This window comes from Anguilla rostrata, chromosome 8 (genome assembly GCF_018555375.3).
Source record: "Anguilla rostrata isolate EN2019 chromosome 8, ASM1855537v3, whole genome shotgun sequence".
NCBI classification, from domain to species: domain Eukaryota; kingdom Metazoa; phylum Chordata; class Actinopteri; order Anguilliformes; family Anguillidae; genus Anguilla; species Anguilla rostrata.
Window position 1 is genome coordinate 48,080,046 of NC_057940.1, and position 51,039 is coordinate 48,131,084.

General features: G+C 47.0%; 2 protein-coding genes across 3 annotated transcripts; one reads left to right on the plus strand and one right to left on the minus strand.

Moving 5' to 3' along the window:
* Nucleotides 1-9,344: 9,344 nt before the first annotated feature.
* On the plus strand, nt 9,345-21,590 carry LOC135260214 (tumor necrosis factor alpha-induced protein 8-like protein 2). Its single transcript, XM_064345436.1, has 3 exons — nt 9,345-9,981; nt 18,630-18,959; nt 19,643-21,590. The coding sequence occupies exons 2-3, from the start codon at nt 18,642-18,644 to the stop codon at nt 19,883-19,885; spliced, it is 561 nt and encodes a 186-aa protein (XP_064201506.1). The 5' UTR covers nt 9,345-9,981; nt 18,630-18,641; the 3' UTR covers nt 19,886-21,590.
* Nucleotides 21,591-27,892: 6,302 nt separating this feature from the next.
* On the minus strand, nt 27,893-48,621 carry LOC135260201 (tropomodulin-4-like). Of its 2 annotated transcripts, none has more exons than XM_064345406.1 (10): nt 48,524-48,621; nt 42,010-42,184; nt 39,533-39,689; nt 35,972-36,094; nt 33,117-33,209; nt 31,412-31,542; nt 30,922-31,029; nt 30,210-30,353; nt 28,523-28,667; nt 27,893-28,421 (listed from the first exon to the last, which is right to left on the minus strand). In XM_064345406.1, the coding sequence occupies exons 2-10, from the start codon at nt 42,118-42,120 to the stop codon at nt 28,399-28,401; spliced, it is 1,035 nt and encodes a 344-aa protein (XP_064201476.1). In that variant the 5' UTR covers nt 42,121-42,184; nt 48,524-48,621; the 3' UTR covers nt 27,893-28,398. The 2 variants fall into 2 exon arrangements, with proteins under 2 accessions (XP_064201476.1, XP_064201477.1); XM_064345407.1 differs by lacking the exon at nt 48,524-48,621 and adding an exon at nt 43,686-43,731.
* Between the last annotated feature and the right edge of the window lie 2,418 nt (nt 48,622-51,039).

Consider the following 51,039-nt stretch of genomic DNA (forward strand, 5'->3'; position numbering starts at 1 on the left):
GTTGTGCCAATGAAAGAAGCCATTATGAGGCTGAGAAATAAGAAAAAAGAACAGTCAGGGAGACAGGACAAACCTTAGGCTTACCAAAACATCATGTTACGTCCCAGTGTATTATTTGGAACACAATTATTATTAAGGGATGTTACTGTTTTGGGTTTTTGGCTGGGTATTGCTGGTTGTTTGAGTTCCCCTATACAGGTGGAGGTAAACATGCATCCTGTTGCGCGACTGACTGAGGACTTGTTGGGAAGGCCCGCGACTGTCAGGACGCTTTGGAGAGCGGGTGACGAGGACGCCGATGTCATCGCTCGGAGATCGGACCAGACGCGGCCGTAGCCGGGGACGCCGGGGACCGCTGCGGAGCAACGCTTAGGGAAAGATGCGGGCCTGTATAACAGCTGGACGCCGTCATCGCATCAGAACTGTCTTTTCATCTGCTGCTGAAAGCCACGCCTGACTTCGCTCTGCTCCGAGGATTCTATCCAACCTTTAAGTTAACAAACAGGTTTAGATTAGTCGCCGAATCCGGCAGTTCAGTACCTGACCAGCAGAGGACGCTAAACATCACGGGATCCCTGCAGTTGGACTTGGTTGAGAGGACCGGCCTCACGGAGGACTTGGACCGCTGTACTGGCTGCCCGGTGAGGCTCTGATAAATAGCCTTTGTGTCACGGACATTTTAGTTAGACTGGCACTGTTAGTTCAGGAATTACTTTAGGCTGTACATAATAAATAATCATTTTCTTTTGTAAAGCCTCTGCGTGTTGGTTGCGTCTTTGTGTAGGTTAGTGGTTGTGGTGGTTAAATGTTAGGATCAGTTCCACCCTCTTTGTTATTGCAACATTGTAGGGCTTTCAATTCGTAACAACCATGTTTGGAACATTATTGAGAAGAAAGAAAGCACTGGTGACCTAAGTGTCTGGTAGGCCCTATAAGAACAACAAAACAAATAAAAAGCCCCAAGCACCTGTTTGACAGATCAGAAACACAATTTAGGAGGCAGGCATGGGTGTGACAGTGCTTACAGTGACTACTGTTACCAAGTTACACTGCAAGATGGACACCACGAGTCAGCTGCAAAAACAGGATGGCCAGGTTACAGTTTGCTAAAAAAGTACCTAAAAGAGAAAGGAAAAGGGTCTATTGGAGAGATGAGACAGGATTCCCTTGTATCAGAGTGATGGCAAGGGCAAATTGTGGAGGCCAAAAGGAACTGCCCAAGATCCAAAGCATCCCCCCCCCCCCTCATCTGTGAAACATGGCAGTGGGGGCTGTTACTGTTTGGGCATGCATGGCTGCCTCAGGGACTGGCTTGCTTGTCTTCACTGGGGATGTAACTGATTTAAAAAGTTCTGTCATTTGTACATGGTGAAAACAAAGTGTATAAAAAACACCCTTAAATAAAAGGTGAGAATGTGAACTTCAACCACATGTGAATCGTTTGATTGCAAACAAAAAATGCGAGTACAGAGCCAAATCGAGAAAATTCAAATATATTAACGCCCATAATTTTGGATAAAATGTTGGATGTCAGGTGTCCACATAATTTTGGCCATGCAATGTAGGCTGAATTGACATGTAATTCTGTTCTGCAATTTTCCTATCGGTCAGTAGGGGGAGGCACTGACACATCAAGGCCACACCTCAGTGAGGGTGTTGCTGTAACAGGCGTCCGGTTCACTGTAAATGGGTTCATTCTGGACAGGTGGCACCTGAGCCAAGGTGGTTAAGTGGTTGGTTGGCCAGGATTGGTCCCCTTCATCAGATCAGTGTACTGTGGTTTTAGCAGGATCAGAGAGTATGTAGTCTCACCCCCCCCCCCCCCCCCAGCCACTCAGGAACTGCGTGTCACAGTCTCAGTGCACAAGGTTTGTTTCCTGCAACGTGATTTGCTCTTGAAAGTCTTTAGAATTGAACTGATTCACTGCAAGCAGCTTGGAGCCCTCATCTACACAAGATCACGGTTGATCAGAAGAGAGAGACCACTGGCATTTTAGTGTCATTTCCACCATCTTTACTTCACTCTAGTGTGTTTCTTTTGCACCTATGCACCTTGAACTAATGCACTTGTTGTACGTCGCTCTGGATAAGAGCGTCTGCTAAATGCCTGTATTGTAATGATAAATAAATAATTAAATAAATAAGTCTACATTCCTTGTCTCTCTCTGCCACACAAGATTTTAAATGAAAGCACTATATAAATAAAATTAATTATTACTATTATTATTATTATTATTATTATTATTATAGTTTCATTATACCGCAGAACATTCACTATTTCAAACACAAATTTCAATATGTGCATCCTACATTCACGTTTAAAAGACATTTGGTTTCTGTCCTGCCTTTTGTTCCCTGTCGTGTAAGTAAAGTCTGTTAATTTTCCCTTTCTGAGTTTGTGTTTTTTGTACTCTGCGTTTGGGTCCTCCCTACCCGTTCCGTGACAACATTACCGCCGCAGAGCGCTCAGTCCCCAGCGGCGCCGCGTGGCCGAATCACGGCGTCCCGTGCTCCGCCGCCGCTCCGCTTCCCATGATGCCCTGCGCCTCCCGTCCGGCCGCTTCTCTCTCTCTGGGCGGCTGGCGGGCGAGAGACGGGCAGGACGGCGGCGTCAGCGGCCCCTCTCGCTCCGGCGGGAGGAGACGGCGTGGCGGAAACCGCGAGGGCCGGGGGCTGAGCGTAATCGGAAGCTCCGAGCGCCGCCTGGAATCAATGGCCTTGTTGTGGGGGGAGGGGGGAGGGGGGTGGGGCGGGGGGGCTATGCGAACGCTCTGTCTGCGCCAGCGTCGATGGGAAAGCCGACCTCTCTGCAACCGGTCTTGAGTTCTTTCGAATCGGTGCCAGAGCAGACGAATCGGGGGTTTGTACCCCCTTAGGAGGCGTCAGCAAGTTCTTCAGTCCTTTGAAGAGTAGGTTTTTTTTATGTTAACCCCCACCCCCACAAAAAAAAAAAAAACTCCACTGCTTTCAGTCACCAGCAGTGATTGTTACATCAGCATTAGAATGTTCAGTTAAGAACATTCTGATTGCTTATTTGTGACCTCACACCCTAAAGGGTGAAGAAGCCTTCAGGCCCGTCTGAATTTAAAGAGAAAAGTGGCAAGAAAGAAAAAAGAAAAAAGAGCACGTGATTAACAAGTAAATGCACCCCCCCGCCCCCATCCAAAATGAAAAAACAGGAAACCCAAAAACCCACACTACAGGGTTGCCAGGTTATTTTGCACCCTGCGTAACTCAAACTGCTCAGAAACTGAAGAACGATTGTGAAAATACAGTACATTGCACGACATTAATTTGGCAGACACTCGTTCAATACGATCAATTAATATAAGTAATAGAACCCGATCTGGCGAACAACGTCCTCCCAGGAAGCCATTATTTGAAGACACAACATTACTAAAGCAGTACTGCAAAGTAACTACGCAAATAGCACGGCGGCGTGGATCGCTTTAAGAGACAGAATGCATAAATGCATGAAGGGCAGAATCCATTTTGGCTTTTCATCAAGATGCACTCCAGAGGAGAAAATGCAACCATCATCACCACTTTCATATCTGATCTTCTGATGAACAGATGCGCGTGACTTTCAGATAAAAAAAATGAGTGCACTCAAGTACATCTGTGAGCTGAATAATCGTTTTACACGTTTTGCTTTTGGACATTTAGCAGACTCTTCCCCAGCAAGATCACAGATTAAATTTTCACATAATACCCTTTTACGCATCTGTATATCTTACTAAAACACTTCAAGCTAAGCAAGTTGCTTGAGGGTACCACGGCAGTATCCCACCCGGGGATCAAACTGGCAACCTTTGAGTTACAAGCCCAGTTCCCTAACTAACAGACAACGTTGATGTCCTGTAAACCTGGAATACCGTTAATTTAATGTTCATAATTTAAAAAAAAAAAGAAAAAAGGAATTATCTTTCATCATGTACAAAAGAGAAGCATATATAAGTTTGACAGCGAAGTGGTTAGATGCAGTGATGGTAGAAATGACCACAACTGGACAGTAGGCCTACAACACTGAAAAAGGAGAAAAAAAGCAGAAGCATCAACTGAAAGTATTCATCCATCCATTCATCCATTATCTATACCCGCTTATCCTGGGCAGGGTTAAAGGGGGCCTATCCCAGCATGAATTGGGCGAGAGGCAGAAAAACACCCTGGACAGGCCACCAGTCACAGGGCAGTACTCAGCCAGATTACATTCATTCAATGCAATCATTTCTAATCTTTACAAAGACTGAGAGGAACGGCTGTCAACAATTAAGCCGGGTAAATTCAGCGTATAACTGGACTCATGAGGGATTCATTAGTATAACTGGACACTATTCAGAGAGACAGAAAACGGGCCTATTTGGGGTGACTGTTCTGCCCGGTCTATTTTCGGGTTGAAGAAACCGAAACATTTATAGGCACAAAAGCAACAGTTTCACATCTCGTGAAATCCGACCGTTGAAACTGTGGGCAGGGGGAACTTCGACGTTGGAACTTGCGACATCTATCACAAAGACCACTTCTGGGAAGTCTGACTGAATGGCCGTGTGGGCGTCCAAGTCTCTTCCCTTCCTCTGGACGCTTCCACAGAAACGGTCCCCTGATGCCCGAGTGAAGAAATAAGACCTTAGTTTCTCATCATTTCTGATGCGATAATTCAGTCACTTTCAACAGTTGCCCTCTACTCAGCCATTTCGTTCAATGAAACAAGCTACCGTAATAACTGTAATAGAAAACCTAACGTCATTGACGGGGAGATGTCTCTGTTCCCTTTACTGTTTACGTGTGAGAACTAAACATCAAGTAAATTCAGACTCATTCTTATACATATATGTACAGTTTCTCACATTCTTTCTCATTCAGTATCAATGTGTGGTAAAAAAAAAAAAGTGAGACATTTTAACAGCTATGAAACTGCAAAGTTTTATCATTGGAAAGATGTGCAGCACATGATCATAAGAAAAACACGACAGATTTCACACAGTGAATTCTGAGTGTGTGTGTTTAAGAGGGTGTGTGTGCAGGAGGAAAAAGACATGTGAGTCTGCGTGTGTGGGAAAATCAGAAAAAGTTTCCGTGTGTATGTGTATATGTTCATGCGTGTGTGTGCTTGTGTGTGTGTGTGCGCACGTGTGTCTGTGTAAGCGAGAGTGTGTGCATGAGTAAGAAAGAGGACATGTGAGTCTGAGTGAGTGGGAAAATCAGAAAGTGTGTGTGTGTGTGTGTGTGTTTGCATGTGTATGTGTGTGTGTGTGTGTGTGTTTGCATGTGTGTGTGTATGTGTGTGTGTGTGTTTGCACATGCGTGTGCGTTTATGTCTGCCAAAGAAGCACACGCACACACTCCACTCGCCCCATTTCCCCCACCCTGCAGTCGTTAGGCAAGATGTCATTAGACGATAAAGAGGAAACGATCAGGAAACCTCTTGTGCAGCGCTTCCTGTCTGTTGCTATGGTGACCAGCATTACCGCACTCTCCAAGTAACTGTTTTTTTTTCATACAAATAATTTTTTTCCCCCAAATAAACACTTAAGACATTTTAACATCAAGTCACATCTCCAAATCGCTGATGCTGAGATACATTCTAGATTTTGTGTGCATGTTTCTGAAAATACTCCCATTCTCTGACCTTCTCTGACATGATTTTGCAACGTTACCTGGAAGATCTGCAAGTTAGAGGTAGAAAAAAAAAACACTTTTTTTCTGGTATTTGCAAAAAAAAATTTCTGCTAGTCTCAGCAGTCACCAAATGAATACATGACACTTCCCATTTTTAAGGCAAAGGATAGACTAGTGAATAAAAGACTGACCTAAAAAAGAATCAGCAAATCGTGAGGGCAGAATGGATTTTTCCATTTTTCAAAATTATGGCCACAGCAAGTAAAAAAAAGGAAAACCAAATTAGCTTAACCCTTTAAGGTGTGAGATCACAAATATGTGATTAGTATGTTCGTCACTCAACATTCTGCTGCTGGCGTGACAATCATCACTGGAGATTGAAAGCAAATGGTGTTCTAGAACACTGATGTAGAATGTTGAAAAAACGCTCCAAAAAACCCGCTCTTCAAAGGACTGAGAAGAAGAAGAAAGTGTTGAGGAAACTTTACAGGGCCCTGCTTGAAGATGCCAGACCAGCCCAGCCAATCGTCACGACTAACCCATCAAACCCGGAACTCCTGAAGCATGTTCCAGGAAGATTCCCACGATCACGCGATAACGCTACAACGAAAACGTTCCCCAAGTGGTTGCAGTAAATCTGGGGCTCCAATGAAGTTCAGCGAAGTCAAGAACCACACCAAGGATCCAAGCCAATGACATTTGAAGAGATGAGCAGGGAAATGGCAGACTCATTGAGCACTATTATTCAAACATTCCCAAATATACAAAATTGAAGCACCACATTGTGGCTAGATGAAATCGGCCACCCTTCGCCCCTCCCCTCTCCCAAATCTCCATTCACAGCCATTGGGAAGTGAGCAGCAGAAATATTCCTCTCCTTGTTTTATCGCCGTTCCCTGTTCTTCCCCTCTCTGGCACTCCCAACATTCCTCTCTCCCCCCCCCAGCAAACTTCCCTCCACAAACAGGAAGCCGGTTATGCGTTTTCCACCTCTGTTCCCGATCAGGACGATGGCACGAGATGGGACACCCCAGTTCTCTCTTCCTCCCCCATGGGGGGGTCACCGCAAAATGACAGATGACAGCGGAAAGACAGACAGCATGTACACGCTTTTCAATTTTTTGAGTGGGACAATTGCAAGTAGGGGTGTGTCTGTTCAGAGACGATGATACAATCCAATTTACACAATGCACAAAAGTCAGTCCATGTCATTATGAATCATAGCAAAGTAAGTTATTTAATGGCCACACTCTTATGGTGGTTTGCTCTCCGGCAACTCTGCCAACATCGTCGTTTACGTTTCCGACACCACATCATCACTCGAGCTGGTGTCGTTTCTCCTGCCGTTAAACGTGACGTCAGTACGTCTAAGCACTCTCAGCCTCACTCTGGCTGCGTGTGTGAGTTGTAACAAGGTCGCGTGGTGGACGGATCATTCGTATTGTTCGCTATCAAGAGTTTCGCCACGCTGTGATTCACGAGTCCGGCTCGCACAGACGTGTGTCGGAGGAAGACTCTTCCTGTGTAGCTTCATAGGGGGGCGTGTCTAGACCCTCCCATCCAAATAAAATCCCTCCTACCCTGGGTGACTCCCTGTGGGGGGCAGAACGGTCCGGATTCGATAGCAAACCATGAGGGAAGAAAATCGTGTGAAGATTTGCAGGCGCTCATCTTAAAACGGCAAAGACGGGACAAAGAGATCACCCCGAAGCAGGAAGTAATACAGACCGCGTCAAAGTCTCGCTTCGCGCGGCGTTTCTGTCGAAACGCAGACCAGCGTCACCCCGCTTCCGCAAGCCGAGGCCTGCCGGGACCCGCCGGGCTCGTCGCCGTGGTTACAGGGCGTGGCCGCAGCACCCCCCCCCCTTTACGCATTCCGCCGCGGTTCAGCAACCAGGTGCTCTTCCGCGACAGACCTGGGTCAAATACACGTCTGAAATTTTTTAACCCTTCAAGTGGCCGGCAAAGGTTTTGAAGGCACTTCAGTGGAACTCCCTTGAGAAACTTCAAGGAAACGCTTCAAAGCTGACCAAAACCAAAAACATGCAGTGACACAAAAAAAAAAAAAAAACGTTTTGTGCGAGATATGCGTTAAAAAAAATGTTTGCTCGCTTCTGAATTAGGGAAACTTATTTAGTATATCATCAATTATTTGACCCAGGCCTGTACCACAAGTACAAAGCCCAGCACCTGTGGCTGAGCTATTTCTGACAGAGGGTGGCTCCACCTGCTCTTTTTCGACTTGGTCCCCCAGAGGGGGGCCGGCAGCTGTGGCTTCCTCTGGGGGCCTTGGGTTCCCAGGGGGGCAGGGTGCTGTACCCTGAGGGGCGGACAAAGCTGCTTTTGTACACTGGATTAAATACATTTCCCATTAGTGTGAATTAGTGTAATCAGTGAATTCTGAGTTGTCCTTTAACTGGACTTGTAAGGTTATGAGCGAGAGTGAAAATCCAAATATCACATCTAATGTATTCACATCCATCCCCTTACTGACTCCAATCCACACTCCACTGCACAACACTGTAAAAGCTGAAATGATCTTACATCATACTGTTACCCTGAGTGTAACACTCGTTGAAGTGTAAAGAATAAACCCCCCCCCCCTTTTTTTTTTACAATTTAAGCGAGTGAGAAAATGGAGTACAGACTGGAATACCTGGACGTGCAGGGAGAGGTTAAACCTCCGCAGTGAAACTGCCCTGGTCACCGCTGTAAGCCTGTTTTTAAAAAAGCGATCCCCAAGCCAAGGTGAGTCACGCAGGAGGCTGTAATCAGACTCCGGATCGGGTCGTTAGAGTAATTACCCCTGATGATGTACAAACGCAGAGTGGACCGCGCTCAGATAGCAAAGGAAGAGGCATGCCCTCTGACCCAGCTACTGATGAGAGACATTCCCCATCACAACTACACACATACTGTACAAGCACCCATGCACACACGTACACAGTCACACGCGCACATGGACACGTGCACAATCACACACACACACACACACATGCACGCACGCGCACATGCACAAACACACGTGCACACGTACACAATCATATGCGCACATGCACAAACACACGCACACACACACCAACCAAGACATGCACATAAACACACACGCACACATGCATGCAAGCACACACACACACTCACATACACACACAAACACATGCTGATTCACATACACACATGAACATGCACACACACACACACACACCAAGGCACACACACACACACACACACACACCAAGGCATACACATACACACACATCCACGCACGCACACAAACACGCACACATAAACACACAAACATGCACAGACATGCATGCACGCTCAGGCACACACACACACACACACGTGCATGCACATACACGGATGCACAGAGGCACACACACACACACGTGGATGCATGCCTGCTTGCACACACACATACGTGGATGCATGCCTGCTTGAACACACACATACACACACACACACATGTGGATGCATGCCTGCTTGCACATACACACACGTACACAAACACGCATGTATGCCTAGTTGCACACACACACACACACACACACACACACGTGGACACATGCCCGCTTGCACACACAAGCACGGTCAGACGCATACACAGGCACACACACGTACATACACGTCAGGACAGGCAGGAGAGAGCAAGCGAGAGAGAGAGAGAGAGGGAGGGACACAGTCAGAGAGAGAGAGGGAGAGAGAGAGAGGGAGGGACACAGTCAGAGAGAGAGGGAGAAAGAGGGCGAGAGAGAGAGACACAGTCAGAGAGAGAGAGATAGAGAGAGAGAGAGAGGGACACAGTCAGAGAGAGAGAGAGAAACACAGAGGGGAAGAGCTGAGCTGGGGTGATATATGAGGATAGAAGCAGAACAACAAACCACAGGTCAGTGACAGAAAGAGACCGAGAAAGAGAGAGAGAAAGGGCAAATACTGTGAGAGAGGTACCAAAACAGACAGAGACAGAGGGTTAGAGTTTGTGTGTGAGAGAGTGAGAGAGAGAGAGAGAAAGGACAAAGACTGAGTGAAAGAGCAAAACAGACAGTGAGAGAGAAAGAAGGTAAGAGTGTGTGAGAGTGAGAGAGAAGGAGGACAATACCCTCTCAGGGGCGTGTCAACAACAATTAGTTCCTCAAGGAAGTAGAAGCCTGAGTTTATCGCGAAGTCGAGTCGGCGGAAAGCTAACGGCAACCCCGCCGCTCCGCGGACTCTCCTCTGGATTCCCGCCTTCCCGCTGCCGAAAGCGCCGAGACCGAACACCTGACCCCCCCCCCGAACGCCGTCACCCCCCCCGACCCCGCCTCGATCGAACGACGCGCGCACCTCAGCCGGAGAGGGCAGCAGCCCGCGGAACAAACTCGGGTGAGTTTACCACAGTGTCCCCACCCGCTCGTGAGTTTGTGCTTTGCTTCAGCGTGGGGGTGAAGGTGGGGGGGGGGGGGCGTGTGGGGAGGCGGGGTGGTGAATTGGGGGAGGGGGGTTCTAATAGCTGACAGCTAAAACTGCTGCCGTTACTTCCCCCTTCCCGCTGGCTGTGAGTTGTGAAAGTGCGGTTTTGAAATACGTCTGCTGCTAGGTACGCCGTTACCCCCCCCCCCCCCCACGCCCTGGAGCTCTTTCACCCGCCTGGCTTCCGTCCCCGTACGCTGAGGGGGGGGAGAAAAGGGAGAGGTGGAGAGAGAGGGGGGGAGAGGTGTAGAGGGTGTAACTGCTGCGGGATCCTTATCCGAGCGGTATGTAGGTGATGGTGGTCGGGGGGCGGGGGGGGGGGAGGCGAGGGGGTAGCGGAATGCACATGGGAGGCAAAAGTTGTGTTTCTGTCACGCCGGTCTCAGACGCCGGGTTTCGCGTTAACTGTTCCCAGGGCTACGAGCCGAAATGGCGGGTGCGAGCTGGGGCAGGCCGCAGCTGGTCGTCAGGGCGCCGCGATCAGACATCCTGACCCGACCCGACCCTGACCCGCGGTCGTACAAACGTTTCGGAAACAGGCCCTGCTGGGCCCGCGAGCTCAGACCTGCCGTCTCAATGGTAAACGGACTGCATTCATCTTTTATCCAAAGCGCTTTACAATTGATGCCTCCCATTCACCAGAGCAGTCAGGGGTTAGGTTTCTTGCTCAGGGAAACACTTCAACATGCCCAGGGCGGGGATCGAACCGGCAACCCTTTGACCGCCAGCCGACCGCTCTTTACCTTCTGAGCTATGCCGCTCCTGCAGTTATTTTACGGCACAAAGAACGATCGGGCGACAGAAAGGATGCTTTCGTTGCGCAGAGCGGAGGCGCAGGAGAACCCGCGGTGCGGAGCGACGCGGCGCGTCTGCCACGGCCGGCACGTCGGCCCAAACGAACGCGGCGCACACTTCCTCCCGCGGGGCGAATCCTTCCGAACGACGCTCTCCCCCGCCGCGCCGCCGGCGCTGCGCGGCCTCGGCCGGTTCAGAGGCCTCGCGCCGCCGCCGGAGCCCGAGATTACCGGCAGGAAGTCGTTTACTCCTGCCGCAAATCACCGGTCCGAAAACAGGGCCAAAGGTCAGCGAGTGTTTACACGAACCCCAGAGAGGACGGACTGATTTTTGGAAATGAAAGCCGATACATAGACCAGCAGCAGGTTCGGTTAAACGTCATGATGCCAGGGGGGGTCACTGGGGTTGGGGTTGGGGTGGGGGGGGGGAGGGGGAGCGCTTAGCGTTGACACGGGTTTCGCCATGTCTTGGGGGGGCCTTGTGTGAACCTTCTCGGGTCACATCAGTGTAGTCACTGCCTGAACCGCAGTCACCACGGTCACCGCGCTCAGACGTCACGGGCAGGACCGCTGCCAGCACGCAGCTCTGCGCCTGGCACAGCTGGTGCGCTCGCTGCCAGGATCTACGGCAAAACAGAAGGGACATTAGACCGGGCCAGTCCACTGTTTAGTCGGGGGGTTTAATGACAGCAGTGGGTCATGCACGGGGGCAGTACAGGCCAGGTAACACTGACAGGTGTGTGGGGGGGGGAGGGTGGAGTTGGGGTCGTCATCTGTCACCCCGCATGTTGGATGTGTGGACACCATCTGTGCCCCTCGCTGCCCCCAAAGAGTCACAGACATGTGCTGTACCCCGAATATGTACCACACCTGTGTGAGCTACTGGTACGTCGAAGCAACTGCAATATGAAATCAGCAAATAAAAGGTTGAAGGTAAAATAAACCCATCTTCTGTCTGTGCCTTCATACATTAATAATACACCGATATTAGTACAAATATATAAATACTGTATGACGAAAAACATCATTTTAAAACGGGGCCTAAGAGAAGGGGCCAGAGTGGCAGAACGTGTAGTCACAGGGGTAGGCTCAACATTTACCGTAGACCACGCAGAGGATTTAAAAAAAAAATTAAAAGCAAACTTCATAAACACTGAAAGAGGTGACTTGACGAGCAGACGCCGTGCGCAGAAATCACTTCCTCCTGAAGCTGGCTTCCGCCCGGTCTCCGTGGCAACGCGCTCGATTGGCAGCGCCAGAGAGGAAGTAGCCACGGCGGCGGCTCTTTCGGCTGCGATCGGGCCGAGCGAGGACCGTTGCTTTTTAAAAAATACATATCGGGTCACAGGGATACTCGACAGGCACAGCGCAGTTCCCCAAAGTCACGAATCGAGCGGTGCTCCTCGGGGTAGAAAAACTAACTGCTTGAATTGCGCAAATTATCAGCACGCACACACACACAAAAAAAGACAGACTCAGACATCTCAGAAGAGCCCGTGGAGTAAATTGGAGGCTGAAGTATCTGGAGTGCCGCTGACACACTCGTCGGTTTGACGGAACTGAGAGAACAGGAAGCGGTTTCCAGGCCCCGCCGGCGGCGGCGGCGTTCGAGCTGAAGTGCAGCCGTCAGCAGAGGCGGACAAATCAAGGTTCAGAAAGTAAAAGTTCATCCCAGGATTTTGTTCCTGTCACCCGGATTTGCTAATGAGCGCCATTCTTCAGCCAGGAAGGTAGAGCTAAATCAGCTGGCTGGAGCTCAGGGGGTGGATGAAATACACGGCGGGACTTTTACTTTCTGACCCCCTGGATTGTCCGCCTCGTTAGCCCGTTAGCCCGTTAGCCGCGCCGCGTCAGCGAGCAGAGCGGCTCCTTCTCCCCCCGCCGCTCGATCGCGGTCCGGTGGTTTGAGCGGGCCGACTGCGCGCCGATCGGACGCGAAAGCAGGCCCGGCGTTTACGCAGAGCCGCTCAGACCTCGCCGACGCAGTGGAGCGCGTTCCGCTGCAGCGGTGCGGCCCGGACGTGAACGGAAGGGCGCGGTTCAATTGAGCGCCTTTCTCCGCGTCACCGCGGCGCTCGCGCTCTCGGCCCCGGGACAGGCGGAAGCGCGATTCCTCCGGGCCCGTTTCGTCGCAGCTGCGTCTCACATTAATTGGGCAAGAGCGCCCACCAGCACGCGCTCTCCTCCGAATCGCTCCATTTACCCGCTCCGCCTTCGGCTAGTTTTCCTTATTGATTTTTCCGGTGCTCACATTTATTCGGCTACCATACCTCTTCTTCACTTTAAAAACGAGCCCTCTACCAGGCCCTGGTCTTTTTTCTTCATTCTATTCCAGATCTATTATTCAACAACACCAATTTTATGGCTAATGCAAAGTGTGCCCCGTTGTTTGTAGGGTTAGGTGTTAAGTTGCCAGGATTTTGTGTCTACGTTGGGGGGTCGGCTCTGGGTCCAACTAGGAACACGGGTCTGGTTATCCGCGAGTCTGTTTAGGTTAGTGTGGTAATCCATGAGTCTGTTTCGGATAAGGTTTGACAATTTGCGAGTCTGTTTTTGGTTAAGGTGTGGTAATCAGAGAGTCTGTTTGGGTTAAGGTGTGGTAATCTGAGAGTCTGCTTGGGTTAAGGTGTGGTAATTTGCGAGTCTGCTTGGGTTAAGGTGTGGTAATTCGCGAGTCTGCTTGGGTTAAGGTCTGGTTATCTAGAAGTCTGTTCGGGTCTGGTAATTCACAAATCGGTTCTGGTTCAGGCAGAGGTGGAAATCCAGGTTCTAAAAGTAAAAGTCCTCCATAGTGCTTTGTTCTGATCACCCAGATTTGCTGATCAGCACAGTTCTTCAGCCAGGAGGTAGAACTACTCAGTGACTAAGTTCATGGGTAGAAGAATCACAATGCAGGACTTTTATTTTCTGACCCCTGGACTAGGCTTTGGGTTCAGGTCTGGTTACCCAGAACTTTGTTCAGGTTTGGGTCTCTGTCAAACGTAATTTATCCACGTCAGATTCAGATAGGAAATCCACGGGTCCGATTCGAACCCATGAAGTCCACTGCCCTGGGAAACAACCTGGCCATTCATGTGCCATGAAGAGGAGAAAAAAAAAACATACAGCCAATCACAGAAGGCCAGCCACCAACAGCCAGACAGTGATTGGCTGATTCTTAGCTGTGCATAAGATAGCATGAGGCCTGAGAGTGAGCCATCGTAATTCACATCTGAACCCAGAGAAACCCACATCGGTGGTAGGGGTGATGGTTAACTGCTGAGGTAAAGATTCCCTTCTTTAACCAGCCTGTTTTCAAAGAGGACTACAAGCATGTTTTCATCAGCGTAAACCACAAACTCATTTTCTCCTACTTGTCTGTACTGGTAAATACATTTTGTCAGTCTCTCTCTCTCTCAGTCTGTCTGCACACTGCGCACAGGAAGTCAGCAACTTCCTTAAAAATACACAGAGCAAAAAAAACCTGAGGGCGTTTTTTTAGGTCACCGTGCTGATCTTAAACATGTTCTCGAACGTGCTAACTTGAGATTTAAGGTAGAAGTGAGAAGGAAAAAAATGCTGAAATAGCAGATGATGTGTCAGATGTTCACAGCTTCTGGATCTGGAGGTTTGCTGATAAAGTCACATCAAACTCGATCACCAGACGGACTCAAGTGGCCCTCATTTTATTCCTCCGCATGTTGATGACTTCATCCATGCTCTAATAATGTCGCTTTTACAACCAGGTCCACCCAGGTGGAAATTCCAGCTACAAGTCCAGCTGAAACCCGCTTCTGCTCCAGCCGGATACCACCTCCATATTTGGTGATAGTCTGTCGTCTGTCGAGTACGGGCTTGCCAGCACGGTTGCTATCTCAACCGCCCTGTTGCCAGCTTGACCGTCTCAAAACCAGCTACAAATCAGCAGACCAGCATACAATCCAGGCCGGAACCAAGATGTAATTTCCACCAGGGTACCCAAATATTACCAAAGAGTTAACCAAACTCAGAACAGGTGTCCGAGGCTCTACAGTGCTCCCATTTTAGGAGCATTTACTCCTGAAAACGGACGGTTGCTAACTGCAAAAATTATCTAGTGGCACATCTGCTAATTTTCCAACTTAGGAGCACATGTGGCTCTATCTAAAAGAATGTTAGCAAAAACACCCTGGGGTTGAAGTCATATTGTATGCCAGACCAAGACAGCCAGCATGATCAAATAAGAGTATTCCTAAGCAGAGAACCATGGGTGCTGGGCATGTTTGATCTAGTTTTAGTCGGGGGTGGGGTGGGGGGGGATGGTGGTGGTGATGCATGCAGAAAATCTCCCGCACAAACCACAAAACAGAATCATCATACATTAGTCGGTGAGTCGCTCTCGGCTATTACAAACCCATTACAGTACCCACTGTGACGGCATGCAGCTCCTCTGCCCAACTGCAAATAGCAAACCTCAGGTATGCAGACCAGAAGAGGCCAGGAGGTCAATGTCTGTTATTGGATATTATTCCCCCACCCCACCCCCCACAAGTGCAATTACTTAACAAACCCAGTCACGTCCAGAACAGGTGAAAATCACAGGTAAATGGATACCCACAGGTAGATTATTAGTACACTTCTTTAAGCAAGATATTAATGAGTTTATACAGTTTAAGTCCTTTATATTGTGATTTTACTTGAAGTTCTAAACCATCAGTAAGTTCATCTCAGTTACACACCTTTGACACCAAAGACAGACTAGACTGCTTCAGTCTCTGAATTCATTCTGCTCGATTAATTACCAAGCCTAATCATTTATGAGTTCTGACATTTTCGTGAAGTTCATTGATAAGCTCTTTAGTCGCGGCTGGTAGCTTTTCTTGAATGCCCAAATGATGCATTTGCAAATGGGCTAATTTGCAAATGAAGAGCCAGAAGTAACTGGTGTAAACAAACATTCAAATACACTACAGCACTAAGGAATGGGGTTCCCCAACACTGTTCTAAAGGGCTCGTATTTGTGAAAAATGGGTATGGCTGACCTTTGACCCTTCTGCTTCAGACAGAGCAAACGCCTCTCTGGAAATCAGGTTGCAGGTACTTGCTTCAAAGAGAAACGGTACTCACTGATTCAGTCTGGCTCCGCCTACTACACAATTTTGAAAAATGCTTCCTGGGATGGGTGGTGTAGGTGTGTCCATCTCATTTGCGTAAAATATTCTATATGCAAATGAATTAATTCAGCACAGCTGTGCCTGGCTCATGAAACTCGATTAAAAATGCCAAACTAGGTGCTGCGGATCAAATGTGAATCAAAGTTTCAGCAATTACTATTTCTCACCCGAAATTTTGTCAGAAATATATTTTACTGGACTGTTTAGATGGATTAAGAGAAAGTTAACGAACAGGCCACCATGTTGTTCTGGTTTGAAAAGGTGGAGCCAAAACCAAGCACTACAGTGTGTCTAACCAATCAGGTGCCAGCTGTATTCTGATGATGTAGTAGTGCTTCCAAAGGGTACTCTGACATCACAATAGGAGCATCCAGAAAGAAAATTTCAAGCATTAGAGAACAGCACCAAGATACTCTTCTACCATTTTATTTTGCCAAATTATATTATTTCAGAAATGCTGAAATAATGGCATGAATTAATGTTTCATTACAAAGGCATACAGACATGTTTACAGCAAGTGTGAGATTTAGAGTGTAATTATTCTTTAAAATGTGTGTCAGCCTCATAAAAATGATTGCAATGCATAAATGGATTAACGCACTTGAATTGCAAGTTATGCAAGAGTTTAAATAATTTGCATTTAAATCACTTAAATTGTGACATAATTCTGATTGTGAAACTAAGTCCTTAAATCAATCGAATCGCGAGTTTTGGAAGTTTTTTGGAACATTTTTTCAACATTCAATAGTCTTCACTGTCACTTCAGACACAGTTCTAGAACACCTTTCAATTACAGCAGTGATTGTTACATCAGCATTACAATGTTCAGTTAAAAATGCTCTGATCACATATGTGACATCACACCTTAAGGGGTTAAAGACAGAATTGCATTTAGTTGTCTAGCCTGTGCACCAACCTTCATCCGGGTAACGTGAACAGAACCACACCTTCATTCGCTGTAGGTTCCAACACACACACACACACACACACACACACACACACACACACAGCTGTACAGCTAGTTTGCTTTGTCTATCCCAGAGACTTAAAAGCCATGGCAACATGCCGCAGAATGTCTGCCAGGAGGATTCACCAAGGCTGTCAGATTGCTCCAATGCAGATTTGGGACCAGCCCGGATTTCCCCCCTCTGGCAAATGGACGGGACGGGGCTGTTGGGATGGACAACATCCCACGATGATAATTATCGAATGCAATAACAGTCGTAGCCCCCATATGGTGCCTTATCTTTCCTTTCATTTTTTTCTTTTCAACTATACCTGAAGCGGATAGTAAACAAACAAAAAAAGCCAAAAAACCATAACCACTTATCTACTGGATGTTGATAAGACAGCCAATCAGCACCAAGGTCGTACAGGGTCCGTGTGATCACGTGATGCGTTTTTGTCGATCACATGGAGCTGCGAGCCCTTACTGCTGATTGGCTGCCTTACGGTCACCCAATAGATAACAGTGGTGCTGTTTTTTTTGTGGAAGCATTTCAAGCGGCCTCTGAAGTTCACTTGTTTATTATCGCATCGGGTATATTCAAAGCGTTCAATAATTATCATCGTGACACTGCATATAGCCTATCCCGACCAGACTATAGCAGGCTCTATGAACGGGAGGATGAGGTGACATCACACCGTTTTGGTAGCTGTGATCTTTTCCATCGTGAACATCATAAAAAGGGATGTGATGTCTGAGTCACACACACACATACACACACACACTCACACACCCACAAGCGCGCGCACACACACACACACACACACACACTGGGAGGGCCAAAGGAGCGTGCAGGGGAAACGTGAGTACGGCAGTCCTGCCAAAAAATACCCCCCCCACTCCTTCCCACCCTCCCTTCACACTTCCACAGGAAACCCCGGACACCCCCATATCCGGCCAGCCCCTCCCCTGCAACGACACAATCACCCTCACCCCCCCCCCCCCCCCCAACACAAACACAGATGCGGGAGCCGAAGGAGATTTACGCTCATGTTTGTTTGGAGGTCTCTCCCGGTATCCACCACCCGCCCAGCTGGCCGATAAGAAATACCCTAACCGAGCAATCCATCACCTGGAACAACTGCTCCTTCAGCAGTTAGGAACAGTGGCAGTGTACTATAATAGGGTAGGACACTGGTCCTGCAACATACATGTCACAGGTTCAATTCTCGGGTAGGACACTGCCGTTGTACCCTTGAGCAAGGTACTTAACCTGCATTGCTTCAGTCCAGCTGTATAAATGGATGCAGTGTAAATGCTACATAAAAGTTGTGTAAGTCGCTCTGCGTAAGAGCATGTGCTAAATGCCTGTAATGTAATGTAACAGTGTCGCCGAATGGGATGACGCTACTCCAGCGAGCATCCATTTGCTTTTCAAACCATGTTTAAAAATGGATACACAAATGGCCACTCATCTTTAAAGTACAGCATGGCTGCGGAGTATTATTCTTGATTTTTATTGGGTGGGGAGGGTAGGGCATTCTGAATAGCTGGTTTGGGGGGGATGAGATCCGACTACTGAAGGGGGCCTAACTAATATCAGGCACAGCCCTTGCAGAACTTGAAAGTTTTTGCTGTTTTGGGGAATCCAGTCCTTCCCTAATAATACTTGACGTCCTTCCCCTTCAGCCCACTGCTTCAATGGAGTCCTTCAGCTCTAAGGACATGGCCATGAAGGCCCAGAAAAAGATCCTGAGCTCCATGGCCAGCAAGTCCATGGTGCAGATGTTCATCGACGACACCAGCAGCGAGATCCTGGACGAGCTCTACCGCGTCTCCAAGGAGCACTCGGGCAACAAGGCCGAGGCCCAGAAGGTGGTGAAGAACCTGATCAAGGTGGCGGTGAAGATCGGCGTGCTCTACCGCCACAACCGCTTCAGCGCCGAGGAGCTGGGCCTGGCCCAGGACTTCAAGAAGAAGCTGCACCAGGGCGCCATGACGACCATCAGCTTCCATGAGGTAAGCTCCTCCGCCACCCAAGGCTTGTTAACACTTTGAAGAGTAGGTTCTTTGGAATTTTTTGTTTGTTTTTCTTTTAAAAATTCTAAGTCAGTGTTCTAGAGCTTCATTCCTTTCTAGTGCCAATAGTGATTATTACATCAGCGCTAGAATTTTCACTTAAGAATGTTCTAATCACCTTATAAAGCTTCCCTCCTCCACTCCAGCATTCTCTCTCTCTGTCTAGTCCCCAACCTCAGGTTCAATTTACACTTACAGTTATCAAAGTAACTTCAGGTAACTGTATGTTATATGGCTTGAAAGCTAGTCCAATTCTGAAGGTAGTGAGCTATCTCATTTGTGGCATATGTTCTCCTGCAACATTTTGTTTAATATATTTTATACTACACATATTACAATCTACAGAGCTGAATATTGCCTAATCAGTGTAGACAAGGGAATGCTCTAAGCTTCATCCTGCAATAAAACGTGGTTGCGCTGTGTGAATGTGCCCCATAGTCTGGACCATGTAAAATATACCAATGCTATGATGTTGTTGTCTGTGTTGGAGAGGGGTGGGAGTAGAGTTTAGATGAAATACTACTGCATGGCAGTACTGCCAACAATTCATCCTGGAATGTTATGGGCATGAACCGGCCAAGGAGCTTTTCGGTCGCAAACACCCTGCTCTCCCCTCGTCCCAGGTGGACTTCACCTTCGACAAGGCGGTGATGGTGGACATCCTGACGGACTGCCGGGACACTCTGCTCAAGCTGGTGGAGAAGCACCTGACGCCCAAGTCCCTGGGGCGCATCAAGCACGTCTTCAACCATTACGCCGACCCGGACCTCCTGACCCACCTGTACGCCCACGAGGGGCCGCTGCGCCCCCACCTCACCAAGATCTGCACCGGCCTCAACAAGCTGGTGGAGGAGGGCAAGCTATGAGCCGGGACGTCCCGGGTCAGAGACTGCAGGGAGGGGGGCGTGGCCAAAAAGGGGGCTACGTTCGAGGACCCTGAGGTGAGAAGGAGTTCCTCCCTTGCCTTAAAATGTGGGGGAAATTCGCACAACAAAAGACAAACAAAAAAAAACGTGGCAAGCTGGATCCGTCCCGTCTGTCGAATGCAAGCCCCGCCCACCATCATTATGACCCTCCCACAGAAACGCCCTTAGCAGGAAGTGAAGAGGGGCCACTCTCGTTGCTTGCGGAAAAAGACGGTACCAAGTGAGGTCGCAGTTTTTTGGGAAAACGGACAACTGTCAGCATTACTGTTTTCAGGAACCACTGTGAGAGTTTTTTTTTGTATGTCAGATTGTCTGTTTTTCTTTCTTTATCTGAGAGGCGAAGTCCGTGTTCTACCATTAGAGCTCCGAGCATAAGAACAGTTTTACTGAGGTTTACAACCTAACCTTAAAAGGACTCATTTCCTACAGCCATCATGCGTCACACAGGATCCCCCATTTGTTTCGCATGTGGACCGGCAGAAGGAACTTGGCAAAGGAGATGGAGCAACTTTGGCTTTGTTAAGGAAGAAATGCTAAATTTTTACAGTTTTGAACGGTATTTCATTGGATATTGTTGCAGCCAAGGTGGATTTCAATGTACTGTTAGTGTGCCTGAGTTATAAAGCCCAGTTTTACCATTTAACATCAATGGGTCATATTTGCCAAATTAAATGTTTACGTATGACAGGGGTGTTGGACTGGAGCCCGCTACAGTGCCTGCACGTTTTCGCGGTTTCCTCTGCACAGGCAGGAAATCCAGGCCTCGGAAACCGGATATGTTGACACTCGCGCCAATCATTGCCATAAATGAATCACTCAAACAAACCAAAACAAACAAAAAACCAGCTGGCCATGCAGACCTCCAGGCCTGGAGTTTGACACCCCTGAGCTATGAGAAGCTCTAAGAAGTAACTGAACCGCACCGCCCTCTAGTGTTACAATTAAGTGTTGCAACAAACATGTTCACATCTGCAGGGTTGCTAAAAAATGCCAGGCTGCTTATCATTCCAACCAATTACTTCACCTGCTGATTTTACCAATTCGCGCACCTTCAACCAGAGAGGCGGGAACTAATTAGCGAAATCAGCAGGTGCATTGGTTAGAATGGAAACCCTCCATGGCACATGATTGGACACCACTGTTTTAGAGAATCCAAAAGACAGAAAGTGACTGTTACCCAGAGATCAGTTTCAAGTACATTACTGCACACACATAAAGACAAATAAATAAATGGTTAAGTGGTTAATTAAAACCCAGAAACCAGTGCCAGCTGGTTTCCTGTCAGTTTATTTTATCTTGGCCATTACTTCCTTTCTGCTGTGCCATGGGAATAGAACAAATCCAGAGCTACTCTGGAGACTGTAAGAATGAAACTCCAGTCTTATGAATGAACCATTAAGATTTATTCCCTCAGAACTGATGAAATGCGATTTGTCATCGCAGCCCGAATATTTTGCATCAAACGCAACAGCGTGTCCTGATAACCTACGATTGTTACAATTTGGCCTAAATTACAAGCTCAAAAAGGTCAGAGCAGTTGCTAATTCTATTAGCTGAATTTACTGTTAAGACTGAGAGGACACAGTATTTAAAGATTTGTGCTACAAGGCTTACCTCCCCTGTAATAAAGTGATATTCTCATTGAGGCAATGTCTGGCAGTTATTTTTTCACCAGATGATATGAAGGTTTGTAAAAGAGTTTATTCAGATAAATAACGGCATAGTTGGTAAGACATAGATGACCTGATTTATTAAGACCTTTAACACATGCGAAAACCTTTTAGCGCATGCAAAACCACTATCATGGCCGGTGACTGGCTGTGGTAATTGTTTTGCACCAATCATTGATTGTGTTATTAGTCTTACATGTGTGAAATGGTTTATGCTGAAGGTCTCAGTAAATCAGGCCCATTAGAGTTAAAGAAAAACACTTCAAATGATTGTTTGAACCAGTTGTAGTGCCAATACACTGACAGTGTGTGGCCCCCTAATAACAAACACTCCACTCTCTCGCTTCCTTAATTCGAGTTGGTAATTGTAGGATTCAATGCTGGATTAAGACCCCTAGGTCTTCATGCATTAAAAGTAAATACCCCTCAAACCCCTTCTCCAACCACAGAACAGATCTCACTTTACCGAACATAGCCAAGTTGGTATGCTGTGGCTAGTGTGCCATAATCACGCACATTTCGACAAAGATCGAACGATCAGACCAGCAGAGATTGGGGTATACCTCCATTACAAGCAAGCAGCACCACCCACCACCTCACTCACATAAAATCACACGGGAACGTACAGCTCAAACCATAACCCCCCGGCCAGCAGCTGCGTACACAGGAAACCACTCAACCCAAAACAAGTAGCAGCATGCGAGAGGCCATTGACACCTGAGAATTAGTCCGCGACACTGAAAATGCCATCTTGAGGTAACCGCGTAGCAGAGGCGAATGAAGCTTTCAGGACAGACCTCACAGACTGGTAGTTTATGTACTAAAGCTGGTTTAAAGCCACCATACAAAGACACTGATAAATTTATCCAACAAAACGTTATCATAGCAGCGCGTGCTGCACTAAATATTCCCCCAATGACTGAGAAACTGCGAACACTAAATGTGTCTTACCTGTATAAGATCTTCTTTCCTGATTTTGTCTTCGCAAACTGGCCGCGCCGTCAAGCTCTCAAAATCAAACTCCCTCCGCAGCTGGGACTCGCTGGTCAGCAATGTTGCTGACCCATGATTGTTCTCAGTTCATCTCCACAGAATGTAATTTCTTGGCCAATAATTTAATCACGGCAACTACACACTGTAGGCCTAATACCTCCTGCCAATGCTGACCCTCTCTTTCCAACCGAGGTAAAGTTGGTTTCATACTGGACATTCAACAGACATTCACATTCGGCATTGTGTGCCTTAGTTAGGGACCTGGCTTTCTTCCACAACCTTTGGTTTCCACAAGTAATTGATTGCAAATTTATAAGCCAAAAAGTTGTGGAAGAAGGCCAGGCATTATTAGAATAATCTGTGATTGGTTTGAGGTGTTTTTGTCAAATATTGGCAAAGTTATTGATCTAAGCAGAATTAACACACAGGTTCCTGATTATGATTGTACTTTTACCTAGGTCCCTACCTAAGGCACAAAATGCCTAATGTGAGCCGAATGTGAATGTTCAATATGAAGCGAACTTTACCTCGGTCTCTTTCCATCTGTCGACCCAGCGGAGCATCCTCAGTGCATACTGACATCGGAGCAAGAGCGCAAACATGCACCTTCTATGTTCGCCACTGATCTCGTGTTGTTATTGATCTTTCCGGTCCGTAAATCCGACAGCAAATGCTAATGCGTGTGTCAATAAAACATTGCAGATCAATAGATCGCTCGTGGGCGGTGAATTTACAATTGTGAAAGCGCACGCGCGTTTTCCCACTTTCCCCACGTAGTCCCAGTCAGTCCCCAAGATGGTGGATATCAATACCAGCACTGGGTAACCACGGCCGGATGGCTGATATCCCAGACCTCCTTGGCGTCTTCATGATTTTAGTTTGTTTTTTTAAACAAAAGAATAATGATTGGGAGCCACTTGAAGTTTAACTTGAAGTTTAGCGTACCCGCTGAGCGCTCGTATGGTGAAGTTTATTTTGTCTGATAGGGCTGCGCCTGCCTATTTGTAAATGTTTTGATTTTGTTTTTGTTTTTTCGACACTAGCACCACACCAAAATGTACATTAGCTATAGAAAATGACAAGTAATGCTATAAATTTGATTTGGAGTAGTGAAAACTGCAGACCTGTACAAAGTGATGGCCACCTGCTCCGCCCACCTCAACCGATAGACCAATCATGACAGTTTATTTTGTTAGTTTTAATTGTGTTCTGATTGGATTCTAATCACGGGGAAATCGAGTGGGAAGAAGAGCACTCTTGTACCGTTATACTATCTCCGAACTCGCGCATGCTTGGGGCCCAAGACACCCATGCAATTGAGCTGGCCCATGTAGAGGTAGTTGAATTATGTTTCACATTTTTGTTACATTTAAAATTGAAACTGCTTAAAACCTAAACCAGTAAGTATAAGATGTCATCCCAAATTAGTCACAGCCTTTAAATCTTGCCAATATCTATTGGGTCAAAGGTGTAAACTGATGAACAGGTGTGATATAAATTGATAATACCATGTTTCTGCACAGTACTGTAATCTGAACGCGTAGGGGGGGAAAAGCCTTTCACAATCTGCTTACAGAAATTAACGGTGTCATGTACTCCGGTCATGAATTCCAGCAAAAACATTTGCATGGATATCGGAACAGATACAGAAAGCCAGACATTCCAAGTCGGACTTCCTGAATTTTGCAGCTAAGCAGTCGCAAGAAAAACGGACATACCCGATGCTGCCGTTTCCAGATATTTGAGACGGCCCATATTGTGTTAATTTACCGCCAACTGTCGAGAGCAGATGGCTCCTGTGAACAAACAACTTTCCAGGCAGATATTAGCATCTATTTATGTGGTTCCAAACCCTGTTCCTGGAGATCAATCGTTCTGTAGTTTTGCATGCCAACTACAACAAAACGCAGCTCATTCAACAGCTGGAGACCTTGTTGAGCTGCTAATTAGTAGAATCAGGTGTGCCCAATCAGGGTTGAAATGAAAATCGACAGAATGTTCGAAGTCCAGAAATAAGGTTGGGAACTACTGATTTATTTGCATACATCATCTTCTGGGATGGCAGCAAAGCATCATGGGTATGGAACTGAAATTGTTCTTTTGAGGTCACAGGTTTGGTTCCCAGATGGCCCTGCCATTGTGCTTTTAGTAAAATACTTAAGCTGAATTACTTTATTAGGAATCCTGCAATATAAATGATTGTAAAGTGTAAATGGTGTTGCTCCGGATGACAGCTTTTGCTACATGTCAGTTTCTTATCTGGGGAGATTCACGGTGTGCTTTCTGAAAGTACGCTGTGCATTCGTAAAGCCAGAGTCAATGAAGGTTAAACACCATTATAAATGGTACATGGCTGTGTTTAGGAATAGAACCCATGTTAACACTGTTCCTTTACCTGGCCACAACATTCAACCCCTCACCTATCAGTCAGGGTTGCCAGATTGGGCAGTTTCTCCCAAAATGTAACCGTTTCTTGAACAACTAATTCCAGGATCCAAAGCAATGCCACATGACAACTGCCTTTATTAATTGAAGGCCCCATCTTTCACCACTAGGTGTCACTGTGACACTTGAACGCAGTGACACTCAGCTGCTCATCCATCCACCTGCCTGCCTAGCGCTTCCCTTTCCTTACCTCCATCAGTGGCCGCCAGTCATTCCACTGTAAGCTACGCAGCCTGCCCCTTGACCTCTGAACCATTCCAACTCTACCTCAGATCATACAGACCTACCAGATGCTCAGCAGTCTTCATGCTGGAAGCTTTTCCTTCCTTTCGTTGAAGCATAAACATTCCAATTCAATGCATCTTCTAATAATTAATTAACAGGTATGACCAAGTACAACACTGTGGCACTGAATGTTTTCGTTATAAAATAGGACCAATAAACACTTGAATCAACAGGAATGTTGTATCCTGTATGTTAAGGAAAAGAGATGACAGAAAGAAAGCAGGAGTTGCGTATCTAGTGGGATTTCTCTACGTCTGTTATTGGCCACCAGGCAATAACCCTGACCCTTGACTTCTGACCTTTGACCCGTCCCTGTATGTTTGACTTGCTCTTGGTGCTTTCTTCCCTTGAAACCTATATATATATATAACTATATATCAGACATGGGGCAAATACATATTCATTTTGGATTAAAATAGTTTTCTGTGCTCTATTGATCTTACCTGGCATATGTCATATTGGCAAGTGAGCCTGCCAATATGACCAGAAGGCAGAGTTTGCACTTTTTGAGAGTATTTAATTGGTTACAATACACCACACAAGATCAGTAAAGACTAGAAAAGTATTTGCCATTCCCTAACACGAAGTCCAACCATTTTAGTTATTGATGTAGGATTTTAGGGCAAATTTGTTAAAGGCTAAAATAGGGGACCTGTTATTGTACACCTCTCCCCATCCTGACAGCCTAATAAAGAACGAGCACAGGTGGAGGATCCTCCCAGGCTCAACAGCACCACCTGCTGGACAGAGCGGGACAGCATTTCCTATTTTCTGCGCTCTTTGTGTTGGCTCTGTCACTGGAGACTAAGCCCCGGACAGCTCACTTCCAATCAACAGCAGATGGGTCAGTATCAGTGTTAATCTGGGGTGTGTGCGGCAGGTTAGCGTTTTTGTTTTATTCGCAGGGTCGCCTCGTTTGCCCTCCTCCCGAACCCGCTACTACCGAAAGTGGGAGGGGCTGGTCTGAGTTACGATCGGACCTCCTGGCAAATGGTCAATCGCCCTTTTTTAATGAAGAATTAAAATGTTCTGAATTGTTGGGAGGAACATAGGGTTGAGTTTTTTTTCTTCTTCTTTTACACAAACCAGAAGTGGTGTTTTTAAATTTGTGCATTACCAATATGTTCCTGAAAATTAACAAAAAAACCAAAAACATATTTTTTTTTTCCTGTATCGTCATCTCCAAATAATCCCATGGAACAGAATAGAACATACCGAAAAAAGTTTTTACTCTTCACTCTTTATTTTTAAACTTAGTGTGACCTTTGGGTTCAAAGTGTTGGTCTGAGTCAACCAGACTAAAGGTTGCTGGGTGAGCATTGTTGTCATAGCAACCCAGTCAGCACATTGCTGCAGATTGATCAGGTTCTTCCGTCATTTGCACCCCTGAACTAATTTCGGGTCCTGGAAAATCACGTCCTCGGTGCCCTGGAAAAACTGCAGGTACTACAGCGGCTGACGGTATCCGCGACAACATGGCGCCGTCGTGGGGGAATCGATTTCCGTCCCGGTTTGCTGAAAACGCAGGCTTGCGGCAAAAGCGCAAAACCGCGCTGAAATCCCAGGAGCTCCCAGAATCCCGCGGGGCAGAAGCCGTCGAGCTGGGCCAGAGAAATTCCTAAGAGGTTAGCAGCTGTTCCCCTCGGGGGGGGGGGCGGATAAATCTCCCCGCGTCTTGGCGGGTGTCGCCTGCGTCTTTTCGGCCGCGTCGCTATAAACGCGGGGGGTATTTTGAGCGCTTCGTAACACAATCCCCACGGACCGTATACGGTGTCCCCGTTGGCCCAACTCACCTGATTCGAGGTCCCTGGTTAAAAATAAGTGAGGGGGCAGCGGGGGAGGGGAATACTGTAACCCTATGTGGAGTTTTGTCAGTACCTCACCGACAGTATTTGCCACCATTTTCACCGACAGGGTCACATTTAAAAAACCTCTCAGACTCCATGGCTCAACGGGTTCATTCAACTTCCTTATTCACGCATCATTTCCTCTGAAATGATTCATTGGTTTCTTTATGTATCCTTACACTCAGTGACCACATGATCCAGTGCAATTTATTCTGACCACATGATCCAGTGCAATTTATTCTGTAGAATATGTGACCTCACAGTTCCATGATGCATTGCTACAGCTCCTGAGGACCTATAGGACGTATGCTTCCAACAGCTTGCGCAGAGTAGCGCACCACAGACATACGGGCTGTCTTTTCTGGTTTGACAGTAATGTTAGGCAGTAACTGCAACCCGGTGGATTTGTGAGCATTGTTTTTCCGTGGACAGGGCCTGTAGAAAGTATGGTCGACGCCCCACAACTTTAGGCCACGTAATGCCAAGCACAGCCGAGATAAAGTGCTATGAACAACCACACCGCACAAATAAATTTCATGTGTGGAGAGGAGACCATTATGATTCGTGTCACAGAAACACAGTAGTGGAGTAGAAAATAACAGATAAGCGAATCACAGACCATTAAGACTTTGTTTACACAAATAATATTTTTTTTTACACATATTCAGAGCATGAACATGCAGGAAAGCTCACGTATGCAGCGCAAAGAACGTAAACATTTTTTATTCAAATTATTTACAGAACACAACACTTCTGTCAGTACCTGGCGCACTGCGAACGTGATATTTGCGGAGGTATCTCAACAAATCGTTAGTTTCCTGGATGTCCTTTTTTCTTCAGAGTGAAATCACAATGGAGAGCACGAATAGACCTAAACAGAGAGGATGGCCGATTTGCGAAATATGGATTTCCCGCAGGAGGAAGTGCAGGAAGGGCAGTGGCTAGCTAGAGCAGGTTAATGAAATGAGATTTCTCTGACAGGCGGGGGTGGGGGGTAGGGGTTGGGGTTGGAGGGTTGGGGAGGGGGGACAGAGAAAGCTAGCGATCGAACAAAGGCACAGAGGGTGACGCACATGGCAGTTTTGGGGGCACCGTAGACGCCAGCCAAGGAGGATGCTCTCTCTCGGGGGGCTGTCGTCGGGCACCAGTAGCAAGGAACAGGGCATTGTGGGTAGGGCTGGCAGGCCAATCAGTCCTCCATAGGAGGACTCCCTCATCTTACTCTGTTCTGACGAACTGAAAGAACAAAAAATAAATATATAGTTGTTATTATTTATTAGTATTTTTATTATTATTATTATTGTTGTTGTTGTTGTTGTTGACGGCGCAGTGCTCACGGAGGTCGTTGTTGCGGGTGATGGCTATGGCGGCTCTGGCTCGTGGACCTTGCTGGTTGAAGTGGTAGCCGATTTTGATGATGCTCGGGTTGTTCTCCAGCATGGTGGCGATCTCCATCTCCACTGAGTCTCCCAGCCTCTGTCTCTGTGGGCGGAGATTAGGGTCACATGTCACGGGGAAGGGGAGGAGTCAGAGACTGGAATCCCAGTGGGAAGGGTACTGTGGGCTCATTCCAATCACTTAATTTGCCTCCTTGTATCCTTTCCTCGCTTCCTTAGCTCCACCTCACCAAGGACGCAAGGAAAGGATGCGAGGAAAAGATACAAGGACAGACGTGTATCAGGCTAATGGAACGTCCTTGCACTTTGAAGCATTGGTCTGAAGCCACGTCAGTGACAGATATAGCCGCCAAGGAGCATTTAATATAATCGAATGTCCTTAAAGATGGCGGACCTTGATCAATTTCCCAGTCAGGCGAGGCCTGAGGAGACGAGGACAGATGAAATAAGCAACTGGAATGAGCTCCCAGAGACTTCTAAGAACCTTACTGCGGGTGCGGCTACAATGTGCTGTTTATCACAGACTTGAATGAACCAATCAAAAGACTTTGACCCTCAAAACCAAGACATTGTCCTTTGTTCAAAAGGTGGCCCGGTGACTAAGACGCTGGGAAGCCTTATAAGAAGGGCACGCGTTCAGACCCTTACCTGTCACTACTGTAAAGCCCTCCAAATCAGGACATGCTAACAAAGACAAAACTGAACACACCAGAGGTAAAAAAAATAAAAAAATAAAAACTGTAGCATCGAGGGCAGCAGTGTAGTATAATGGGTAAAGGTCACAGGTTCGATTCCCGGATGGGGCACTGCCATTGTACCCTTGAGCAAGGTGCTAAACCTGCATTGCTTCAGTATATATCCAGCTGTATAAATGGATGCAATGTAAATGCGTAAGTCGCTCTGGATAAGAGCGTCTGCAAAATGCCTGTAATGTAATGCATCAACATCAAGGTCGTCCATTTTTAGCGAACGTCTGCTGCCTGTGTGTACTTTCACAGATTTATGGGTACAGACAGTTTCCAGTTTGCCCAGGTCAGTGTGTATTAGCCTCGACCGCAGGAGCTCATGAAGACGGAATAGCCGTCTGAGTGACGTGCACTTATCAGGCTCACATGACAGGGGAAGTTTATTAAACACCTGTGACAGGTATGGCAGGACTGCTGTTGGGCAGAGAAAGTGCCGCTAGTGGAACACTAGCGAATCCAGTTCCATTATTAACCCCTTAAGTTGTGAGGTCACAAATATGCAATTGGAATGCTCTTAACTGAACATTCTAATGCTGATGTAACAATCACTACAGGTAATTGAAAGCAGCCAAGTTCTAGAACACTGACTTTGAACTTTGAAGAAGCATTCCAAAAAATATACTCATCAAAGAGGTAATGAATTTTGGTGACAGCAGATTTAATTTCTTGAAAGTATAATTAGAAAACTAAGCAATGAAATAAATGATGTAATTCCTATTATCAGGAATAAATCTTACTACTGATTTTTATTGTTGACAATATCATGACTGAAATGTGTTGGAGACAGGAGATTTAAATATTAGAAGATCAAATTGTAACTGGATGGAAACTAATTTCTGTCTATTATAAGTATGCATTGTTTTGAGGATATGGGTTCTGACCTGGTTGTCGATCTTAATCTCGTTAAGGGTTGTATTCTCAGCCATTGCCTTGACGATGGCCAGCATGCCCTCCCCGGTGATGAAGTTTGACTCGATGTTGAGGCTCTTCAGAGTCGTGTTTGTCTGAAGCATCTCAGCCACAGCCTGGGGGTGGGCAGGAAGTAGACAACAGGAAGTGACATAATAAGACACAACAGCAAACAAATAAAGAGAGTGGCTTCATATGAAACAGATTCCACATGCCAAATAATTACATTTGTAATCACTATAATGTAGCAAAACATATTACTATTTGGAAAGTATGTCTCATACGTAACTATCTTATATGGGGGGAAAATGTATAAAAAGGGCTGTGAACCTCATTGTCGCAATAAGGTCCTGGGTTCGATTCCTGGCCTGGGCCTTTCTGTGTTCTAAGTTTACATGTTCTCCACATGTCCGCATGGGTTTCCTCCCACAGTCCAAAGACATGCAGGCTAGGCTAACTGGAGACTCTAAAATTGCCCATAGGTATGAGTGTGTGAGTGAATGGTGTGTGTGCCTGCGATAGATTGGCGACCTGAGCAGGGTATATTCCTGCCTCTCACCCAATGCATGCTGGGATAGGCTCCAGCCCCCCCACGACTCTGACCACGAATATGTGGGTTAGATAATGGACAGAGGGATGAACAACGTTCTCCCCCAGATGGTAGTCTCTGGAGAGGTCACTCACCATGGCAACGGGGTCGTTGCTGCGGGTGGCGGCGATGCTGAGGGAGGTCACGTGGGTGTTGGTCGCCATGGCGTGGAAGATCTCCTTCAGAGTCCGGATGGGAATGTCCTGAAGAGAGGACCGGAAAGATCACATTATTAAAATAATATTAATATTTGAGTGTACAGGACAATATGATTTCCATCTGATGCTGAACATTTCTACATGACGTTTCAGTGTTGTGATGTGGTCCGTGTACATTTAATCTTAAGCTCCCATCAGATATTGGCATCACATTGGGCCAAATTGTGATGTCATTGAATTGCGATGTCACCTCAATTGTAGTTGCCATGGCAACCTGAATTCTGCACCCGCACCCGCACCCCGCACCCCGCACCCCCACCACCACCACTGGTGCAATGGCATTGTCCCACCTGGGATCTGAATCTGGATCCTCGGAGTGCGAGGGCGCGACGGCGTACCCACAATTCCCCGGTCCTCCCGCCGTTACCTTGATGTTGTTGAGGTTGACCTCTGTCAGGCTGCTGTCATCCCCCTGGATCCTCTCCAGGGTCTCCTCCACGTTTGTGGGGTTGGGGGGCTCGTCCGGGTAGGTCTTGTAGGTGTCGGGCTTCACCACGCCTGCACAGGACGCACACATACACACACGCACACTGCCGTCAATCCTCAGGTTGCCACGGCGACCGGCCTGGGTTTGGCAGAACATCCCGCATTTTGGGGTCAAAATGGCTTGTCCTGTGTGGAACAATCTTTGATGCTCATCTGTGCCCGGAAAATATGACCCTGATGAATTACTGGCACTCACAGGCAAAAAAGCAGGCATATGAAAAACTAAACTGCAAGACTCTCCACCAAACCTACCAAATACAGATTGCTATATGGTCATCGTATTCTGAAAGTTGAAGTTATACAATAAAACAAAACAAAACCACTAGACCCTCTGTCAAACCTGGAATTATAATAATAACACCACCCTCTCCATGTTCCCCCCTTTTTTGGGGGGAAGGGGGATGCATTTGGAACAAACACTATGTTTTGACCAATGAGAAAGTCAATGACTGCGGTTCTGTTAAGTCAATGAGATCAGCAAAGATTTGAATGCACACCTGTGTCTGCCAACCTTAGTTTTTTTCATCAGTGGATCGATAGCTGATCGATACCTGGAGTAAATGTTCTGCTGAGTCGCTGTCTAATGGGTGACCTCACATGAATAATTAAGGGCTGTTGGCGAATGAACTGCCAGCCCAGACTGAGGAGTAACTGTCGTACGGTTTCAACCGCAGTTAATGAGGGCTGTTTTGAAGTATCATATTGATTGTAACCTACTGAAATTGGGTTGTTGCCCTACAGGGTCAAGAACTACTTCCCTTACTTCATCATGTCTTTTAAAACATTTTTAATAAGTGCTGCACTGGAGGGACAGGCAGATACTTGCCCTCAGTGTTGGAAGGGGGGGGTAAATATTCACTGTTTTTGCCCTCAGTGTTGGAATGGGTGGGTAAATACTCACTGCTAATGCCCTCAGTGTTGGAATGGGGAGGCAAATATTCACTGTCTTTGCACTCAGTGTTGGAATGGGGAGGTAAATACTCACTGTCTTTGCCCTCAGTGTTGGAATGGATAGGTAAATACTCACTGTCTTTGCCCTCAGTGTTGGAATGGGTGGGTAAATACTCACTGTCTTTGCCCTCAGTGTTGGAATGGATAGGTAAATACTCACTGTCTTTGCCCTCAGTGTTGGAATGGATAGGTAAATACTCACTGTCTTTGCCCTCAGTGTTGGAATGGGGAGGTAAATACTCACTGTCTTTGCCCTCAGTGTTGGAATGGGGAGGTAAATACTCACTGTCTTTGCCCTCAGTGTTGGAATGGATAGGTAAATACTCACTGTCTTTGCCCTCAGTGTTGGAATGGGGAGGTAAATACTCACTGTCTTTGCCCTCAGTGTTGGAATGGATAGGTAAATACTCACTGTCTTTGCCCTCAGTGTTGGAATGGGGAGGTAAATACTCACTGTCTTTGCCCTCAGTGTTGGAATGGATAGGTAAATACTCACTGTCTTTGCCCTCAGTGTTGGAATGGGGCGGGGGGGGGGGGTAAATACTCAATGTCATTGCCCTCAGTGTTGGAATGGAGGGGGGGGGAAATACTCACTGTTAATGCCCCCGGTGTGGTACTGGGGGGTAAATACTCACTATTAATGCCCTCGGTGTTGGCGATCCTGCCCTCGAGGCCCAGAGCGTCGTAGTACTGCTTGTTGCTCATCAGCGTGTACATTCCCAAGATGGCTGCCGACACATGAGACAAATCCTCAGCGACCGAAAACCGAAAACACACAGTGTTTTCCCAAAACTTCTACATCTAAAGGACCCCTTAATTATACCCCCCGACCTCAGCTGAGGACCCCCACCTGAAAACAACATAAAAAATTTCACAGCTTCATCAATTACCAACTACAGGCTGCAGTATAGTTCTATTTAACATGCAAGTACATGTAAACATCTAGCTAAATTACACCGTTATTATAATGGACTGATATAAAACGTATTAAATAATTAAATAATAATAATGATGATCATCATCATAATCACAATCATCATTATCATCATCATATTTGCTGAGAATACCCCCATACTCCCAAATTTGGGAACTCCTGAACCATCATATGAAATAGACAATGTCTGCATTTGTGGGGGAGTGCTGTTGTGCAGGGGAGGTAGTCCAGTACAACATTATGATGAACTTAACCTCCTCATTACACGATTACATCATTGCCACTGTACCGCCTGGAGGATTTTGGGGAGGGTGGTTCCATTAGAACGACCCTCGGAATACGCGACCGCAGTGACCGCAGTGGCAAATAAACACCCTTAACCTCCTACCTGCCGCCCACGCTGGCTCATTACTCAGCCCAAGCGGACATTTTGAAAGGGACCGTTTACACAGCTGATAAAGTTTTACTGCCGTGATTCGGGTTAAGCACTGTGCGCCCGCTGCCCCTGGGGACGGAGGAAGTGACCCGTCCTGGACAGGCCACCTTTCTGTGAGACCGAGCAGGTCGTAGCATCGTTGTCTTGTCAATAAATCACTGCAACATAAATACTTCAGGGGAACGTACATCCCGTTTCCTCCATCTTTAATTGAATTATTAATGCTGTCCCACATCTAGAAATTGTTTTCAGAGACTGAGAGGAATGGGAGGCGGTGGTGTCCAAAAGTTAATAAAAAAAAACATCTACAACAGCATTCATCATCAGGCTGCCTCAGGTTGTTTTGTAATAATGGAATGTTACATTTTTAATGGCCTTTCCCACAATGCTTTGCAGCAATGTCACCAGAAGCAAATGCACAATCCACTCCAAAAAAAAAGAAAAGAAAAAAACAAATTCTACTCCTACCTAAATCAAGGAAGCCCTTTTTAGGGAAGGAGGGACAGAAAGAAGGAATGAAAGACTGACAGGAAGAAAGAGGAGAGGACAGGGACCTGAGATCTGTTCCGCTAATGGCTCGCCTTCGAGAAACGTTTACAGTGCCGTTGGGCGCTAGCAAAATGGCGAAGGTTCTCAGTTCTGTTTACAGTTCGGTTTGTTCTTTTCCTTTCATTTTAAAAGAAAAGGGGGAAAGAAAGATGTGTCTGCGTCTATGCCAGATCCTCCCGGTCGCTGGCCAGTTCTGACAACAGAACTCCTGCCAAAATACCGACCGAACAAAAGAATTACACGGCCTAGTGAAGCCCCAAAATCTCCTCTGGGCCCTTTCCAGAACCAGCCCCGTTAACTTCAACGAGACGTCCGGACCGGCTAATCCGCCGGGCCCCACAAGAGAAGCAAAACGCCTGTTTGTTGTGGCCCGTTCCAGTTCTGGACTTTTCCGTGATTCCCAAGCCAGAGAATCCCTTGTGTTACTGACGCCATCACCATAGCGATGATCCTGGTCACCAGGACAGTTCTAGTCAGGTGAGAGGGGTGAGGGTCGGGGTGGAGGGTGCAGAATTCCAGTTGCCAAGGCAACTACAGTGGAGGTGAGGTCACAATTCGACCTAATGCAACGGCAATGTATCTGATGAGATCTTAAGGTGAAATGCCAAAGCATTTATTTCAGGATGGAAGGACAGCCATAAAAGGTGAGAAATAATAACCCTTACAAATCAGTGCAGGACTCAAGACCACAGAGGCCTTTCATGGAAAGGCTTTGCAAAGCCTACTCTGGCTCCACAAATCTGCTCAGGGTCTGGAAACACAGACTGAGTGACATCATCCACTACGCTGGGCCCAGACCAGCGGGAACCAGGGCTACACTGGCCGACGCCCACTTCCATTTACAGTAACAAGAGCCGTCAATGAGAAAACAGGGTGGGGTGTGGATAGAGGGAGGGAGGGTGGAGCCGTGTGGGGTGGAGGGGAGGGAAAGTCTGAATAAAAAAGGGGAGGAGGAAAGAGGGAAGCTATGTTTAGTGGGAGGGGCTCAGAGAAGGGGAGGGGCTAAGTTGAGTGGGAGGGACGAGGGAAGGGGCAGGGGAGGGGCTATGATGCGTGGGAGGGTGGAGGGGCAGAGGAAAGGGGAGGGGCTCAGAGAAGGGGAGGGGCTATGTTGAGTTAGAGGGGCTCAGAGAAGGGGAGGGGCTATGTTGAGTTAGAGGGGCTCAGAGAAGGGGAGGGGCTATGTTGAGTGGGAGGGGCAGAGAGAAGGGGGAGGGGCTATGTTGAGTGGGAGGGGCAGAGGGAAGGGGAGGGGCTATGTTGAGTGGGAGGGGCAGAGGGAAGGGGAGGGGCTATGTTGAGTGGGAGGGGCAGAGGGAAGGGGAGGGGCTATGTTGAGTGGGAGGGGCAGAGGGAAGGGAGGGGCTATGGTGAGTGAAGGGGCAGAGGAAGGGAGGGGCTCAGAGAAGGGGAGGGGTCAGTTGAGTGGGAGGGCAGAGAGAAGGGGGAGGGGCTATGTTGAGTGGGAGGGGCAGAGGGAAGGGGAGGGGCTATGTTGAGTGGGAGGGGCAGAGGGAAGGGGAGGGGCTATGTTGAGTGACGGGGCAGAGGACGAAGGAGGGCTGAGGTACCTGCGATGTCGCACATCTCGGCGTCGGTGGCGTTCTTCAGGGCCTCCTCCAGCTCGGGCTCCAGGGTGATCTGCTCATGAATAGGTATCTGTCCTGAACCAGCCTTCGGAACAAAGGCCTTCCCTGTGGAGGAGATACACACACACACACATTTACACACACCACACGTACACACGCCACACATACACAAGCACACACACACAACACACACACACACACATTCACACACACCACACATACACACACCACACATACACACATTCACACACACCACACGTACACATGCCACACGTACACAAGCACACACACGCAAACACACACGCAAACACACACACACACATGATTATCCCATATCTATGATAGGTTCGTCTTGGAGAGGTGAACAGTGAGGGTGAATGTGGTCAGTTACTGCAAAGCATGCTTAGGTTCTGTGCACTTCCGTGTCCAACTCATTTTTCCGTGTGCGGTTTTTATGATCGTGGTGTTTTACCTCACTGTCTGACCCGCACTTCCTCTTCCTGTAATTCCCTAGGCAATAATTTAAAAATAATTTTTTTAACGCTTCTAAAAATAAAAAAAAAATCAGGTTTGAGATCCCAGTGATGAAAACAGCTGCTTTCCAGTACCACTGCACAAACCTAACCGCAGAACATCTGCCAGTCAAACACAGAATCTGCCTATTCACCAAGGCGTACGCATATTATTGCTGCATGGCGTGGAGCGTTAATGTCCGCTGGACCTTGCGTGTGGCCAGGTCTCCAAACGATAAACGCAGGTTGACATGTTGCAGATGATTTGCAGCAGCCGTGCTTGTACCGCATGTCAAGATCTCGTAAAGTGAAATTACAGAATGATATACGCTTCCTCGGGTTCCAAACCCCGGGCGTGCTTTCAGTAAGAGGAGTCCGCAAACACGATACGTCAGAATTTGCTACGCAGATTTGGGTCAATTAGGGAACCCGCTGCAAAAATCTGAGCATGCTCTTTGCCAAGAGAACGCACTTTGGCTGCCGCTGCGTTCAAACAGGCCTGTTACGTGTGAAAATACGAAGGCTGCTGTGTCTTTAGCATCAAACTAGCGCCATCGCTGGTCTGAACGACTGAGAGACTCTGGAGCTCGGTAGAACTGAAGGGTTTTTCCGGTGATTAAAGATTACGTCACGCAGTATTTCAGGGAAAGACTTTTGATTAATCAATTATTTAAAGACGGAATTTTGCCAAAAACTATTTACCCTTCTATTTCTTGTGCACAAGGGTACAAATCCAGCTTGTGAAACACCCTCTGCTGAGCGTACACCCACACATTCTCCTCATATTTGAGAACTGAATACTGATTTGAATACTGAGCTCCCTTCACCCGCCAGTCTGAGTGACGCACAGCCGTTTTTTTTCCCAAGAACGCTCACCGCGTGCGAGCTGAAGAGGAGAAGGAGGGAATTACTGAGCCAATGGAACGGGGAGATTAATATGTGGTCAGACCACCAGGATGAGGATTTAGCCGAGATCTCGGAGAACGCCCCACAACCTCGAGACAAGCGGCAACAAATCTTCATTGGCCCCGTTGATATGAAGGTGTCGTTCAAATGACAGAACCTCGTACGGTTCAGTGTCCCCGTCACTCTGATGGCTTTAAGCTTGGCCCTGAGGGAAGACCACCTTACAGTGGCCCACAAACGCCACTTTCCCCAGCAGGCCTCCCATCCAAGCACTTCCCAGCCATGTCCAAGCCTTGCTTATAAGCCATCAGTCAGGGGAAGGACACAGAGAATTATGGCCAATCAAAATAAGTCAATCAAAATCTGGCCCATTCATTCATATCCCCGAGTGAAACAGGGAGTAGGTCTATCGCACAGCCTCCACTGGCTGCTCTGCGTCGCAGACAGGCTTATCCCCCCAAGCTGAGTACCAAGGTCCCCAGACGAGGAGAACCAAGTGCCCTCTAACTGCTACGGCATGTAGCGGATATTCACCCGCCAGCTTGCGTCTCCCAACTCCGCTGCACTGGCACCCGCTAACGCATTAGCACGCTCGGCGTCATAAGACAATCGTGATGACATCACATAAACTCCGCAACGGGAGGTTGTGGGAGCTTTAACCGGGCGAGGAGTGGGGCGTTTGGGGGCGAGCAAAACACCCCCAGCGAGGGTTTCTTTTGCCTGTCTGCTACTCAGGCACTGGCAGAACCCATACATGCCCTCTGTGGTAGAAGCAGTGCTATACAGAGCCTTACTATTCACAGGAAGGAAGACAGGGTGGAGGGGGACGGAGGCCAGGCGAGGTCTCGACCCTGTCGCTCTGCCAAAAAACCCGCCCGGCTGCGCTGAACTTCAGGGCGCCGCACGGACCGGAGAAACTAAAGTAGCACGCGGGCGCGCTCCATCGCCGTGGCGACTGCCGCCAGCCACTGTACCCTGACGAGAGGGGATGCCTAAATATAGCCTCCCTTTTTAGCCACAGCGGCACTTTCTGGGGTTACGGTGCACCCCGAAAAGGCCCGGGTGCTGAGTGGTGACCGGGTTTGGGGTGGAGAACTTTAGGGATCTGCAGGTATGTTTTCATGCTTCCGTGCTTGTGAAGAACGTACATCCAGGGGTTACCGTGGGGATTGAGTTTGTGACATCATCACCAGCACGAACTGACAGTTTGGGGCGGGGGGAGGAGAATAAAGACTGTGACCCAATAAAATCTCATTGCTTGTTTTCCTCACAGCTCCTGTGTCATTAAATAACAGTCCGATGTCAGAGTACACCTCCAACTAGCAGTGAGGGGTGACGCAATCTTTGTGTTTGTTGTGGTGGGAGGGGGCAGGGTGTATCAATCAAGCCACCATTTTCTGGTCCTTCAAAAATGTGATTGAACCAATGGATCACAGATTATTTGTGCTGAAATTTTTGTTTTTTCAATGTAGCCATACGGCTCTATGTCACTCAATGAGGGTTTGCATTCACGTAGCACGTACACCACATCACGCTTTATACTTTACAGGAAGGGGGGGGGGACATCACTGGGGAGGGGGTGGGACAAACTGACCACAATCACCACCAATGAGTAGCACCCACCTGGGTGATGCACAGCAGCCATTTTGAACTAGAACGCTAACCACACTTCAGCTGTGGTGGAGAGGGGGGAATTATCAAGCCAATAGAAATAAAGATGAAATTTGTTAATTGATGCAGTCAGGTTGGTAATTTTGCCAGGACACCAAAGAGTAACTCCTGGTTTTTTTGTTTTTGTTTTTAAACAAGTGACAGGGGACCTTTAATGAGCACAGTGAGTCCAGATCTCGGTTTAACGTCTCTTCCGGAGTGGGTTTTGAACCAACTTTATTACTCGATCACTTGTGAAACACGGACAGTAGACAGAGCCGGATTGCAACTCTCAAAATGTGTAAAAAAATTTTTTTAAAGCCTAAACATAACAAAAAATGGACAGTCAAGCTGCATGACACAGATGATATATACACACGGTTGCACAGAGAACACGCTCCGTTAAGGAGGAGAAAGCCGCCATTTTGGCTCGAGTGTCGGACGGTCTAGGACGCAGCCGGATTCTGGGGGTCACCTTTCTTCTCCCCGGTGAAGGGCACCAGGTCGGCCCGGTCCTCGTGCTCCAGGGCCTCCTTCTCCAGGTGCCCCATCAGCGCGTCCCGGTCATACGGGCCTGTCGGAGATTTCTTCGTCTGATCGCGCTGCCTCATTCCCGCCGGCAGCGTGGCATTCTGGGAAGGCGCAGAGGAGACAGGGAGATGGGGGAGGGGGGGCGTCAGGCTCGCGGGCCAATCGGATCCCTCGAGGAGCCGTGGTGTCGAAAGCTAGCCTGGTACACCAGACGGGCAGCGCAGTTCAAAGGTACAAACGCTGCCCACTTTTTTCCGACCAATCGTGTTGGCTCGGGGGGGGGGTCATCGAGAGGTCGAGGCAGTAAAAGCCCGTCAGGAAGTGAAACTGTCCTCTCTTGCTACGAGTCAGAGGTGTGCAGACAGGGTGGGAAAGACAGATCTGGGAATGTTACTGAACCAGGTCTGCCATTATGGCTCGCATTAATCAGCTGGGATCTTACTGGACGTTCTCTTGCGTTGTAAATAGAGGAGGAGGAGGATGCCTGTTAAATGGCTGGAATGCTATGCACAGTAGCATCACTGCCTTCAGTGCGAAGACAACATTAACCCACCGTTCCCAGTGGAGGCGAATGTGGTGAGTGTGTTAGTGAACAATGTGTGGGCCCTGCGATGGATTGGCAAACTGTCCAGGGTGTATTACTGCCTCTCGCCCACTGCATTGTGGGATAGCCCCCCCCCCCCCAACCCTGACCAGGTGAAAATGGATGGATGGATGGATAGATGGAGGGATAGATGGATGGAAATGTGTGAGAGAGGCTAGTGGTGCGGCACAGAGCTTTTCTTGCCTTTGGGCGGGGGGGGGGGGCTTACCTGGTGCAATCCAAAATGCACACCTCACCACATGTTATTGGTATTTATAATATGACCAAAAACGTCAACAACATCCAGAAAACGTGTGGTGGAAAATAAAGGTTAATGAACAGTCATGGACAATTTAATAAGTTATATTATTGCTGGATTCTTCAGACGGTAGCTCATCGACTGCATGTCTCTAATAGCCAGAAAATCAAACTGATTGCTGTTCATTCTGATTCTGGGAACCCGTCAGCAATCATTTTTATTGTGGTCGGAAAATTTCACCATCATTTCCTTCATTTGAGAGTGAAGCATCTCTGTCTCTCTCTCTGTCTCTCAACAAAAAACACAAGATAATGCAAGGCAATCGATGCTTCCTACTTCCATTATGTGTTTGTCTCTTCTAAAAGCCTGGTCAGATGATTACATTATCTCAGGAAAGTGCCTCTCAGTAAAACTAGCTGGAATCTCATGCCAGGAAAATCAATGCATTCCTACCATATTACAGTCCCATATTCCCATAATCCCGTTTTAATCCCGCTGATATCGTCCTCCTGTTGCAATCATATTCCGTTTGCATGCCACAGCCGTCCTGAGTATTCTACATAAAGGGTGGAGGGGATCGCTCGTCTCCGTGGTTACAGAGCCAAGGCCTCAGGCTTGACGAGGGCGAAGGCATCGGCAAGGCTAATTATAAACGCAACGCGATACGGCGAAGGAGACCAAACAGCTGTAATTTCAGGGGCGCCCCTATCAAAAACCATGAGGAGAATGTGTCCCAGTTTTTATTCAGGGAGAGAGATTAACAGAAGGAGAGAAGGCCTTTGATTTCATTACTGTTATTTAATTACTAACAAATTCATGTTACTGTTTGTGTTGTCCAGTATTAGTGTGTGTGGACAGAGTAAGCACTGTTTAACCCTGTTATGGTGTGAAGTCACAAATAAATTTAAGTGAACATTCAAATGTAATTTTAAACCTTTTTTCATCTGCTTTGAAAAGTACTTTGTGCTCGGTGCTTGAAAGGTGCCATATAAATAAAAAGTATAATTGTGTTATTATTATTATTATTATTATTATTATTATTATTATTATTAATAATATAAGACAAGGCCAGACAAGATAGTGGGAATGTATATCCCTGCTGTGCTGGTGTGGGAGTGTTGATAGGCAAGTTTGGTTCAGTTGCTTTTATAACCCTGGTTAATGCACTCAGATTCCTGTACATTAAGACACTCTGGATAAGAGTGTCTGCTAACTGAAAATAATGTAATGACCATAGCATAACTCATCAGAGTGTTGACAGTGACAACAGCAGGGCTGTCCAACCCTGTTCCTGGGGATCTACTGTTCTGTCGGTTTTCACTCCAACTCTAACAAAGCGCACCTCATTCTCATTGACCTGCTAATTAGTAGAATCAGGTGCGCCAAATTAGGGTTGAAATTAAACTCTACAGGATGGTAGACCTCCAGTAACAGGGTTTGTCAGCCCTGCTCTACAGCATGTAGACAGGTGGTGTGTAGGGAACAGGGAAGGTTCGTGGTGTGCGGTGTGTACACACGCTGCAGTGAGACTGAGGCCTACAATGAGGCCTGCTAGTGACGCATCCCCCCACTTTCCTACCTCTGGGTCCATCTCGGCGAGCTCGATCTCCAGCTGCTCCAGCTCCTCGGGCGAGAGGGTCTTGAGGATGGCATCCTCATCGATGTCCCGCGGGTCGCTCTTCTTAGACATGTCTGCGGGCGGGCCGGGCTCCTGTCCTTATGCGCACGGGGGGAACCCTGGGGGAGAGGACTGTCTGCGGAGGGAAGATTGGGGCACGGGGGTACGGGGCAGGAGACAGAGGGGAAAAGAAAACACTGCATCGTATTAAATGGATCATATGCAGCACATAAGCTCTGCACATGGAGAAGGACAGAAGCCTCCTACTACAAAGGCAAGAGAAAGCAAGGCAGAAAGAGACAGAAAGATAAGAGGAGGGAGAAAGAGAGACCATGTGAGAGAAAGAAAGAAAGAGAGAGAGAGAGAGTGACCGAGACTTTGATGCCCCTTTATTAGGGCATCATTTGTCAATTCATTGCACTAAACAAAAGTAATAATGATATGATAAAAAGGACCAAAGAAACGCCAATACACACAGTATCAAACCAAAAACAACATTAAAATATATTAACAGAGACTGAGAGAGAGGGATAGAGAGAGAGACTGAGAGAAAGAGAGAGAGAGACTGAGAGAGAAAGAGAGAGAGAGAGAGAGAGAGGAACAGCGCCAGTATTCGTAGGGTAGGGGTTTTGTGTTACATGGAAGAGGAGATCGGAGCAGCCTGTGCTAATTTATCACTGTTCACACACACCCAGCCGAGAACCCGCCCACCCCCCACCCAACCACCCACCCCACCACCCCGGCTACTGCCCACAGATGTGGGGACCCTGATAAACGGGGTGTGCGTTTGGCTTCTGGAGCAAGCTCGAAAACAAACTCACAATAATCACGATTCTGCCAGAACACAGCTCTCTGCAGGCATCCTATAGCCGCCTCAGTCAAAGTTGCAACAGTCCCCAACACTTTACATATTTAACGTAAGTAGGCTTAGTGGGGAAAAATAATAAAGTTCCATAGGCTATTATATAATGCTGTAACATACCACAATATGCCTCTCCATTCGGCACCTCATAATACATTACAGTAAAAGACTACAGTTTGTGACATATCACAGTAAACTCCACAGCTTGTTGTATATCACAGTAAAACACTGTATTGTTATAGATCACAGTAAAGGCTCAAAGCTTGTGATATATCACAGTATGAGCCCACAACTTATGGTATATCAAAGCAAAAGCCCATAGCTTGTTATAGATCACAGTAAAAGCTCAAAGCTTGTTATATAGCACAGTAAAACAAGATAGCTTGTTGAATATCACAGTAAAACACGAAAGCCTGTTATATTTCACAGTAAAAGATCAAAGCGTGTTATATATCACAGAAAAACACCAAAGCTTGTTCTATATCACAGGAAAACACCAAAGCTTGTTATATATCACAGTAAAAATTTAAATTGTGTTATATATCACAGTAAAACACCACAGCTTGTTATATATCACAGTAAAACACCATAGCTAGTGATATATCACAGTAAAAGTTAAAAGCTTGTTATATATCGTCGTAAAACACCATAACTAGTGATATATTACAGTAGAACACCACAGCGTGTTATATATCACAGTAGAACTCCACAGCTTGTTATGTATCACGAAAAAGGCAACTATTTTGTATTCCCCATGAGAGGCACTAGTCTTCACCTTCTCTTGAAACGATATTCACCTTCTGGTGCGTAAATGACCCAATGCGAAGTAATGGAGAATATAAAGGGGGTGAATGTAATGGGGGGAGGGGGGAGGGGGGGAGACAGGCAACACCCCCATCTTCCTTCCCCTGAAGTGCACCTGTGCTGAAGCTACTGCAGTGTTTACAGTAAGGGTTAACTTAGTTAGCACTGTGCCACTGAATAACCTCTCGCACATGGCACAAACTGTGCACCTAGCGTCCAGCGTTCCAGAATGCACAGTCATTCCCTGTGAGGGGCGGGCCGTGACTGACTGTCACTCAAACGCACTTATGGCCTCTGACTGGACCGTACCAGGCCAGGCCACAGAGCCAAACTGCAGAAATCTCCCCTTCAACCAATAGTTTTATATGTATCTAACAGTGGCTAACAACACCTTGCAAAGCCTTGACTGTGGTGATGCCAAAAGCCTTCCCATTCATTGCATTACACCCACCACCACCTTTGGCGGCCATTTTAGATTAAAGAGATCAATGAGTTGGAATATCTCATTTTTGACTTTGAGTGAAGCCAAGCTGGGGAGACTAAAACATCCACAGGTGTCCGAAAGTCACCTGTTCAAAGGACAGACGTTTTTGTTGCTTGGTTGACATTTGAGTTGCCATAGTTGCACTGAGATTAGATGGTTCCTAATATGGATATATTTGATAAAAAGGCTTTCATATTCAGGGCAAACAGAAGCCACAGCCATTATCACACCCAACACCAGGAAATATACAGTCATTCAAACTGACTTGGCAACTGTCATTTTGCATTTTATTGCAACATGTTGAAACAAATTAAAGGGTAATTACACCCTAGATCACTTTATTAAAGCCGTAAACATGTTTGTATGCCTATTTTAAACTAAACATTTAATCCATGCTGTTATTTAAACATTTTTGAAATAATATTTGACATGAAAAAGCTGAAGACGTCTTGGTGCTGCCCTCTGTAATTTTTGGAAAATGCTTTCTGCATTCCACTTTGGCCCCGCCCCAATCGTGATGTCAGACTATCACTTTGGACGTACAACTACGTCATGTAGACGTCAATCAAGACATTGAGCAGGAAAATTGTTGCCGCCCACAAATTCATCAGTTTACTTAATACGATGGAACGCTGCTGGCACCCGATTGGCTAGATCAGTTTCAGCTCAACATTTTCAAACCAGAGAAACGAGGCGACATGCTCATAAACTCTCATATTCCACCTGAACAGCCCACTAAAATATGTTTCTGAAAACATTTGAGACGAAAAAGAAAACCATGTAATTGCTGAATCTTGACTCATATTTGATCAGCAACACATAGTCTGACAGTTTGATCTAAGTTTCATGAGCTAGATGCAGCTATCCTGCAAAAATTCATTTACATAAAGAATACTTCATGCAAATGAGATGGACACACCAGCTCCACCCACCACAGGAAGCATTTTTCTGTATATTTCTGTACCAGTGCAGTAGGTGAAGCTAGGCTGAAACAGTGAGTGCATTTACTATTTAATGAGATTTGGAGACTTCCCAATAATGGACGGACAAGGAGACCAACTTCATGCTATCACAACTAAAGGAGTTAAATATCCTAAAATATATGGATGGAAGAAAAACGCGGAATGATGAACTATTCAAAAAATCTGCGACAAAATTGGATGAAGCAGGATTTATAAGAAGCCTTCGTTAGACACACCTCCGGTCAATGAATCGATTCTTTCCGAGTCATGCATATTGGGACAACGACAATAAAACAATTAAATCTCATCTTTGGCCAAATCGAGCTATTAATATAGCTCGATTTCAACTGTGCATGTAAACATACTGAGTGAGTGCAATTACTCTTTAATGAGATTCTGAGACTTCCCAATAATACATTAACTGTAACTACCACCATTCACCATTTCTGTGTCACAAGTCCCTTTTAACCCTTTGAAGAGAAGAGGAGGTTTTTCTAATGTTTTCAGGGCCAGTGTTCTAGAATTCTATTTTCTTTCAATCACCAGTGGCGACTGTTACATCAGCATTAGAATGTTTAGTTACGAACATTCTAATCACATAGTTGTGATCTCACACCTGAAAAGGTTAAAAGGGGGGGGGACCATTAAAGGAGCAGCATGGACTGGAGTGCGGAAACTGAACAGTGCTGGTCACCTGACCTCCCCGAAGCCATCTGGGGGGCTATTTGCAGGTCACACAAGCCCCAAAGCGCATCCGAATAAACATGGCTCTCGTTCCCCACAACACAGGCCAACCGGGCAATATAAATGCTTCTTACAAGCAGTCAAGATAATGAGGTGCCCCGCAAACTCAGGCCAGAGTCCTCTTTTCCAGGAAAGCGCACGCAGACTCCAGATTTACACTCATTTGAATTCTCTCCCCATTGAATGGGGGAATTCAGTCATTCTTAGATCCTGTGTCGTCTTGCTAATGTAACTGGTGTGAATGTGTCGTTATCGGTTTTGCTGTGTCTACACAAACTCGGTGCTGGTAACCCCAATGCACTCTGGATTTTGTTACACCACAAATAACAGTTTAGACACTGTAATGAACAGATACTTGCACCGCACTGTGTAAACAGGATGAGGTTCCATTAATGCAGTTCTTTGCTTGTCTGAAGGTTTGACTGCTTGATTGAAAGACGGCAACTGGAGTCATAAATGCTGAGGGTAAAGAGCCTGAAGACGTGTCAGAGGATTGACTCAGTGCCCCCCCCCCCCCCCCCCCTTACAGGGGCACTGAGTCAATCCACAACTTTCATGATCGCTGACCTTTCCTAGGTTCCTTTTCACATGTTCTCCTAAGACCTTCCTCTACAGGTAAAAATAAAAACACACCAAAATCTGAGAAGAATTAAGAAAAATTGACTTAATGTAGGTCAAGAAGACAGGATAAATGCTTTAGAGAAAATCTTCGGTTTGTGCTAGTACTCAAGAAAATCTCAGAGCCCTTGAAAGCTGTTACTAAGATCTTTTATGATGCTTCCATTTCTGATTATTGATTTGCAGCACTATAAAATGCAACTCAGTTCATTGCAGCGTTTCACCTAAATTTACAGTTTGAGTCTTAAATGAAAACGTCCTGTATATACGGGACTCCTACACAGACCTCATCAACAACCAATCAAAGGGGAATGTGAACAGACCCCGTCCCTCTCTGTTCATGACATCACAATGACTTTCTGTAGAGGCGAGGCTTCTACACAGAACAGACCTCATCAACAACAACCAAGGGAGGTAGAACAAGAGTGATTGGAGGGGGGGGGGACTATGGAGCTGAGCTGGTATTTGACAAATACATATGAATGATAATCATGGCATTTTTATGATCATTGGCAGTGAAAACAGTGATGAGTTATTCATTTCATCAGCAGGCAGCTTCAACCAGAGTGACTTGCAAGTCTAGCGTTGCAAGATAAATTGAGAGATTATCACACGCAGCAACAAAAACACAGGCCCAGCTAAAGCAAGCAACACTTCAGTTGAACAGAACGTATGCAAAAAAACACAGGTACTAAAAAAGGTCCTGTGTACCTATGTATGAATGAATGTACTCTTTTACATAGCAGCCGCAAGCACTTCACTGCTATGGGGTTCCATTTGTGTGTAACAGGTATTTTTCCTTTTGTGTTTGCATCTCTCAAACCGGGGGAAGTTCCGACAGCCATAAATGAATACAGCACTTTTTCTGTTTATTATATTTCTGTCCTGCTACCCTGCACCATTAGGTAATGTACACTAGAGAAAATGCACACATAACAGAAGGAATAGGGCTTATTGATTTACCCATATCTAACATTAAGGGGATAGCACATGACCCTGCTCCACCCACAAATGACACACAGAAACACAGACACACACACACAGAAACACAGACACACACACACACGGACACACGCAGCTCGACAGCCGCAAACATGTCACATCCCGCGACCGACGGGCCATAAGATTTCACACCGATCGCAAGGCCACGCCCTCCACCTCGGCAGCCGGGTGCAAGATTCCAAAATCATCCCCCGAGTAATTTTAGCCTCTTCAGAATTAGCGACTTCAACCGGTGCAAATCCCCCCCGCTGCCCCCTCGCTGCTGTCCCACCCCCCCACCCCCCCCCCCTCCCCCGGGCCTTACAGTACCCCAAAACACATTTCAACAGCAACAAAACAAACAAGAGGCGAAACAAACCTGCAAAAACAATGAGAACCACTTCTGAAATCCCAAAATGATCTAGGCCATCTAAGCTGACTCATGGCGGTGATCGTGTCTTGACACACCTCAAGAGGTTCAGTCGCAGAGATTTACAATCGCCAGGCTTTTTGAGAAATGTGAAACACTGATTTTTACGTCACCAAATGTACACCATGGCTAGGACAGTGTATGTTATTCTGAGTGTAAACCCTAGAATTCAGCCCTCTGACAGGCTGCTCCACAGAGCTGTGAAATCCCTCATAATTGAGCAGATTTACCCAATCGCAGGAAAGCGAGCAGCAGATCTATCCAATCGCAGTAGAGCGAGCTTCAGATCTACCCAATCGCAGGAGAGCGAGCGCTCATTTTCGCAGCTGAAGAAGCCCTTTGGGAGACCGTTATCCAAAAAATCGGTTTTCTGATAAAAGCGAGTCGCCCGTCAGCTCACATACACACATAAACACACACACACACACACACACACACTACAGCATGGTCCCACTGCAGCATACAATGAGGCATTCACAAAAGCACAGCACCATCCATGCAAAACGTCCCCACGTGGGACAGAAAGAGTGAGACTGAGAGAGAAAGAGAGAATGAGGGAAAGAGAGAGAGAAAAAGAGACTCTTGCCTACCTTCACACAGCGTCTCTGTGCTGCTACCCTGTGCAAGGCAACGCCGGCAGCTGGAACCCACCACACCCCACCCCTCTGACACCCCCACCCAAACCTCCCCCTCCCCATCCCTTTGACACCCCCACCCAAACCCCCACATCCCACCCCTTTGACCCCCCCACCCCTCCCCCGCACCCACCCAGTTTTCCCTCCCTCCTCTCCCATTGCTTCGCTTTGAGCGCAATGCTGAGACAGACATACCAGGAGCACGGTGTGAGGTCAGCATTTTATTGCTTCAGCTCTGAGAGAGAGAGAGCAGAGGGAGGGAGGGAGAGAGAGAGAGGGCGGGGATCGGCCAATGTGCTTATCAGCATCAAACTTAACAGCTTCGGGGGGATATTCAGGGGGAAACACTGACATCTAGTGACGACAGTCTGCTACTGCAACTCGAGGTGCTTGTATAGCACCTTTAACGTGGTTGTGACTCAGAGGCTGCAGGTTCAAATCCCGGACGAGACACTGCTGTGGTAGCCTCAATCATACTTAACCTGATTCCCTCTATTAAAAATGACAAACTATTAAAAAATAGCAAGTTACACGTCTCTTTATATTATTTATCAACTGGGCAGACACTTATTCAAAAAACACATTTGCATTTAATCCCTCATAAATAATCCAGACTTAACCACGCCCTTTTAAAAGGTCTACAAACGAGGAGTTCGCGTGTTGAGCCTCTGTGTTAAAACCATAATGCGCCAACAGTGACATTCAACACATCAGAGTGGGAATTCATCTGGCGTTATTTCTGACTTCCTGTCCTCGCGGCCGAACAGCCTGAAGTGAGTCATCCGTTCTGTTAACACGTAGGTTCGGGAAATGTCACAGAAGTGGGGTCGTCTCGCGTCAAAGCAGGTCTGGCTGAGCGTCCAATCAGGACTCTACCAATCAAGGGCAATTCTGCAGCCACTGACGTCCTCTCGAGCGCAGACTGACTCAGAGGTGAAGTGCAAGAGTACCTGAGATGAAAATAGAGCCATTGATCCATTATCTGAACATGGGGAAAGAGAGTCTGTCCTCTGACCGGATCCTGACAGTTAATTATCAATGTCACTCCGTAAGCACACTCGGATCTCTGAATGTCAAGGACAACATCCAGAAGAGAGAAAAAAAAAACAACTAAGTGGCCTTCACAGAACAAACAACAACAACAGGAACCTGCAGAGAACAAACACTCACAGACAACAAGAACCTGCAACCTTCACAGAAGAAACAACACTCACAAACAACAGGAACCTGCAACCTTCACAGAACAAGCAACACTTACAGACAACAGGAACCTGCAACCTTCGCAGAACAAACACTCACAGACAACAGGAACCTGCAACCTTCACAGAACAAACACCACGCACAAACAACAGGAACCTGCAACCTTCACAGAACAAACAACACTCACAAACAGGAACCTGCAACCTTCACAGAACAAACAACACTCACAGACAACAGGAACCTGCAACCTTCACAGAACAAAGAAAACTCACAGACAACAGGAACCTGCAACCTTCACAGAACAAACAACACTCACAGACAACAGGAACCTGCAACCTTCACAGAACAAGCAACACTTACAGACAACAGGAACCTGCAACCTTCGCAGAACAAACACTCACAGACAACAGGAACCTTCAACCTTCACAGAACAAACAACACTCACAAACAGGAACCTGCAACCTTCACAGAACAAGCAACCTTACAGACAACAGGAACCTGCAACCTTCACAGAACAAACAACACTCACAGACAACAGGAACCTGCAACCTTCGCAGAACAAACAACACTCACAGACAACAGGAACCTGCAACCTTCACAGAACAAACAACACTCACAAACAACAGGAACCTGCAACCTTCACAGAACAAACAACACTCACAAACAACAGGAACCTGCAACCTTCACAGAACAAACAACACTCACAAACAACAGGAACCTGCAACCTTCACAGAACAAGCAATACTCACAGACAACAGGAACCTGCAACCTTCACAGAACAAACAACACTCACAAACAACAGGAACCTGCAACCTTCACAGAACAAACAACACTCACAAACAACAGGAACCTGCAACCTTCACAGAATAAGCAACACTCACAAACAGGAACCTCCAACCTTCACAGAACAAGCAACACTTACAGACAACAGGAACCTGCATCCTTCGCAGAACAAACTCACAGACAACAGGAACCTGCAACCTTCACAGAACAAACAACACTCACAAACAGGAACCTGCAACCTTCATAGAACAAACAACACTCACAAACAGGAACCTGCAACCTTCACAGAACAAGCAACCTTACAGACAACAGGAACCTGCAACCTTCACAGAACAAACAACACTCACAGACAACAGGAACCTGCAACCTTCGCAGAACAAACAACACTCACAGACAACAGGAAACTGCAACCTTCACAGAACAAACAACACTCACAAACAGGAACCTGCAACCTTCACAGAACAAACAACACTCACAAACAGGAACCT

Coding starts and splice junctions, on each gene's coding strand:
- LOC135260214 (XM_064345436.1), top strand. CDS start 18,642: ATGGAGTCCTTCAGCTCTAAGGACATGGCCATGAAGGCCCAGAAAAAG. Junction 18,960..19,642: donor CGACCATCAGCTTCCATGAG/GTAAGCTCCTCC, acceptor CCCTCGTCCCAG/GTGGACTTCACCTTCGACAA.
- LOC135260201 (XM_064345406.1), bottom strand. CDS start 42,120: ATGTCTAAGAAGAGCGACCCGCGGGACATCGATGAGGATGCCATCCTC. Junction 33,210..35,971: donor CGAGATGTGCGACATCGCAG/GTACCTCAGCCC, acceptor ATGTGTCGGCAG/CCATCTTGGGAATGTACACG. Junction 28,668..30,209: donor AGATTAAGATCGACAACCAG/GTCAGAACCCAT, acceptor CTCCGCCCACAG/AGACAGAGGCTGGGAGACTC.